The 72089-nt window shown below is 43.6% G+C and overlaps 1 protein-coding gene and 2 pseudogenes across 1 annotated transcript; 1 reads left to right on the top strand and 2 right to left on the bottom strand.

Moving 5' to 3' along the window:
• Positions 1–16501: 16501 nt before the first annotated feature.
• On the bottom strand, positions 16502–17435 carry ORNANAV1R3158 (vomeronasal 1 receptor ornAnaV1R3158). Its single transcript, NM_001253550.1, is given in 2 exon segments — positions 16502–17162; positions 17164–17435. Coding segments are annotated over 2 exon segments (933 nt in total).
• A 27384-nt stretch (positions 17436–44819) lies between these two features.
• On the top strand, positions 44820–45761 carry ORNANAV1R-PS3924 (annotated as a pseudogene).
• Positions 58101–58997, bottom strand: ORNANAV1R-PS3272 (vomeronasal 1 receptor ornAnaV1R-ps3272 pseudogene; annotated as a pseudogene).

The raw sequence follows: 72089 nt of genomic DNA, 5'->3' as shown, positions 1-72089 counted from the left end.
TTTTTGTTTGGAGCGGAGGTCGATAGGCAACCACTGGAGTTGTTTAAGAAGGGGAGTGACATGCCCAGATCGTTTCTGCAGGAAGATAAGCCGGGCAGCGGAGTGAAGAATAGACCGGAGCGGGGCGAGAGAGGAGGAAGGGAGGTCAGAGAGAAACATCAGACACAGTCCCTGTCCCACGTGGGGTTCACAATCTAAAGGAGAGATAGAACAGGTAGCTCATCCCTATTTGATAGTTCTTCCCCTTAAATCAAATGTGAATAGCATTTCAGATGATCAAGAATTCAACAAGCTTTGGTGTCAGTGTGTTCAGAGTAATTCCTGCAAAAGCACTTCTCTTCCATATGTCATGGTTTTTAACCAACGGAGAGAGAGAACTGACAGGGTACAGCCATTTGAGGGGGACAGGGAGGGGCAAATGTACAGACAGTAGACAAGAATAAATACCCTCTAGACTGGGCGCTCCTTATGGGTAGGTAGAATGTTTACCAACTCTGTTGTACTGGTCTCTCCCAAGCACTCAGTACAGCCACGTCATGTCTTGGTTGGGCAAGACAAGTGAAAGGAAGGAACTATAAGAGAGATAGAATCTTAGCTGATTTTGTTATACAGAGGAGACAAAAATAGGTCCTCACAGATCCAATTCATGATGACTATTGAAAGAGCCAGCCAAGTGATCTAAGAGAGTTGCTGGAATGATGGGAAGAATTGCATCCTGGAATCTCAATGTGGAAGCTTCCCTGTAGAGGGATGTTTGCAACAGCAATTTCTTACATCTGTCAGCCGCTAATGAAACCTTGATTATCTGATGGGGTTGAGACCAATCAATCAACCAGTGGTGTTTAATGGGTGCTTTATTATGTGCTTTGAAGAGTACAATAAAGTAAGTAAACATAGTCTCTGCTCTCAAGGAGCTTAACTTTTGTGGACCAGATATGTTCTTCACCAGGAGCAGATAATGTACTACCACTGTACTCTGAGTGAGCTCATGTGAGACCATCATGAAGCTCCTGGGGCTTCTTGCACAAAGCTACTGGATATATATAGACAAAACTACCCAATAATTGAATGAGAAAATAAAAATAATAATATAATAAAAATTCAAGAGACCTGGAGTGTTGAGTGTGTCACACACAGGAGAGCATAAAGTGACTAGCCTGGTGGTTCCATAGTTCTTTGGCACTTGGCAGAGTTCATAAGCTGTGCAGTAAGGGGCAGGGGCAAAGCACATGACATGGTCCTACTGGCTGGAGGCTAAATTTTGTAGGCAGAGTTTCCAGGTGTTGCAAGTTGGATAATAACTTGTTCTAATAATGCACTCAGGTTGGTGCATTTACCAAGGGACTGAAGACCACACTGCTTGGCATTTGGGCCGTGTGGCTTAGTGGATAGAGCATGGGCCTGAAGGTCAGAAGGCTGAAATACCAGGAAGCATCAAGTGATCCATCGGGAGTAGGCAGTGAAGGATATCATTGCATCTTCAAAAGTCTCTGCACAGACAATGATGAGCCCTCCAGAAGGATCGGCCTGAGCTTCTTCTGGGAACTCGAGGGAGCTGCAGGTTGTGGATGGAGTCAGCTGGGGAAGAGGAGACCACGGAGATGAGATTGAAGTCCTTGGATCTGGCAATGGACCTGGGGGAGCCCACTCGGGCCTAGTTTCCTTTTCTTCTGGACCCCATTAGAACAGACCCCAAGTGCTAGGGGGGCTGGCTAGTGGGATCATCCTGGAAAGCCAAAGTTTCCATGCCCCTGGACCACCAGTCCTGCTTCCTAGGGGCAGAGGCTCTGTCCCACAGCTCCTGGTAATAATTATGGTATTTGTTAAGTGCTCATTATGCACCAGGCCTACACTAAGCTTGAAGTAGATACAAACAAATCGGGTTGAATACAGTCCATGTCCCATGTGGAACTCACAGCCTCAATCCCCATTTTACAGATGAGGTACCTGAGTTACAGAGAAGTAAAGTGACTTGCCCAAGGTCACACTGCATATCAGTGGTGGAGCTGGTATTAGAACCCATTACCTTCTGACTCCCAGGCCCGTGTTCTATCCACTAGGCCATCTGAGGAGGATTCAGGAGGAGCAAAGGGCAAGTGAGGCTGAGACCTTTACAAGTGATGTCACCATGTATTCCATGGATCATAATAATAATAATAATAATGGTATTTATTAAACACTTACTATGTGCCACACACTGTACCAAGTACTAGGGTGGATAAAAACAAATCAGGTTAGACACAGTCCCTGTCCCAGTCTCAATCCCCATTTTCAGATGAGTTAACTGAGAGGCAGAAAGTGAAATGACTTACTCAAAACCACAGAGCAGACAAGTGGCAGAGCCTGGATTAGAACTCATAACCTTCTGACTCCCAGGCCCCTGCTCTATCCATTATGCCAGCCTGCTCACAAACCATTTTAGGGTGGCCTGAGGCATGGCTGTCCCCATCTGGTGGTTAAGGTGTGATGTGAGGAAGCATGAACATGATGACATTCATTCATTCATTCATTAGTATTTATTGAGCGCATACTTTGTTCAGAGCACTGGACTAAGCACTTGGAATGTACAATTCAGCAACAGTTAGAGACAATCCCTGCCCAATGATGGGCTCACAGTCTAAACGGGGGAGGGAGGGGAGTCAGGGAGGGGAGAGGAGCTAGGTGTGAAATGAGTTATTGTGGGAGGAGTGACAGGGAGTGGGGGGCATCATCATCATTAATATTTATTATTATTAAGTGCCATTGAGTCATTTCTGATTCACAGCAGCTCCATGTATATACTTTCTCCTGAACATCCTGTCTGCAATAATCCACAAACTTTCTAATGGTTCTTCCATTATCATTGTTGTGGTCTCTATCCATCTAGCTGCTGGTCTGCCTCTTCCACATTTTCCCTGGTCTTTTCCTAGCATTAATGTCTTCTGAGAGAATTAGTCCTCCTGATTTTATGTCCAAAATATGCTTATCTAAGTCAAGTCATTTGGTCTTCCAAAGGTCACTTTGGTTTAATTTGCAAAGCCTTCTCCAACACCACATTTTAAAAGAATCGATGTTCTTTCTATCTGTTTTTTCATTGTCTGCTTTTGAATGCATACATTGTCATTGCAAACACCATAGAGTTGACAATTTGTATTTTTGTGGCAATAGCTACATCAGCACATTTCATGACTCTTTCTAGGCTCTTCATAGTAAGTCTTCCTAACATTAATCATTGGCATATTTTTTGACTAATATTTCCTTTATTATTGATTATCGATCCCAGGAGGGAGGCCTGGCCTATATGGGCAGAAAGGGAGTTCCAGGACAGAGGGAGGATGAAGGAAAGGGGTTGGCAGAGAACTCAACAATATCAACTTTCTTCCCCTCTTCAAATCCCTAATGAGAGCTCACCTCCTCCTGGAGGCCTTCCCAGACTGAGCTCTCCCTTTCCCTCTGCCCCTTCTTCTCTCCCCATTCCCCCTACTCCCTCCCTCTGCTCTACCCCCTTCCATCCCCATAACACTTTGTATTTGTATATATTATTTATTATTCTATTTATTAATGATGTGCATAAATCTATCTTGAAAATATTGATGCCTGACTACTTGATTTGTTTTGTTGTCTGTTTCCCCCTTTTGACTGTGAGCCCGTTGTGGGGCAGGGGTTGTCTCTATCTGTTGCTGAATTGTACATTCCAAGCACTTAGTACAGTGCTGGGCACACAGTAAGTGCTCAATAAATACGATTGAATGAATGAGTGAATGAATAAGTTGGCACTAGAGGAGCTCTGAAACTGCCACTTCAGCCCTTGGATGCCCCCTCAACACTTAAATATTAACAACTTCCACAGCATCTGTGTACTATCTTATATCCTCTATTACTTCATCCTATCCATAATTTAAGTGATTACCTAAATTGCAAGATCCTTGTTAACCGAAATCATGTCTACTAATTCTACTGTAGACTCCTGAGTTCTTAGAACAGTGCTCTGCCCACTCTCAGTACTCATGCTATTGATTCATGAACATATTTTAAAATAATATTCTATATAATAATCATATTAATGTTGGTATTTGTTAAGCGCTTACTATGTGCAGAGCACTGTTCTAAGTGCTGGGGTAGATACAGGCTAATCAGGTTGTCCCACATGAGGCTCACAGTTAATCCCCATTTTACAGATGAGGTAACTGAGGCACAGAGAAGTTAAGTGACTTGCCCACAGTCACACAGCTGACAAGTGGCAGAGCCGGGATTCGAAGCCATGACCTCTGACTCCCAAGCCCGGACTCTTTCCACTGAGCCAAGCTGCTTTTATATGGATGATCAGATATAATAATACATGACAAAAATTATATTTTGATCATGGATATTTAAATGTGTCAACATAATACAAAATTAAAAAGAAAATTTCCAATTCATTGTTGCTAAATAGGGTTAGCATAATAATTGGGGGATTTAGGGTCCTAAAGTTAGGGACATTGAAATGCAGCTTGGGTATGAGGTTCTTTAAACATTTATTACATTGAACTGAAAGAAAAAAAGGAATTCTCTGCTTATCTGGAGTTGGTAGGTAGGGCATCTAAATAATAGTTTAAAGGGGAAATTCAATTTCAGATTACAGTGTCATAAATAAAAATGCCTGAAGACTGGCAAAATGATAAGATGAGAGAAAGAGTAGAAATAATTACCTTGTCCTGTTATAGCTTACTACATTTTCCTCAGAAATGGGTATCATGCCTTTCCAATAAATACAGTGGACTGTGTTAAGACTCATGAGAGAATTTTACTGAAATGCTTTCAAAACTTTCCTGGAAATATGCACTGTCAGAAGAAGTAACAGTCTAAATTTAGGACAATACTAATGAAAATTAAGACATCAGACTAAAGACTAGATAATTACTTTTGTTTCCTAGATCTATGAACCCTGAATTGGTATTTCATGGACTCTGGGTTCGGTAGAGTGGGGTTAATGGGTGAGCCAAGTGTGTTCCCAGAGGTATAAAATCCTCTGATTCTTGAATCAAGTGTGGTGAAGAAATGGAGGAAAGAGTTTAGGGAAACAAATGAGAAGGAAGCAAGAATAAGGAAATTCAGGTAGAGACAGTTGAAAATATTTACAGCCAAATGGTATTTTAGAATTATTTTCAAGACTGAAAAAGGCCCAATCCCTTCCCTCTTCATAATTGGAATTTGTACAGTGGGGTTTAGGTTGCATTGCCAGGGTTGGGAGGATTCTGTCTAAGGAATATTTCACAGGTCTACATTTTGTGTAATAGCATTATTCACAAGGTTATTAAGAGAACATCTTTTTATTTCCTGAAATTAGTTTTCTCTTTCCTTTCAGGATCCTCTCCTTCTCTCCTTGATCCTTTACTCACATTTCCTACAATAGAGGTAGTTGGAAGAGGTACTAGAAGTTCTGGGAGTAGGTAATAATTATAACTGTGGTATTTCTTAAGCAGTTACTATGTACCAAGCACTGTACTAAGCACTATAGTAGATAAAAGATAATCAGATCTCACATGGGGCTCACAGTATAAGTAGGAAGTAGAACAGTAATTGAACCCCCATTTTGCAGATAAGGGAACTGAGGCACAGAGAAGGGAAGTAACTTGCCCAAGGTGACACAGCAGGTAAGTGGCAGAACCAGAATTAGAACACAGGTCCTCTGACTACCAGGCCTGTTCTCATTCCACTACGCAATGTTGCTTCCCTGAGAAGAAGGCACAAAGCCAGGAAGAGAGATGGGATTTTCTTTGGCCTTTCAGAACACTGCAGTAGAATTAGACAGTTGACCTTAACTGAGTTTGATTGGACTCAATGATCCTATTTCTGAATCTCTCCCTTTCTGCAGATTCCCCTCACTGAGTCAATTCCAGCAACAGAGTAGAAGACTGATCTTGGAGAGAAAGTGAGAGCTCAGCTTCTCACAGAGGACACATTCAGGGATCATTCTAATTCATCAAACTGAGTCCTTGAGTTTATACTTACTCTCTACTCAGTTTTCCTTTCCCTTTCCCATTTACAGGCAGGCCCCTGAGAAGACACCCCCCTGGACCATTGTTTCCTCCCACCACAATGCAGAAAAGGTCTTGTCTTCTCCATATCTGAATAGGCATCAACAAGGGCAAATATTATAGGGATGAGGTAGTGTGAGTTCATCTTCCCCCAGGGCTGCAATTACTGTGTTGATTGCTGTTGCTATCACACCAGCTAGAGTGGTAGTCTGAAATGTCTCCAAAGAACAAATTCCCTCATTCTTCTAAATCACACTGACATCCAAAGTGATCAGTTGAGCAAGTAATTAACTAGTTAAAATAAGTATGCCAGTTTGAGAGGTTTGTCTTGAGGCTTATTGAGAGCCATAGCTTGGGAGTTAAGACTGGCACAGGATCTTAGAGTGAGTCTGATTTTAGAGAAGGTTTGGTTCTGCTCCCTGGCTCCAGGCAGAAAAAAATATTGCTGCGTGGATGCTGCCTGCACAATTATTAATGTTATCTGGTTCATAAATAATGCTATAGAACTGAATACCACTGATGAGGAGCATTGAGCCAACAGTCCTGGCTATACTGAGGTTGATTTTATCTTGACCTTTCTCCACCTTCTGGAAAACACCCTGAGGGAATTGTGGATTAGACAGGGCTTGGTAGAAGTCAACATTATTTGTGACTTAGTTTCCAGCATGCTAATATGACTGATAAAAGATAGTGCAGAACCAACCGTCCTCTCATGATCTGAGGCATTTACTGGTACAATGTACTGCTCTCAGTGCTTGGGAACATTCAACAGAATTAAGAGACCTGGTCTCTATCCTTATGGAGATTACTATCTAATAGGGGAAATGGAAAAATATAAATTGCCAAATGTATAATAGACAAAAGAGTGAAAGCATAGATTCAATTGACACAAATGAAATGAGTTAATTCAGGAATCCAACGAAGAGCTAGATGATGGGATGGCATGACCAGAAAGCTGGGAAGATCAGTTCAGAGATACTTCTAGGAGGAGGTGGCTTTTCAGAATTTACTTGAAGGTGGGGAAGTAGATGTTGAATTTAATAAGGGAGGAAGTTCCAAGTGGGGGGAGGATGAGGAATGCATCAGTTATGTGGGACTTGCAAGTAAGGTATAGTTAAAAAGCCCATACCATCCACCTCTAACACCCACTTCAGATTCTAGTAATGGTCATCTACCACACCCGAAATCCTACCTCCAATTTCTTTATTCATTATGATCCCTTTCTCACATTCCATCTCTCTTTCTCCATTCCTACATTGCCCCTTGGGGACCTCAATATAATAATAATATTGGTATTTGTTAAGCGCTTACTATGTGCCAAGCATGGTTTGAAGCGCTGGGGTGGATAGAAGGTAATCAGGTTGTCCCACGTAGGGCTCACAGTCTTCATCCCCATTTTGCAGATGAGATAACTGAGGCACAGAGAAGTGAAGTGACTTGCCCTAGGTCACACAGCTGACAAGTGACAGAGCGGGAATTAGAACCCACAACCTCCGACTACCAAGCCCCGGCTTTTTCATTCAATTCATTCAACAGTATTTATTGAGCGCTTACTATGTGCAGAGCACTGTACTAAGCGCTTGGAATGAACAAGTCGGCAACAGATAGAGATGGTCCCTGCCGTTTGACGGGCTTACAGTCTAATCGGGGGAGACGGACAGACGAGAACGATGGCAATAAATAGAGTCAAGGGGAAGAACATCTCGTAAAAACAATGGCAACTAAATAGAATCAAGGCAATGTACAATTCATTAACAAAATAAATAGGTTAATGGAAATATATACAGTTAAGCGGATGAGTACAGTGCTGTGGGGATGGGAAGGGAGAGGTGGAGGAGCAGAGGGAAAGGGGGAAAAGAGGGTTTAGCTGCGGAGAGGTAAAGGGGGGGGTAGTAGAGGGAGTAGAGGGAGAAGAGGAGCTCAGTCTGGGAAGGCCTCTTGGAGGAGGTGAGTTTTAAGTAGGGTTTTGAAGAGGGGAAGAGAATCAGTTTGGCGGAGGTGAGGAGGGAGGGCGTTCCAGGACCGCGGGAGGATGTGGCCCTTGGGTCGACGGCGGGATAGGCAAGACCGAGGGACAGTGAGGACGTGAGGCTTTTTCCATTAAGCCACGCTGTTTCTCAATATCCAAATAGGTGGTCCTGATATCCCTTCTGCTTACTGCCTTCTATTACTCCTCAACTATACTGATCTCCTGCTGCACTCCCCCTCACTCACTCACCAACTTGGACCCACACTTCATCTCATCATCTCTAACCGCTGCACAATTTCTTCCCTCACCAACTCTGAAATCCCTCCAACCGACCACAACCTTCTCACTTTCCTCCTCTCCCATACACATCCTCCCCATAAATAGGTACTGTTCCACCACAGAGACCTCCGATTTTTTGACCCCATCTAGTTATCTCAACTCACCATGCCCCTCTTAGACTCCATACTCAAACAACCTTCCCTTGATGATCAAATTCACTCTCTCACTACCCCCTTTCTAGTGAACTCAACTCACTCGCTCTCCTATCCCGTTGTCAGTCTTGTTCCATGAACCCAAAGCCCTGGATCACCTGCGTAGTCCACCTCCTTTGCTCTTGTGTAGGAAATGCAGAGCGCTGCTGATAGAAATCTAAGTATCAGGCTGACTTGGATCACTTCAAGTTCATCCTTGAGTATTTTAACTCTGCCCTCTCTTCTACCTGGTAAAATGATTTCTCCACGCTCATTGACAATCATGCCCATTACCCTTGCCAATTGTTCCAGACATTTAACTCCCTCCTCAGGTCCCCTGTCCCCCCGCCTCCTCCATCCCATGACCCCAGGGACAGGGCCACCTATCTTCCCAGACTAAACCCCACATTTCTTCAGCTCCCACTCTTTTCCATATCACCCTTACTCACTCCCTTTGCTCTTCCTCCTTCTCCCACCCCACAGCACTTATGCATTTAGGTATAGTATCTATAATTCTATTTATTTATGTTCATGCCTGTTTACTTGTACTGATGTCTGTCTCTCCCCTCCTCGCCTCCCCCAGACTGAGAGCCCATTTTGGGCAGTGATTGTCTCTCTTTATTGCTGTATTGTAATTTCCAAGTATTTAGTACAGTGTTCAGCACACAGTAAGTGTTCAGTAAATACTACTGAATGAAATGTGATGAATGTATTAAGAAAATTGACACTATCAGGTGTGATCTCCCTTAAACCTCCTAAGTCCCTCCTCAGGCCCTCAGTACCTCTCCTTCCTACCCAAGCTCCAACTCTCTCATCTATCCCATCTTTCTAATATCTCTAGAGGAGATCTCCTGCCTCCTCTCAAAAGCCTCCCCCTCACCTGTGCATCTGACTCTATTCCTTCACCCTTTAACAAAAACTCTTGCCTCCTCTTTTTTTTCCTCCCTAACAGCCATCTTCAACTACTTGCTCTCCAGTGGCTTTTTCCCCACTGCTTGCAAACATGACCAAGTCTTCCCTATGCCAAAAAAAGCCCTCCCTTCACCCTATGGCTCCCTCCAGTTATCACCCCATATCCCTCCTACCATTCCTCTCCAAACTCCTTGAGCAAGTTGTCTTTACCCACTGTCTCAAATTCCTCTCATCCAATTCTCTCCTTGACTTCTCCAATCTGGCTGCCATTCCCTTCACTCCACAGAAACCACCCACTCAAAGATCACCAGAGATATCTTTCTTGCCAAATCCAATGGCCTCTTCTGTATCTTAATCCTCCTCAACCTCTCGGCTGCCTTCAACACTGTTGAACACCCCCTTCTCCTGGAAACATAATCCAACCTCAGCTTTGCTGATACTGTCCTCTCCTGGTTCTCCTCTTGTGTCTCTGGCTGTTCATTCTCAGTCTCCTTCACGGGTTCCTCCTCTGCTTCCCACCCCGTAACTGTGGGTGTCCCTCAAGGTTCAGCTATGGGTTTCCTTCTATTCTCCACCTACACCCATTCCTTTGGGGAACTCATTCACTCCCATGGATGCAAGTACCACCTCTATATGGATGATTCATAAATGTACACCTCTAGCCGTGATCTCGCTCCTCTTGCAAGCTCTCATTCCTTCTGCCTTCAAGACATCTCTACTTACCTCGAGCTTAATCTGTCCAAAACAGAACTCCTTATTTCTTCCCACCAAAACCCTGTCCTCCCCATGACTTACCCAACACTGAAGATGGCACCACCATCCTTCCTGTCTCACAGGCCCATAGGTTTGGGCTTATCCTTGACTCCTCTCTGTCATTCAACACACAGATTCAATCCGTCTCCAAATCCTGTCAGTCCCACCTTCAAGGCATCACTAAAGTCTGCACTTTCCTTTCCATCCTAACTGCTACCACATTAATACAATCACTCATCCTATTCCACCTGGATTACTGCATCAGCCTCCTTGCTGACCTCCCTACCTCCTGTCTTTCCCTACTCCAGTCCATACTTCACTCCACTGTCCGGATCATTTTCTATAAAAACGTTCAAGGAATGTTTCCCCACTCCTCAAGAAACTGTAGTAGTTGCATATCCATCTCTGCACCAAACAAAAACTCCTCACCATTAGCTTTAAAATACTCAGTCATTCCCCACACCCCTCCACCTCACACACTGAGGAAATTATTTCAACAACATTTTAACAACATTGCTTTTCTGAGAGTCAATCCACCCCAAAATGTCGTTTGCATTCCTCATGAGCTGGACCAGTGAATACATGATTGTTGTACCACATTAACATCACAAGCAATTCTACCACACCCCAGCATGCCCCCTCCTACCTCCTCATTACTCTCCTATTGCAACTTGTCTGTTTCACCATTGACCCTTCCTCTACATCCTGTTCTTGGCCTGGAACACCCTCCCTCCTCAATCCAACAGCTAATTACTCACCCCATCTTCAAAGGCTTTTTTTAAAAGCACCTCTCCTCCAAGAAACCTTCCCTCACTATGCCCCCCTTGCCTCTTCTCCGGCTCCCTTCTGCAGTGCCCTGATTAGTTCCTTTTGCTCATCCCCCTCCCAACCCCACAACTCTTATGTATATATCTCTAATATCTTTACTTATATTAATGTCTGTCTCCCTTGCTGTAGACTGTAAGATCGTTGTGGGCAGGTAATGTGTCTGTTTACTGTTGTACTCTCCCAATTGTTTAGTATAATGCTCTGCACACAGTGAGCGCTCAGTAAATACGATTGAATGAATGAATGAATGAAAGCTAACTTTGGAGGAGTAAATAATGTATACTAGGAAGTAGCAGAATTGCTTGTGATGTTAATGTGGCACAGCAACCATGTATCCACTGGTCCAGCTCATGAGGAACACAAAAAAGACATTTTGTGGTGTGCTGCCTCTCAGAAATATGTTAAAATAATTTCTCCAAAATGTGCTAATGCAGCATTTCCTAATGTAACCCATTCACAGTGATTCTGAAATTTTGGCTATGGTGGTTTATAATACATTAATTTCTACCAACATATTGAGAATAAGGCTCATTCCTGGATCCCCTCCAATTCTCCTTCTACACTCACTCCTTTGGGGAGCTCATCTGCTCCCATGGCATCAACTACCATCTTTATGCTAATGATTCCCAAATCTACTTTCTAGCCCTAATCGCTCTCCATCTCTTCAGTCTCACATTTCCTCCTGCCTTCAGGACATGTTTACCTGGATGTCCCTCTATCATGTCAAACTCAACGTTCTAAACTGAATTACTGGTCTTCTCATCCAAACTAGGATCTTCACCCAGACTTTTCCAACCCTTCAAAATACCACCACCCTTCCCATTTCACAAACCCTCAACCTCAGCATTATTCTTGATTTGGTTCTCTCCTTCAACTTACATATTCAGTGATTAAAACCTGTAGAAACTATCTCCACAACATATCCAGAATTTGCTCCTTCTTCGTGATCCAAACTACTACCACACAGGTTCAACCATCAACAATTCCCACCTTTATGGCCACTTCGGCCACCTTACTGATCTCCCTGCCTCTAGTCTCTCCCCTCTCCAGTACATACTTCGCTCTGCTTCCGTGATAATCTTTTAATGTAATTGTTGGGTGAATGTCCCCCCACATCTTCTGTCCAATTTTCTCAAGTGATCGTGCCCCATTTAGCCTCCTTACCAAAACTACATTCCCTTGATAATAATTATAATAGTAATGTCGGTATTTGTTAAGCACTTACTATGTGCAGAGCACTGTTCTAAGCACTGGGGTAAATAGAGGGTAATCAGGTTGTCCCTCATAGGGCTCACAGTCTTCATCCTCCTTTTACAGATGATGTCACTGAGGCCCAGTGAAGTGAAGTGACTTGCCCACAATCACACAGCTGACAAGTGGCAGAGCCAGGATTCGAACCACTACCTCCAACTCCCAACCCCAGGCTCTTTCCACTGAGCCATGCTGCATCAAATGGTGATCAAATTGACACCCTAAACACCATCTTCTGTACTGAACTCAATGTTCTTTCTCCCCATCCCTTCATCAAACTCGTACTTATAACACACAGTCCTGGATCACATCCACAGTCTGCTTCCTTTGTTCCAGTGCATGAGCTGCAGAGTGCTGCTGTTGGAAATCTAGATAACAATTCTACCTTGTCCTTGCCTGCATAAACTCTGCCCCCTCCTTTGCCTGGCAAAATTACTCAACCATCAATATTGACATCCATGTCCACTGCCCTCTCCAGGTGTTCCAAATGTTTAGTTCCCTCCTCAAACCCACTGTTCCTCCTCCATCCCCATTCCTTGTCCTTACTGACCTGACTACCTATTTCACTGATAAAATTGAAACTATCTGGTATCTCCATAAAATCTCTCCTGTTCCTTTCCAGTCCCGCCCTCCTCTTGCCCCTTCTTCAACTCTCTGATCCTTGCCAACAGAATCTCAAGAGGCAATCTCCTGCCTTCTCTCAAAATTCATTCATTCAATCGCATTTATTGAGTTCTTACTGTGTGCAGAGCACTGTACTAAGCACTTGGAAAGTACAATTTGGCAACAGACCCCAATCCCTACCCAACAATGGGCTCGCAGTCTAGAAGGGGGACACAGACAACAAAGCAAAACAAGTAGACAGGCATCAATAGCATCACACTAGATAAATAGAATTATAGATATAAACACATCATTAATAAAATAAATAGAATAATAAATCTGTACAAAATACACAAGTGCTGTGGGGAGGCGATAGGGGTCGGGCAGAGGGAGGGAGTAGGGGTGATGGAGAGGGGAGGAGGAGCTGAGGCAAAGGGGGGTTCAGTCTGGGAAGGCCTCCTGGAGGAGGTGAACTTTCAGTGGGGCTTTGAAGGGAGGAAGTGTGCTAGTTGGCGATGGGAGGAGGGAGGATATTCCAGGCCAGAGGTAAGACGTGGGCCAGGGGCCGATGACAGGACAGGTGAGAACGAGGCACAGTGAAGAGGTTAGTGACAGAGGAGGATAGAAGGGAGGTGAGAAGGAGAAGGAGAGGAGGGAGGTGAGGTAGGAGGGGGCAAGGTGATGGAGATATCCACACCCTCCTCCTGTGCCATCTGACCTCATCCCTTTGTACCTTATCAAAAACCTATTCCTTCCCTTCTCCCCTCCCTGACCTCCATCCTCAACCGTTCATTCTCCACTGGCTTTTTCCCTAACTGCTTTAAAACATGCTCATGTCTCCCCTCCCCTGATCTTTCATTCAGTGGTATTTATTGAGTGCTTACTATGCTAATGGATGCTAATGTGTCACTGCCTAAAATTTCTTCCCACCAGCAGCAAGGCTTTTATCATCCACGTTCATTTGGCAATTTGAATTACCATTGAGATAAACCATTGTATGTACTAATTCATTCTCTCAAATGTTTTAGAAGTTTGAGTTTTGAGTTTTTAACGTTTTTTATGAGAACTCTGAAAAGGAAATAAAAGAGGGAGTAGGGGGACGGGGTTCTGACCCTCAACTACTTCGTCGGGGAAGGCCCTAATATAATACATCCAAACCCTTCCTCTGCCCACCTTAACCTTTCTCCAGCTTCTTGCTGAAAATTTTAAGGTCACTTTTTAATCAATGAATCAATGGTATTTAATGAGTATTCATTCATTCATTCAATTGTATTTATTGAGCACTTACTACGTGCAGAGCAATGTACTAAGTGCTTGGAATGTACAATTCGGCAGCAGATAGAGACAATCCCTGCCCAATAACGGACTCACAGTCTAAACAGGGGAAACAGACAGCAAAACAAAACAGAACAAAACAAAACAAGTAGTCTGGTGTAAATATCATCAAGATAAATAGAAACAAAGATATATACACATCATTAACAAAATAGAGTAATAAATAATATAGACAAATATGCACAGTGTTGTGGGGAGGTGAAGGGGGAAGAGCAGAGGGCGGGCTAAGGGGGAATGGGAAGGGGAGGAGGAGCAGAGGTAAAGGGGAGCTTAGTCTGGGAACGCCTCCTGGAGGAGGTGAGCTCTCAGTAGGGCTTTGAAGAGGGGAAGAGAGTTAGTTTGACCAATGTGAGGAGGGACAGCATTCCAGGACAGTGGTAGGATGTGGGCCAGGGGTCAACGGGCAGGACAGGCGCGAGGTTAGCAGCAGAGGAGCAGAGTGTATGGAGTGGGCAGTAGAAGGAGAGAAAGGAGGTGAGGTAGGAGGGGGCAAGGTGATAGAGAGCTTTGAAGCCAATAGTGAGGAGTTTTTGTTTCATGAGAAGGTTGATAGGCAACCACTGGAGGTTTTTGAGGCAGGGAGTGACATGCCCAGAGAGTTTCTGTAGGAAGATGATCCGGGTAGCAGAATGAAGAATAGACTGGAGCAGGGATTTATGGAGTATCAGGCACTGTATTAAATGCTTGGAAAAGCACTGTTGGTGCAGGTGGTAGTAGTGAGGTTTTGGCTGGGGTACAGTAAGAGTGAAGCAAGGAGCAGATTACAACTTTTTTGTACCTCAATTTCATCAAGAAAACAAAACAATCAATAAAGCAGGTATTTAGTTTCATATCCATCCATCAAAGGTGAGTGATTACTGGGTGCAGAGCCCTGCGACTGGGAAAGTACAATACAATAGATTTGTTAGACCTGCTCACCAGCAGCTTATCTAGAGAGGGAGATAGATATTAAACTAAATTACAGATGAGTACATAAATGCTGAGGGTGTGGTTTTAAGTGCTTTAAGGGAACAATTCATTTTGTAGCTGCCAGAGTTGGGTTTAAAATACAAATGAAAGTCAGACACAATCGTGAATAGTCAGGATAATGTACAGATTAAAAATGGACTACTCTAATTGATATTGTTTAACTAGGATGTTACAATTTGCAGCCATCTTTTGCAGCCCCTGAGAGAATTCTGCACAAAGCTGATGATTGACTCATGCTTCAGAGAGAGATGAAAGACAGAGTACAAAGCAGACAACTCTGCATTAGCTCCCAAATACTTGAAAATGTGAGGAAAGCATAATTTAAATATTTGTAAATTCTCCCCACTGTCTGCCTGCCCGATTTCCCCTTCTTCCAACCTCCATCTTATCCCCAGAATGAAACTCTTCGTTTGGTGTCCATACCATATCACGAACACCAACCTCCAAGTTGACCTGCTTGCACTGCAGCCAGAGCTAGTGTGAAAGGCAGAGTGACAAGACCTTCCTCTGCCTGGGCCTTGGACTGATCTGGATGGCATCATATGACTTGTAGCTCAAAGTCCTACCTCCCTCTTCACCAGTGCCGCACCGCCACTCAGAAAGTCTGGCAACCTTGTAATTTAAACTTTACAGTGATCTGTTGGGGTGGCTGCATGAACCACTGCTTAATGGGATTATCTCCAAGGATCATGCTTCATTACTATATCATAGAACAAAGTCCAGAAAAATATTCTGGAACCCTGCACCCCATTTCTTTAAATTCCAGAAAGAGTAGAAGGAGAGGAATCAGCCAGATCATTTTATGGACAAATTTTAAGAAAGTTTCAGTCACTTCATGCACCTGGAGTGATTCCATGTTGGTTCGATGGATTTACCATTTATATTTAATAAAAAATTTACTCAACCTGTTTCCCCCATATTCCTATCCCCATTAGCCCTACCCTCCTTTAAATTTCTGCTTCCACTTCATTCTCCCCCACAAAAGTACCCTGAAAATCGAACCCCTTATAACAGCACCCAAAACTTTTACCAAAGTTCTATTCACACCCCTAACCACTTTATTTTAAAATTGTGTCTCCCTACTGTCCCTGCCCCTATCTCTGTAGGATGGGCCCCGGGACAAGGAGGGCCTGGGAGTCCTACCTCCACCATTTGTCTCTTGTGTGACCTTAGGCAAGAGAATTAACTTCTCTGTGCCTCAGTTTCCTCATCTGTAGAATGGGGACTAAAATGGTGAGCCCCTTGTGTGACATGAACTGTGCCCAAACAAATGATCTTGTATCTACCCCAGGCTTTAATACAATGCCTAACATTTAGTAAGTGCTGAACAGAGAGCACTTAAAACAAAGAAGGAGGGGTCAGAGAGGTTGTTATGCTGCAGATTCAGGGACAAGATGGGAAGTACAGAATGGATGCTAAGAGGGATCCTTGTTGGACATCGGAGATTCCCTTTTACAAAATGTTCTTGTTCTCCTGTCACTGTGAATAATCAGGAAGGGACTAACAACTGAGAAGGTGAATGACAGAACCATGTGACTAGTCACCAGCTGAGGAGAATTTTCTTTCATATTTAGTAAAACACTCAGCATGATTGATTGTCTCCCGTAGAGGAGAACATAGAGCGTCACCAAGGCAATGACTCTTTTGGCTGCTCTGATCTCTGGCATCGCTCTTTGGGATTGGTTGAGTCTGTGGAGGTGCTGGACCTGCCTGTGGTGCCTTTGAAGAACAAGCACCATGTAGCCACTGGCCACACTCATGAGCCCCACAAACAGCATATCCCAAGCAGCCACCACAACCGCATTTAATATGGTGGTTTCTGTGCTAACAGGGATTATTGAGCAATATTTAAGATCAAAAATGATTTGTACACTGCTTCTGTTCCTAGGGCCTGTCAAAGATATTGGGGCACTGATATCGATGAGAAGATTGAGGATCCAGAAAAGGAAACAGGATGGGAGGATGCACTTGGGTAGTTTAGCTTTGAACACTGCCCACCGGGAGGTGCTGGGACTGATGGTGACAGCCTGGAAGACACTCAGGAGGCAGGTGGTGCAGATGGCCAGGCCTCGGGCTGGCTACTCGATAAAGGTAAATGAGGATTTTACAACCAATATCATCCAAGAAATTCCTCAAACCCCAAATTGATAAGGCATCTGGGATTCCCCCAGTGAGAAGAATTATGGTGTTAGACAGGGTTAAGTGAGCATGGATCAAATCTGAAGGGCTTAACTTGTGGCTGGCAGATGCAATGCTGATGTAAAATAGCAGGAGGAATCCATTCACTGAGACCCCAATGCAGATTTGTAGTAGAATTACAACCCTGAAGGAGATGTCACTGGCATCCATTCACATAGCTTCTTAAGCCAAACCGGAATAGGCTTCTGGGAAATTATCACTTTAGGGAGAGAAGGACACAGAGAGAGAGAGAAAGAAATCTGTACATTACCTCAAATGCTGGTCAAAGTAATAATAATTATGGAATTTGTTATGCACTTACTAAGTGCCAAGCACTATTCTAATAATAATAATAATTCACAGTCCTACTATTCCTTCATAGGTTTGTCAAAATGCCCATTATTTTCTTCCAGTTCTACAAAAAGAGGGACTAGAAAGCATTATGCAGGGGTCAACCATGAAGATACCATTGTGCTAGCACTGCTTCCCTATTGAACTTCATGAGAGGTCAATGCCCATGCATAACTGACAGCTGCTCTTCCTGGACTGGGGCTGTGATCTTCAGGGATCCCAGGCTGGGCTTAGTGGTCAGATGATTATCATGTCATCATGGGGGTCCCCAAATTTCACTGCCATCCAGTGTTAGTCACAGGGCTTGGCTTCAACAATGATTGTAGAAAAAGAATGTCTGCACTGAGCTTTATACCCTTTATCCACCTCCACCCTCCAGCCCCACAGAACCTATGTACATAGTCATAATTTTTTTTAATGTCTGTCTCCTTCTGTAGACTGTAAACACCTTGTGGGTAGGGAATGTGTCTACCAACTCTATTACATTGTACTCTCCCAAGCATTTAACACAGTGCTTTGCAAACATAAGTACTCACTGAATACAAGTGATTGATTGAATGCTCAAATTATCAATAAAAATATTTCTACTTACCTCATACATAGTTCAGTTCAGTTAGGAGCAATTTTCAATCTGTTCCTTCAGGAATTTACTTTGTGCTCAGAGTCTCTCAAGGGGCAAACTAAAAAAATGTGTTCCTTATTCTTTATGCTGTTCCTCTTACTGCCAGGAAAACTAATTCCTTGACACCAGAATCCAGGGTCTGAGGGATCCTTTCTTGGATTCTGTAGGAGACGTCTCGGTTACTCTGTGAGGATAGAACAGAGCTGGAGAAAGGAAAGCTGTCATAGAAATGCATTATTATCTCAATAAACAGGGCTGCAGCAGCTTGGCTTAGTGGAAAGAGCATGGGCTTGGGAGCCAAAGGTCATGGGTTCTAATCTTGGCTCCACCACTTGTCAACTGTGTGACTTTGGGCAAGTCACTTAACTTCCCTATGCCTAAGTTACCTCATCTGTAAAAAGCGATTAGTACTGTGAGCCCCACGTAGGAAAACCTGATTAGCTTGCATCTACCCAGTGCTTAGAACAGTGCTTGGCACATAGTAAGTGCTTAACAAATGCCATCATTATTTCTTATTATTATTTACTATTGGATCTAGAAAATTCAAATGGAAATGGAGAAGCCAATAGTAGGGGATTAAGGTAGAGGTGTTTGAGGGGCAGGATCAGTCAATCAATCTATCATTTATTGAGTGCACTCAATGCAGTGACTCTGTGCAGTGTCCTGCACTAAGTGCTTGGGAAAGCACCATATACCAGAGGTGGTAGAAATATTCCCTGCCCACAAGGAGCTATCAGTCTAGATAGGGAGACAGACATTAATATAAAAACAGAAATGTAAGTGTTAGGACAATGAAGAAGAGAGTTGGAGAAGAGGAAATAAGGATTTAATTGAGGAAGATCTTTTGGAGGAAATGTTATTTTAAAAGTCACTCCTCCCCCTTCTCCATCCCGCCCTCCCCCCTTCTCCTTAACTTTCCCATCCTGCCCAGCAGTATCTTCAGAGGAGATCACCTCCCTACTCACAAGTGCCACCCCCTCCACCTGTGCTTCGGACCCCATTCCCACTCATCTTATAAAAACTATCGGCCCTTCCCTCCTCCCCTCCTTAACCTCCATCTTTAACCACTCACTTTCCGAAGGCTTCTTCCCCTCTGCCTTCGAACATACCAATGTCTCCCCCATCCTAAACAAACCCCTCTCTTGACCCCACTACCCCTTTCAGTTATAGTCCTATCTCCCTTCTACCCTTCCTTTCCAAACTCTTGGAATGAGTTGTCTACACTTGCTGCCTTGAATTCCTCAACTTCAACTCTAATAATAATAATGTTGGTATTTGTTAAGCGCTTACTATGTGCCGAGCACTGTTCTAAGCGCTGGGGTAAACACAGGGAAATCAGGTTGTCCCACGTGGGGCTCACAGTCTTAATCCCCATTTTACAGATGAGGGAACTGAGGCACAGAGAAGTTAAGTACTCGCCCACAGTCACACAGCTGACAAGTGGCAGAGCTGGGATTCGAACTCATGAGCCCTGACTCCAAAGCCCATGCTCTTTCCACTGCGCCACGCTGCTTCTCCCCTGGACCCCCTCCAATCTGGCTTCTGTACCCTCCACTCCACTGAAACTGCCCTCTCAAAGGTCATCAGTGACCTCCTTCTTGCCAAATCCAATGGCTCCTACTCTATCCTAATCCTCCTCGACCTTTCAGTTGCCTTTGACACTGTCGACCATCCCCTTCTCTTCAACACGTTATCTGAGCTTGACTTCATGGACTCCATCCTCTCCCACAGCTTCAACTATCATCACTATGCAGATGACTCCCAAATATACATTTCCTCACCTGTTCTCTCTCCCTCCCTCCAGGCTCATATCTCCTCCTGCCTTCAAGACATCTCCACCTGGATGTCCTCCTGCCACCTAAAACTCAACATGTTCAAGACTGAGTTCCTTATCTTCCCTCCCAACCCCTGTCTTCTCCCTGACTTACCCATCACAGTGAATGGCACTAGCATCCTTCCCTTCTCACAAGCCTGCAATCTTGGGGTCATCCTTGTCTCTGCTCTCTCATTCACCCTACACATCCAATCTGTCACCAAAACCTGCCGTTCTGACCTTCACAACATCACCAAGATCCACCCTTTCCTCTCCATTCAAACTACTACCTTGCTGGTACAATCTCTCATAATATCCCGAATGGATTATTGCATTAACCTCCTTTCTGATCTCCCATCCTCCTGTCTCTGCCCGCTTCAGTCTATACTTCACTCTGCTGCCCGGATTATGTTTCTACAGAAATGTTCTGGACATGTCACCCCGCTCCTCAAAAATCTATCAATCTTCACATGAAGCAAAAACTCCTCACTCTTGGCTTCAAAGCTCTCCATCACCTTGCCCCCTCCTACCTTACCTCCCTTCTCTCCTTCTACAGCTCACCCCGTACACTCCACTCCTCTGATGTTAACCTATTCACTGTGCCTCGTTCTCTCCTGTCCCACTGCCGACCCCTGGCCCACGTCCTACCACTGACCTGGAATGCCGTCCCTCCTCACATCCGCCAAACTAACTCTCTTCCCCTCTTTAAAGCCCTCTGAGAGCTCACCTCCTCCAGGAGGCCTTCCCAGACTGAGCCCTCCCTTTTCCCCTGCCCCTCCTCCCCTCCCCATTCCCTCTACTCCCTCCCTCTGGTCTATCCCCTTCTCCTCCCCACAGCACATGTATATATTTGTATATATTTTTATTACTCTATTTTATTAATGATGTGCATATATCTATGATTCTATTTATGTATTCTGGTGGATGCCTGTCTACCTGTTTTGTTTTGCTGTCTCCCCCTTTTAGACTGTGAGCCCATTGTTGGACAGGGATTGTCTCTATCTGTTGCCAAATTGCATATTACAAGCACTTAGTACAGTACTCTGCATACAGTAAGCACTCAATAAATACGATTGAATGAATGAATGAATGAATGAATGAATGAATGAATGAATGAATGAATGAATGAATGAATAAGAAGGCTTTGAAGGTGGTGAGAGTGATGGTCTGGTGCACATGAAGGGGAAGTTCCAGGCCAGAGCCAGGAAGTGGGTTAGGGGTTGGTGGTGAAATAGATGAAATCAGTGTCAAGTGAGCTTGTTGGTGTTAGAGGAATGAAGTGTGAGAACTAGATTGTAGTAGGAAGAGAGGTAAAGTAAGGGAGGGCAAGGTGATTGAATGCTTTAAAATCAATGATAAAGAATTTCTATTAGATGTAGAGGAGAATGGGCAACCACTGGAGGTTCTTGAGGAGAGGGAAACATGAAATTCAATTGTATTTATTGAGCACTTACTTTATGCAGAGTACTGTACTAAGTGCTTGGAATGTACATTTCCATAACAGAGATAATTCCTGTCCAATAACGGGCTCACAGTTTAAACAGGGTAGATAGCAAAGCAAAACAGAACAAAACAAAAGACAAAACTTGAAATGAATCGTTTTGTGGAAAAATGATCTGGGCAAGAGAGTGAAATATAGACAAATGGGGAGAAATAGGAGACAGGGAGGTCAGCTATAAGGCTGGTGGAGTAAATGAAGGTAGGACAGAATAAGTGTGGGAGAAAATTGGATGGAGAGGAAAGGGTGGAGAGTGGAGTTATCTACAGTGATAGGAATATCATGGGGAGGACAGGGTTTAGGTTAGAAGATGGGGAAATCTGTTTTGAACATGTTAAGTTTGAGATTCATTCATTCAGTCAGTCATTTATTGAGTGCTTACTGTGTGCAGAGCACTGTACTAACCGCTTGGAAAGTACAGTTCAGCAATAAAGAGAGACAGTCACTGCCCACAACAGGCTGATAATCTAGAACTTGGGAGACAGACATCAAAACAAGTAAACAGGCATCAATAACATCAATATAAATAAATAGAATCATAGATACCTGCACATTGAAACAAGTAAACAGGCACTAATATAAATAAATAGAATTACAGATATGTACATATATTCACAAGTGCTGTGGGGTGGGCAGGGGAGTAGAGAAAAGGGAGCAAGTCAGAGAGATGGGGAGGGGAGTGGGAGCTGAGGAAAAGGGGGCTTAGTCTGGGAAGACCTCCTGGAGGAGGTTAGCCTTCAGTAGGGCTTTGAAGGGGGGAAGTGTGAATGGTGGATTTGAGAAAGTAGGGCATTCCAGGACAAAGGCAGGACGTGGGCCAGGAGTCAACAGCGGGATAGGCAAGAATGAGGCACAGTGAGGGGGTTAGCAGCAGAGGAGCAGAGTGTACAAGGTGGGCTATGGAAGGAAAGAAGGAAGGTGAGGTAGGAGGGGACAAGGTGATGAAGAACTTTGAAGTCAGTAGTGAGGAGTTTTTGCTTGATATGGAGTGGCACATCTAAGAAGAGATGCTCTGAATGCAGAAGCAAATATCACCTGCATAAAAGGAGGAAGATTAGGGCTGGAGATGTAGATTAGGGAATCATCCTTCTAAGGATTGTAGATAAATCATGGGAGCAAATGAGTTTTTCAAGCAAGTAGGTGCTGATGGAAATTGAAGGGGACCCAAAACTGAGCCCTTGTGGACTCTTATATTCAGGGGCTGGGAGGCAGAGGAGGAGCCTGCCAAGGAGACTGAGAATGAGCAGTCAGAGAGATAGGAGGAGAAACAGGAGAGGACAGTGTCAGCGAAGCCACGATTAGATAAGGCAAGCACAGACACGATTAGGGACCCAAATCTCTTTGGCCTCTCCCACAAACAACACTGCCAGGTTCGTGTAAGCTCCTGCTAGCTTGTAAATTCCTGCTTAATTTACTATCTTAGGAAATCATGTGCTTACTCTATTGTATCCTCCCAAGCACTTCATGCAATGTTCTGCTTGAAGTAAGCACTCAGTAAATATCACCGTTTGATTGGTGTCTCCACCAATAGCAAAATATTCTATAGAGAATGCTGCAAATGTGTCATCCCAGCTCTCCCCTCCCTCCCAACCTTTCCAAACCAAATCCTGCCCTGACTGTTTCACTCTCATTACCCCAGTGTTAATCTCTCTCTACTACATACTGAGCCCAGCACACAGATCATATTTCAAAGTGAAACATTCCCAAGTAGATTTCTGACCTTAATACCCATTAATCCCATTAACAGAGTAATGCTTTTACTCACCTATCCCGATTGGTCCTGCTAGCTTAGATATCAGTTTGTTTGCCATAGTCTTTGGACAATCCAAGTACTGGCAGTATTTATTGGTTACTTTTCATATCCCTCCCCTCCTTTGGGGAGTGATTAGTGTGTGTGCACCAAAAAGTGAAAAGCTGATTGTTAATCCATTTTGACAATCCAACTGGGATATTTCTGGAAATGCCCAGACTCTCGTTCCCGCTGTCCAACTATCTGGGATGATACGATCCCAGAACTGTTCTCCTCAAGGTGGTGATGCTGAATGATGACAGGGATGGCCCTGGAGAAACAAGGTAGCAATTGAACCACATTCCACAGGCCCTAGAAAGGAGCTAGGTTTTTGCCAGAAGCCTGGTCTGACTCTCTAGTGTGTGTCCGACCCTACAGGTCTCAGGTACATGGTGCACTGAGGATTCTCTGGTACTACAAAAACTTTCTCCTTCCCACCCCACAAATACAGCTTTCTCTCTCCCATATGAGCACTTATACCAAAATCCCCATGTAGGAAAGGGAATGTGTCTAACCTGATTTATTTGTATCTTCCCCAGAACTCAGAACAGTGATGGATACATAGTAATCACTTAATAATACTGTAATGAATACTAAAAAAAAAAAAACCACATTGACAGCCAGCTGAGGAAAGCCAAACTTGCTTGGTGAAGTTTACTGATATGATATGTTCCTTCCTCCCTCATTCTCTTCTTCACACCACCAATTCATAGATGGCAGCAGGGATGGCACAGCCAGTAGCAAGGACATGCATACCCGCTTTTCCCCCAGGCTCTCCTCTCTGGAGCAGCAGGACCCATTTCAATGCCTAGTGGCCACACAATTAGCCCAATCTCTTATACCCTAGAGCTGAGTATTCAAAGTGCTCCTTCTGGACTGAACTGGAAGATGACCGTGGAAATTTCTCTACTTTCCTGATATTTATTCATATATTTGTTGAGTACTGACTATTTATTGAGTACAACATTAGGCACATGTTTTTGTTGTCAAATGTCAAGTAATTTCTGACCCATGTTAACTGCGTGGACACATTTTTTCCAGGGCATGCCATCTTCATCTGTAGTTGTTCTGCTAAGTAGTCCATTGAGTTTTCTTGGTAAAAATGCAGAAGTGGTTTATCATTGCCTTTTTCCACACAGAAATAACTTGTCTCTGCTTCTGTCTTGAATCAACATTTGATCACTTGATCATCTTCCTTTGACTCTATCTCATGCAACTGCTGCCCAGAATCAATTCTGTCTGATGTTTCAGCTTAGACCTTTCCAATATGGATAACCCTGATGAAAGAATATCTCTCAATACTAGGCACATAGAAGTATACAATAAAAATAGCAGACATGCTCCTTGATTTTGAGAAACCTACAGCCTAATGGGAAAATAGGCCAAAAGGGTATACAGTCTGTGGAAATAGGAGAAAAACCACAAATACAATTGATAAAAGTAAAAGTGATCATTGTCCCTGTGGTGGTCATGGCAGCTAGTTCTCACTTTCAGGAGGGGGAAGAAGAACCTAGGAGAGAGACTTCTGAGAGCTCTTCTAAAGGATGTTTAATAAAGCAGCTACAATTCCTATAGTTCTAGTTTGGAAACTGCACTAGAGGGAAGACCTAGGGGAGCCCGGCAGGGGCCATGTGGCCATTTTGAATCAAAGTCTTGAATCTTTTTCCTGAGAGAGCACAACCCAGAAAAGGCCTGGAGCTATGACCTTGGAAGAACATAGAGCACTATAAGGGATTGGAGATGATCTTGGGTAGGAGTGAGGGACCTATCCTTGAGCAGGAGAAGCACCACTAAGAAATTGCAATATCTGAAGAACTGAGTTCTTCAGAGATGGTAAGACAGGAACCTGGAGGGGATAAGGACTAGAGGAACGTGAGCCTTGGGATGCCTTCATTCATTTATTCATTCATTTATTCACTGAATCATATTTATTGAGCACTTACTGTGGGCAGAGCACTGTTCTAAGCTCTTGGAAAGTACAATTTGGCAACAAATAGAGACAATCCCTATGCAACAGGCTCACAGTTCAGAAGGGGAAGACAGACAAGAAAACAAAATAAAACAAGTGGGCAAGCATCAATAGCATCAATATAAATAAATAGAATTATAGTTATATACACATCATTATAAAATAAATAAGACAATAAATATGTATACCTGTACACAAGTACTGTGGAACAGGGATGGGTGTAGAGCAGAGGGAGGGAGGAGGGGCAATGGGAAAGGAGCAAAGGAAAGGGGGCTCAGACTGGGGAGGCCTGAGGTGAGGTTTCAGTAGGGCTTTGAAGAGGGTAAGTGTGCTAGTTTGGCAGATGTGAGGGGGGAAGGCATTCCAGGCCAGAGGTAGGACATGGACACAGGTAGACAGCAGGACAGCCAAGTACGAAGCACAGTGAGGAGGTTAGTGGCAGAGGAGCAGAGTGTGCATGCTGAGTTGTAAGAGAGAAAGGAGGTGACATAGTAGGGGACAAGGTGATGGAGAGCTTTGAAGCCAATAGTGAGGCATCTTTGCCTGATTCGAAGGTTGATAGACAATTACTGGAGATTTTTGAGGAGGGAGGTGACATACCCAGGAAAGTATAGAGGGTCCCTAGGGTGAAAAGTAACAACTCCAAAAGCAACAACTCCTATGGTTACCCATGCACCTCCACCTCAAACCAGAACTCATCACCACTAGCTTCGAAGCAGTCAATCACCTTGACTCCTCCTAACTCACCTCATTACTCTCTTACTACAACCCAACCCAAACACTTCAGTCCTCTAATGCTAACATTCTCACTGTGCCCCAAACCCACCTATATTTCAGCAGACCACTCGCTCACACCCTGCCTTTGGCATGGATTGCCCTCCCTTCTCAAATTCGACAGGCAGTTGCTCTCCCTAACTTCAAAGCCTTACTGAAGGCATATCTCTTTCAAGAGGCCTTTCCTGACTAAGCCACCCTTTCCTCTCCTCCCACTCCCTTTTGCCTCTCCCTTACTCGCTACCTGTGCTTTTTCCCCCTCCAGGCCCACACTTATATAAAGATCAGTAATTTCTTTATTTATATTAATGACTGTCTTCCCCGACCCTCTGGCCCCCATCAAGACTATACGCTCATTCTGGGCAAGGAATGTGTCTGTTTATTGTTGTCTTGCACTCTCCCAAGCACTTAGGACAGTACTCTGCACACAGTAAGTGCTCAACAAAGTCAATAGAATGAATGAATGAATGAAGTACTAGAACTCTAGAAAGCCAGTTTGAACAGCATTTTGTATAGTTATTATCTGATTAAAAATACTGGCCATAATACTATTAAACATTATTGACATCACTGATCTAGGTGTCTGCTGGAGGAGAAGCTCTGGCTTTTGGGGGTGATTTATGGAACTGGGAAAGGAACGTTTTCTCTTAGAGCTTCCTATAGCTGGAGATAGTAGGTCAGACTCCACTAATCCCCTCACCATAGAGGTTATGCCTTGGTATCAGATGGAAGTGGTGGTGGTGATGGCAGTGATAGGGGTGCAGCAAGGTGGAGTGCATTATTAGGCAGAGATCGCCAGATTTGGCTGTAATGTAAAAGAATGAACTGTCTTCAGGACCCAGCCAAGGCCAATTCTGAAATCCCTCTACTGACCAAAATCTCCTTACTTGCCTTCTCTTCTATTCATTCATTCATTCATTCATTCATTCATTCATTCATTCATTCATTCACATTTATTGAGCGATTACTGTGTGCAGAGCACTATACTAAGCTCTTGGAAAGTACAATTAGTGACAGTCTCTACCCAACAATGGGCTCACAACCGGTTGAGGGGGGGGGGGGGCAGACAACAAAACAAAACAAGTAGTCAGGCATCAATACCATCAAAATAGATAAATAGAATTATAGATATATACACATCATTAATAAAAGAGAGTAATAAATATGTACAAATATACACAAGTGTTGTGGGGAGGGGAAGGGGTAGAGCAGAGGGAGGGAGTAGCGGCGATGGGGAGGGGAGGAGGAGCAGAAGAAAAATGGAGGCTCAGTGTGGGAAGGCCTCCTGGAGGAATTGATCTCTCAGCAGAGCTTTGAAGAGAGCTAGTTTGGCAGAAGTGAGGAGGGAGGGCATTCCAGACCAGAGGTAGGATGTGGACCTGGGGTGGATGGCGGGACAGGTGAGAATGAGGCATGGGGAGGGGGTTAGCAGCAGAGGAGAAGAGTGTGTGGGTTGGGCTGTAGACAGAGAGAATGGAGGTGAGGTAGGAGGGGGTGAGGTGATGGAGAGTTTTGAAGCCAATACTGAGGAGTTTTTACTTCATGTGAAGGTTGATAGGCAACAGCTGGAGATTTTTGAGGAGGGGAGTGACATGTCCAGAGCGTTTCTGTAGAAATATAATCCAGGCAGCAGAATGAAATACAGACTGAAGCAGGGAGAGACAGGAGGATGGGAGATCAGAAAGGAGGCTGATGTAGTAATCCAGTCGGTATATGATGAGAGATTGTACCAGCAAGGTAGCAATTCGGATGGAGAGAAAAAAGGCAGATCTTGGCAGTGTTGTGAAGGTGACACCAGCAGGTTTTGGAGATAGATTGGTTGTGCAGGGTGAATGAGAGAACAGAGACAAGGATGACCCCAAGGTTGTGGGCTTGTGAGACGGGAAGGACGATAGTGCTGTCCACAGTGAAGGGAAAGTCAGGGAAAGGACAGGGTTTGGGAGGGAAGATAAAGAGCTCAGTCTTGGATATGTTGAGTTTTAGATGGCAGGAGGTCATCCGGGTGGAGATGTGCTGAAGACAGAAAGAGATATGAGCCTGAAGGGAGGGAGAGAGATGTGTATTTGGGTGTCATCTGCATAGAGATGATAGTTGAAGCCATGGGAGTGAATGAGTTCACCAAGGGAGTGAGTACAGATGGAGAACAGAAGGGGACCAGGAACTGATCGCGAAGGAGACTGAGAATGAATGGCCAGAGAGATAAGAGGAGAACCAGGAAAGGATGGAGTCCATGAAGCCAAGGTTAGATAATGTGTTGAGGAGAAGGGGATGGTCGACAGTGTCAAAAGCAGCTGAGAGGGCGAGGACAAAAAGGATAGTGTAGGAGCTGTTGGATTTGGCAAGAAGGAGGTCATTGGTGAAGTTTGAGAGTTGAGGTGGAGTGGAGGGGATGGAAGCCAGATTGGAGGGAGTCCAGGAGAGAGGTGGAGTTGAAGAATTCAAGGCAGCGAGTGTAGACGACTTGTTCTAGGAGTTTGTAAAGGAAGGGTAGGAGGGAGATAGGGTGATAACTGGAAGGGGCAGTGGGGTCCATAGCGTGTTTTTTTTAGGATGGGGAGACATGGACATGTTTGAAGGCAGAGGGGAAGAAGCTGTTGGAGAGCGAGAAGTTAAAGATGGAAGTTAAAGAGGGGAGGAGGGAAGGGGTGAGAGTTTTTATAAGATGAGCAGGAATGGGGTCCAAAGCACAGGTGGAAGGGGTGGCATCTGAGAGGAAGGTGGAGATCTCCTCTGAAGATACCGCTGGGAAGGATGGGAAAGTAGAGAGGGTTGAGAGCCGGGGGGATGGAGAAGGGGGAGGGGTTTCTTTGGGGAGCTCAGACCTGATGGTGTTAATTTTCCTAATGAGGTAGGTGGTCAGATCACTGGGGGTGAGGGATGGAGGAGGGGGAGGAACAGGGGGGCCTGAGGAGGGAATTAAATGTCCAGAATAGCTGACAGGTGATGGGCATTGCTGTCGATAAGAGAAGAAAAATAGTCTTGCCTGGCAGAAGCGAGGAGAGTGAATGACTGATTACCTTGTATCTACACCAGCACTTCCAACAGTGCCTGGCACATAGTAAGCGCTTAACAAATACCATAAAAATATGCTTTAGTTTAGTAAAAATATACTTCATATTACGTTCAGGTTCATTCATTCATTTATATTTTTGCCTACCTTTCTAGATTGTAAGCTCATTGTTGGCAGGGAATGTGTCTGCTATATTGTAATATTGTACTCTCCCAAGCACTTAGTACAGTGCTCTGCACACAATAAGCACTCAAAAATTACAAAATTAAAAATTACAACTTTGATTGGGGAGAACTGGAGATTGGATGGGAGGAAGTGGATTCAGTGTATCTGGGCAACTCTGGGCAACTGTAGAAGCAGCGTGGCTCAATGGAAAGAGCACGGGCTTTGGAGTCAGAGGTCATGAGTTCGAATCCCAGCTCTGCCACTTGTCTGCTGTGTGACTATGGGCAAGTCACTTCACTTCTCTGTGCCTCAGTTACCTCATCTGTAAAATGGGGATTGAGACGGTGAGCCCCACGTGGAACAACCTGATTCCCCTGTGTCTACCCCAGCGCTTAGAACAGTGCTCTGCACATAGTAAGCGCTTAACAAATACCAACATTATCATTATTATTATTATTATTATTAACTCGCTCAAGGAGTTTGGAGAGCAATGGTAGGAGGGAGATGGGAGATAAATGGAGGGAGACATGGGCTGAAGGAGGGGTTATTTAGGATAGGGGATACACTGAGCTCATGAGCACAACTGAAAGCAGTTTTTATAGAGGGTTTAGCACTTTCATCCCCACCTCCAATCCTAGGCAAACAGAGACTTTCTTTGGACCTAAATTAGAAGCTCAGCTGCAGTGATTGAAATCCTTCAGTAAAGGGATTCTTAGAACCTAGATTCTAATCCAGGCTCTGCCATGTGTCTGCTAGGTGACTTAATAAAAATCACTTCACTTCTCTGTGCCTCAGTTCCCTCATCTGTAAAATGGCAGTTACTACTATGAGTCCCATGTGGGACATGTACTGTTTCCAACTTGTTTAGGTTATAACTAACCAAGCACTTAGTACAGTGCCTGAAACATAACAAGTGCCTAAAAAAATGACATAAAGAAGGAGAGGGAGCTTGGCTGCTCGAGGGCTCCTTTACCCTGAAATCTCCATTCTCTCTCCACTGCCAGGTTGTTGATGAGATTACCTGTTCTCTCTCCTGCTTAGCCTGTGGAACAGGGACTGCTTCTGACCTGATGAACTTGTATCTCCTAATAACCAGTGTCTAGAACCGTGCTTGTCACATAGAAAGTGTTTAAAATGCCATCATTACCATTATGATAATTAAGAATTCTCATGAAAAGATCACTACGAACAAGCCATGAGAATGCAAGGGGAATAGTGACTTGGATTTCTCATAGTGGAATAGCAAAGATAGCTCATTCATTCAGAGCTCTCGCCCATTCAATCATGAATGGACAGAAAGTTACCTCTTAATGCTGCTCTATCTCATCTCTCAAAGGCATATCAATATATCATATACATCATATATATTTGACATGTCAGATATATCTCAATATATCATCTCAATTATTTTGAGAGATATAATAAATATTATTATATTCCTTTGAGAGGTTATACATTTATGTAGGGAATAGCATAATATACATCATATATTATAATATACATGTATTCTACATATTCATATATATATGTCAGTATACGCCAATAAGTTCATTAATAATGACAGTGAAGTACAACTATATATCTGCATGGTGGGGAAATATAGAACCAGTTTCCCAATCAATCAGCCAATCAATGGGGAATACTGAGCACTTACTGTCTACCGAGAAGTGTGACCTTGTGGAAAGAGCCCGGGATTGGGAGTCAGATAGCTTGAGTTCTAATCCTACCACTGCAATTTTCCCTTTCTGTGAATGTGAGCAGGTCACTTAATTTCTGTGTGCCTCCATATCCACATCTGTAAAATGGATTTCAATTTCTGTTATCCCTCCTGCTTAGATTGTTAGACCAATGAGGGTTGAGGCAATGCCCTACCTGATGATCTTGCATATCTCCAAACGTATAATACAATGCCTGAACCTTAGCAAGATCTTAACAAATACCACAATTATCATTGTTATTGTTACCATTATAATTATTATTATTATCGCTGAGCAGGTAGTCCAGAAAGTGAGAAAAGAGTGGTGGCCTAGCTGCTTCTGGCCTGTTGCTTTAATGGGCTGACACAAATGGTGTCTGGACACAGGGGACAACCCATTTCCCACTCACCCCTGGCAGTGTCAGGATCCTGCTAGTGACAGGAAAATCACTGGCCTGGAGAGAGATGAGCACATGAAACCTTTCCCTTTAAATGTCACCCTGGCTTCTACAGAGGGGTGAGAGTGACTAAGATCAGGAATCAAAGAGCAGCCTGGTGAGTGTCTCTTTCTTCCTTTTTTTTAACAGTATTTAAGTGCTTACTATGTGCCAGGTACTGTACTATGCACTGGGGTAGAGACAAGCTAATCAACTTGGACACAGCCGGCTGCACATGTGGCTCACATTCTTAATCCCCATTTCCCAGATGAAGGAACTGAAGCACAGAGAAGTGAAGTGACTTGCTCAAGGTAGGTAGAGGGGTGTGGATTTGAGATTAGAATACAGGTCTCTACTCTACTGACATAATTCTAGCTCCCCTATCCCTTCATCAATTTCATACCACTAACTCACAGCCCTGGATCACCTCCACAGTTTGCTTCCTTCTGACTTGTGCATGAGCCGCAGACGACTGCTGGCAAAAATCTAAATATCAAGCCAACTTTTTCCATTTCAAATTTATCCTTGCATGCTTTTAGCTCTACCCTCTCCTCTGCCCAGCAAAACTATTTCTTCACCCTTATTGACATCCATGCCCATTCCTCTCACCTGATTTTCCAGACATTTAACTTCCTCCTCAAACCTCTGTCCCCCAGCCTCCCACATATCTTGCCCTTATTGACATGGCCATCTGCTTTATTAAGAAAATTGAAACAATCAGGTATCTTCTCCCTAGAATCTCCCCTGCTCCTCCTCTGCTCCTCCCACCTCTCACCTCTTCTTTAACTCTTTCATCTTTCCCAGAAGTATCTCAAGAGGAGATGTCCTACCATCTCTCAAAATCCACCCCCTCCACCTAAGCATCAGACCCCATCCATTTGCACCTTATCAAAATTCTTAACACCTCTCTAATTCTCTCCCTAACTGCCACCTTCAACTCTTCACTCTGCAATGGCTTCTTCCCCACTGCATTCAAACATGCCTGTGTCTCTAATCAGCCCATTCCTCTTCAAACTCCTTAAATGAGTTGTCTACTCTCACTGTCTCAAGTTTGTCTCCTCCACTTCTCTCCTTGATCATCTCCAATCTGACTTCTGCCCCCTTAACTCCCCAGAAACTGTCCTTTCAAGGTTCACAAATGATCTCCTATTTGCCAAATCGAATGGTCTCTACTCCTTCCAAACCCTCCTCGAACTCTCAGCTGCCTTCAACACTGTCCATTATCTCCTTCTCCAGGAAACATTATCCAACCTTGACTTCCCTGACACTGTCCTCTCCTAATTCTCCTCCTATCACTTTGTCAGTCTATTCTCTCTCTTTCATGACCTCCCCCTCTGCTTCTCACCTTCTAACTGTGGGTGTCCCTCAAGGTTCAGTTCTGGATCCCATTCTATTCTCCATTTACACTCACTTCCTTGGAGAACTCATTCGCTCACTGCCGGAAAAGATGGGAGAGTTGAAGAAGGAATTCTTATGAAAAGATCACTGCAAACAAACCATTAGAGGGCAAGGGAATAGTGACCAGGATTTCTCATAGTGGAGTAGAAAAGATAGCTCTTTTGCCCACTCATGCATAATCGGGAAGAAAGTTTCTTCTTCATGCTGCTCTATCTCCTTATCTCTCACAGGAATCTCAATATATTAAATATATCATATCATATATATAGATGTACATATCATACATCACATATATCTCAATATATATCTCAATTTCATTGAGATAATCTATAATTTATATTATTTTGAGATGTTATATATGTATATGTTATAATAAATGTCAGTATAAGTCAATGACTACATTAACAATGGCAGTGAAATACATCTATAATGTCTGCTTGGTGGGGAAATAGAGAATCAGTTTCCCAGAACTTCTGTCCCAACTGGACTGTAAATTTCCCAATAAATCCACCAATCAATGGTATATATTGAGCACTTACTGCCTGCCGAGCAATGTGGCCTAGTGGAAAGAGACCAGGTGGAGTCAGAGGGCTTGAGTTCAAATCCTGACACTACCATTTTCCTTCTCTGTGAATTTGAACAGTCACTTAATTTCTCTTTGCTTCCTTTTCCACACCTATAAAATAAGGAATCTATACTTGTTAACTCTCCTACTTAGATTGTGAGTCCCATGTAGGATAGGTGCTATGTCTCTCTGATGATTTTTCATCTATTCAAATGTTCAATACATTGCCTGGCAGAGAAACAGCACGGCTCAGTGGCTAGAATAGGGGCTTGGGAGTCAGAAGTCATGGGTTCTAATCCCGGCTCCTCCACTCATCAGCTGTGTGACCTCGGGCAAGTCATTTCACTTCTCTGTGCCTCAGTTACATCATCTGTAAAATGGGGATTAAGACTGTGAGCCCCATGTGGGACAACCCAATTACCTTGTACCCCACCCACCCCGGTTCTTAGAACAGTGCTTGGCACAGAGTAAGTGCTTAGCAAATGCCATCATTATTATTATTATTATTATCATTTAGTTAGAACTTAACAAATATCCCAATTATGGTTATCATTATTATGATCACATTACCATTATTATGATTGCTGGGGTTGTAGTCCAGAAAGTGAAAAAAAAGTTGTGGCCTAGTTGCTTCTGGCCTGTTACTATGATGGGCTGATACAAGTGGTTTCTGGGCATCTTCTGCTCTCCCCTGACAGTATCAGAATATTTCCCATATAAATGTCACTCTGGCTACCACAGAGAGGTGAGAGTGACTCAGGTCTGGAAACAAAGTGCAGCCTTGTGTCTCCTTCTTTTTTGTTAATAGTATTTGTTATGTGTTAACAATGTGCAAGGTACTGTACTACGCACTGGGGTAGATTCAAGCTAATCAGGTTGATTACATCCTATGACATACATGAGGCTCTCAGTCTTATTCCCCATTTTACAGATGAGGGAAAAGAAGCACAGAGAAGTGAAGTGACTTGCCCAAGGTCACCAGAAGGTAAGTGGTGGAGTCAGATATGAAGAGGGAAGGCATTCCAGGCCAGAAGCTGGATATGGGTGAGAGGGCAGTGGCAAGATAGATGAGATCTAGGTACAATGAAAAGGTTAGCATTAGTGGAGCAAAGTGTGTGGGCTGGGTTGTAGTAGGAGAGTTTTGAGGTAAAGTAGGAGGAGCAAGGTGATTGAATGCTTTAAAGCTTCTGTTTGTTGCAGAGGTGGATGGACAGTGACTTGAGGAGGACTTGAGGACTTGAGGAATGGGGAAACATGGACAGAAAGTTTTTGTAGAAAAATTACCCAGGCAGCAGAGTGAAGTATGGACTGGGGTGAGGAGAGACCTGGGGTCAGTGAGATCTTCAAGAATGCTGATACAGTAATCAAGGCAGGATAGGAGAAGTGCTTAGATTAACATAGTAGTAGTTTGGATGGAAAGGAAAGGATGGATTTTAAAGATGTTGCGAAGCTCAAACTGACAGGATTTAGTGATGGATTGAATATGTGTGGGTTGAATGAGAGAAAGGAGACAAGTATAATGCCAGGGTTAAGGGCTTGCAAGACACGAAGGATGGTGGTGCTGTCTAGAGTGATGAGAAAGTCAGGGAAAGGGCAGATTTTGGGTGGGAAGATGAGTTTTCTTTTAGACATGTTAGGTTTGCAGTGACAGCAAGACAGCCAAGTACAGCTGTCTTGAAAGCAGGAGGAAATGTGAGACTGCAGAGAGGGAGAGAGATCAGGGCTGGAGATGTAGATTTGGGAGTAATCCTCATAGAGGTATTAGTTGAAGCTATGGGAGCAAATGATTTCTCCAAGGGAGTGGATGAAGATAGAGAAGAGAAGTGGACCCACAACTGAACCTTAAGGGACCCACACAGTTAGGGGTTTGGAGGCAGAGGAGGAACCCATGAAAGAAACTGAGAATGAGCAGGCAGAGAAATAGGAAGAGAACCAGGAGCTGAGGTTGGATAATATATTCAGGATCAGGGAGCTGTAACAGTATCAAAGGCAGCTGAGAGGTCGAGGAAGATTAGTATAGAGTAGGAGCCATTGGATTTGGCAAGAAGGAGATCATTGGTGACCTTTGAGAGGGCAGTTTCTGTGGAGTCAAGGGGACAGAAGCCAGATTGGAGGCAGTCAAGGAGAGAAATAGAGAACGGGAACTTGAAACACTGTGTACGGACTACTTGCTCAAGTAGTTTAAAGAGGAATTGTTGGGAGGGAGATGAGGTGATAACTGGAGGAAGCTGTGGGGTCAAGGGAGGGGTTTTTTTTTAGGGTAGGGGAGACATAGGCATGTTTGAAAGCAGTGGGGACAAAACCCTTGGAGCACAGAGAGTTGAAGATAGTGGTTAGGGAGGAGGAAGGGAGGGGGCAAAGGTCGAATGAACAGGTGGAAGGGTGTGAATTTTAATAGGAGGTAGGAGATCTCTTCTAGAGATACCGCTGGGAAAGATGGGAGAATTGAAGAAGGGGTTGAAGAATGGAGGGACTGGGGAGCAGCAGGGGAGATTTTAGAGAGATTATGCCTTAAAGTTTTAGTTTTCTCAATAAAGTAGTGGAGGTCATTAGGGACAAGGGAAGGGGGAAGTGGATGAATAGGCAGTTTGAAGAGGGAGTTAAACATCTGGAACAACTGGTGAGGGCAATGGGCATGGGTTTCATTAAGGATGGCAAAATAATTTTTCCGGTTAGAGAAGAGGGCAGAGTTATAAAGTACAAAAAGATAAACTTGAAGTGGATGAGATTGGCCAGATATCTAAATCTAGTGCACAAGATTTAGTGAAGGAGTCGGACTATGGCGGTGATCCAGGGCTGTCTGTTAGTGGTAAGAGATCAACGAAGGGCTAGATGTGCGAGTGAGTTGAGTTCAGTAGAGAGGGTGGTGTTGAGAGCATCATCTCATCATCAAGGGAAGATATTTCGGGTATAGAAGCTAAATAGGGCATGATGAGTTGAGAAAATTGGATGGGGTCAAAAGATTGGAAGTCTCTGTGGGGGAACAGATCGTATTTGTCGAGAAGAGGCGCATGGGAGAGAAAACAAGTGATGAGGTTGTGGTCAGATCTAGAGATTTCAGATATTTTGCAATGGCTAGAGATGATATTGAGTGTATGTCTAAATTGATTAGTAGATGAGGTGGAGTGTAGCAGGTCAGTGGAGTTGAGGAGTGATAGAAAGTGGGCAGCGGAAAGGTGGATAGCAACATCTATTTTGGTATTGCAGTCCCCAAGGATCAGTGGAAGGATGGAGAAAGAGAGAAAGAATGAGAGAAACAGATGAAAATGGTTAAAAAGGTTGGAGGTGGGGGCTGGGAGGTGGTAGATCACTGTTACTAGAATCTGGAATGGGTGGTAGAAGTGGATGATATGTACTTTGAAGGATGGGAAAGAAAACGATGGAGAAGGTGGAGTGGTGACAAAGTGGCAGTGGGGAGCAAGAAGGAAGTCAGCCCAATGTTATGTTATAAAACCTTATTCAGTTTAGATTCACGTTTCTGATTTTACTTAATACTTGGTCTTTCCTTTTTCTTGATAAAATGCTTTTCAGATCTCATATGTTATATGAAAAGGATGTCTGCATGGCTTTTGTTCTGTGTATATCTTGTGACTGATGACTTGGTGGGACAGAAAACACTTATGAGACCAGATCCAGCCTTAAGTCAGGACTAGATAGATAGAATATGGCATAAGTTGATCTGTACTCATAGGGAAATTGAGAAGCAGCTTGGCCTAGTGAAAAGAGCATCACTCTGGGAGCCACAGGACTTGTGTTCTAATCCTGACCCTGCCATTTGCATGCTGTGTAACCTTGTGCCCCAGTTTCCTCAACTGGAAAGTGTTATTACATATCAGTTCTCCCTCCTACTTAGACTGTGAGCCCCATGTGCCACCCTCTCAAAGGTAACCACTGATCTCCTCCTTGTCAAGTCCAACAGTCTCTATTCCATCATAATCCTCCTCTACCTCTCAGCTGCCTTCAATACTTTGGACCACATCCTTCTCCTGGAAAGGATATCCAACTTGGCTTCACTGACACTGTCCTCTCCTGATTCTCCTCTAAGCTCTCTGGCTATTCATTCTCAGTGTTCTTTGTGGGCTCCTTCTGTGCCTCCTACCAAGTTGAATCCGTGGGGGTTCCTCAAGGTTCAGTTCAGGGTCCTATTTTATTCTCCATCTACACCCATTCCCTTGGAAAACTCATCCACTCCCACAGCTTCAACTACCAGCTCTATGTAGCTGATACCCAAGTCTACATCTCCAGTCCTGAACTCTCTTCCTCTCTTCAGTCTCACAGCTGCCCCTGACTTCATTCATTCAGTAGTATTTATTGAGTGCTTAGTATGTGCACAGCACTGTACTGAGTGCTTGGAATGTACAATTCGGCAACAGATAGAGCCAATTCCTGCCCAATGACGAGCTCATAGTCTAATCAGGGGAGACAGACGGCAAAACAAAACAGAACAAAACAAAAACAAGACAACATTATCACGATAAATAGAATCAAGGGGATGTACACCTCATTAATAAAATAAATATGGTAATAAATAATATATGCAAATGAACACAGTGCTGAGGGGAAGGGAAAGGGGGAGGGGGAGAAGCAGAGGGTGGAGTGGGAAGAGGAGGGGAGGGGGAAAAAATAATTTGGCATTTGTTAAGCGCTTACTATGTGTAAAGCTCTGTTCTAAGTGCTGGGAAAGATACAAGGTGATCAGGTTGTCCCACGTGGGGCTCACAGTCTTAATGCCCATTTTATAGATGAGGTAATCGAGGTACAGAGAAGTGAAGTGATTTGCCCAAAGTCACACAGCTGACAAGAGGCTGAGTTGGGATTTGAACCTGTGATCTCTGACTCCCCAGTCCATGCTCTTTCCTTTGAGCCATGTTGCTTCTGGATGTCCTCCTTTCACCTCAAATTTAACATGTCCAAAACAGAACTCCTTTTCTTCCCACCCAAACCTTGTTCTCCCCTGGACTTTCCCATCACTGTGGATAGCACCATCTACCTTCCTGTCTCACAAGCCTGTAACCTTGATGTTATTTGATTTCTCTCTCTCATTCAACCCACATATTCAATCCTTCACTAAATCCTGTCAGTCCCACCTTCACATCAGAGCTAAAATTCACCCTTTCCTCTCTATCTAAACTGCTACCACATTATTACAATTACTCATCCTATCCCACCTTGATTACTGCATCAGATTCCTTGCTGACCTCCCAGCCTCTTGCTTCCCCTCTCTCCAGTCATTACTTCACTCCTCTGCCCATATCATCTTTCTACAGAAAAGTTCAGGATATGTCAACCCCCTCCTCAAAAAACTCCAGTGGTTGCCCATCCACCTCCACATCAAACGAAAATTCCTCACCATTGACTTTAAAGCACTCCACCACCTTGCCTCCTCCTACCGCAGCTTGCTTCTCTCTTTCTACACCCAGCCTGCACACTTCGCTTCTCTGATGCTAACCTTCTCACTGTGCCTTGATCTCATTTATCTCACCACCAACCCCTAGCCCATTTTCTGCCTCTGGCTTGGAACATCTTTCCTCCTCAAATCCGACAGGCAATTATTATCCCCAACTTCAAAGACTTAATGAAGGCACATCTCCTCCCAGAGGTCTTTCCAGACTAAGCTCCACCTTTCCTCATCTCCCACTCCCTTTTGCCTTCCTCTGACTTGCTCCCTTTGTTCTTCCCCCCACCCAGCCCTTCAGCACTTATATACATGTGTGTAATTTATTTATTTGTATTGATGTCTATCTCCCCGCTTCTAGATTGCATGCTCGTTGTGGACAGGGAATGTATCTGTATATTGTTGTATTGTACTCTCCCAAGCACTTAATACAGTACTCTTCACACAGTAATAATAATAATAATAATGTTGGTTTTTGCTTAATACCAACATTAGCACTGGGGTAGATACAAGGTAATCATGTTGTCCTACGTGGGGCTCACAGTCTTCATCCCCATTTTACAGATGAGGTAACTGAGGCACAGAGAAGTTAAGTGACTGGCCCAAGGTCACACAACTGACAAGTGGTAGAGTCGGGATTAGAATCCATGACATCTGACTCCCAAGCCTGGGGTCTTTCCACTAAGCCCCGCTGCTTCCCCGCTGCAAAGCACTCAATAAATAAGACTGCGTGAATGAATAAGTGGGAGGTTGGACATGTTATAGTAACAGTTATAGAAATAGTTGAAGTAATTATTAACCCTAACCCTTAGTGGACTCTCCCCTAGAATGGGAATAGGAGACCATAGTTTAAACAAAGAGGGCTTGTTGCCTACCAGCAATAAATTCTACCACCAGGCCTTGCAAGCTTTTATTCCAGCATGCAGCCTGGCCTTATATCTCATCCCTTCACCTTGCCTCCAAGTTACTCCATCAAGATAGTGGCCTTATCTAGATCGGCCTAACTGTGACTCTTCAATCTGTCCATCTGGGTGACTTCTCTCGTGTCTTATCTGGTCTCTCATCTTTTATCTGTTCCTTCGGCTTAAAGTAGGTTCCTCTCCACAGTGACTTGGTCCACATATTGGTAGAAGCAGTTTGCTGTAACATGTGTACAAAACTTTCACTCCCAACATTTCACTACCCAAAGTTCTCTACTTTTCTCTCTCTTTCTCTCTTGCTCTATCTTGCTCCTTTTTTCTCTTTCATAGAGAGAGTACTAAATAGCAAGCTATATGTCTTAGAGTGAGAGATTTAATTATCCCACAGGCTCTGTTCAACATCGAGTGTCTCCACCAGTGAACCCTCAATTTTTTTTCTGTCTCCATTGTCAGAGGTCTGTATTGTTCTGTGTCTGGCTTTGGAATTAAGACTTTGAGTGAAATGTTCATGACTTTTCCCCAGCCGCAACTCTTATAGTACAGGCTCAACTCCATTCTGGAGTCTAATACTCCTGCTTCTGTAATCAACATCTGAGTGAAGAATCACTGATACAAATTGTTGGGAGAGGAGTGTCGCACCCTACTCTCTCACACATATCCCCCCCAAACCCAAACTGGCTGCTTGAGTATGAGAGTGTCAGCCTACAGTCTAGTGGATAGAGCATGGGCCTGGGAGTCAGAAGGTCATGGGTTCTAATCCTGACTCCCCCACAGGTCTGTGTGTGACCTTAGGCAAGTCATTTCACTTCTCTGGGCCTCAGTTACATCATCTGTAAAATCAGGATTGAGATTATGATCCCCACCTGGGACAGGGACTGTGTCCTGCCCTATTTGATTATATCCACCCCAGGGCTTAGTACAGTGTTTCTCACATAGTAAGTGCTTACCAAATACCACAATTATTATTACAGTAGTAAGTAGGATATGGGCGAAGGTGGGAGATGAGGGTTTGTGGCTTTTCTGGTAGTGGCACTGTACTCCAGTGAGTTGTGCTCAGGTGGTCACAGTTGGATTAATCCCTGTGCTCAAGCTGTCACTACCAAATCATTCCTCTAGTCATGCTCAAATTGTTTAAGCCAAATAATAATTGTGGCTTATGTTATTTTAATTATTTATTTTATTTTAATTATTTTAATAATTATTATTATTTAATAATTTAAGTGCTTATTATGTGCCAGGCACTGTACTAAGTACTGGGGTAGATACAAGCCAATCAGATAGGACTGTCCCACGTGGGGCTCACAGTCTCAATTCCCATTTTGCAGATGAGGTTAACTGAGGCACAGAGAAGTAAAGTGACCTGCCCAAGGTCACACAAGAGACAAGTGTTGGAGCTGGGATTAGAGTCTGTGACCTTCTGATGGCAGTTAAAGTTATAGATAGTGGTTTGGGAGGGAAGAAAGAAGGGGCAAGTGTTTCAATAAGTTGCAGAGGGATGGCATCTGATGTGCAGGTGGAGGGGGTTAATTTTGAGAGAAGGCAGGAGATCGCCTTTTGAGATACTGCTGGGAGAGTTGCAAGAGTTGAAGAAGGGGCAGGAGGAGGGAGGGACTGAGAAGGGGTAGGGAAGACTTTAGACAGATCATGCCTGATAGTGTCAATTTTCTTTATAAATTAGGTGGCCATGCCAATAGGGGCAAGAGGCCAAGGAACAGGAAGTTTGAGGGGGGAGTTAAGCATCTGGAATGACTGATGAGGGCAATAGGCATGGGTATCAATATGGATGGAGAAATAATTTTGCCAGGCAGAGAAGAGGGCAAAGTTAAAAAATACAAAGATAACTTTGAAGTAGTCGAGGTTGGCCTGATATCTAGGTCTAGTGCACAGAAGTGAAGGAGGCAGACTGTGGCAGAGATCTAGGGCTGTCAGTTAGTGGTAAGGAATTGATGAAGTGAGAGACAAGAGAGTGAGTTGAACTTAGTAGAGAAGGTGGTGTTGAGAGCATCAGCTGGTCATCAAGGGAACGTAGCTTGGGTATGGAAGCTAACTGAGACATGATTAATTGAGAAAAATGAATGGGGTCAAAAGATCAGAGGTCTCTGTGAGAGAAAAGTACAGATTTGGGGGGACTAAGTGTGTGCGAGTGAAAGCAGGTGAGGCGGTTGTGATCGGAGAGACGGATTTCAAAGTTGGTGAAGATTCTGAAGTGGCTTAGAGATGATGAGATCAGGTATGTGTCCAGGTTGGTGAGTGGACAAGCGGGGCTGTAGCCAGAAGTCAAAGGAATTGAGGTGTTGTAGAAGGTGGGCAGCAGAAAGGTTAACAGGAGCATTTTTTGGATATTGAAGTGCCCAAGAATCAATGCAGGGATGGAGAAAGAGAGAGAAAATTTGTGTAATCGGTTCCTCTCCCCAATGACTTGGTCAACACATTGGAGAAGTAGTATCCTAAAGCCCTCCAGTTTTTCCTTTTCAGGAATGGACCTAAATCTGGGACCCTATTAAGAACTTCTCAATTTCTTCACCCTTTAGACCAACATTACCATCCATTGACTGTCAAATAAACACCTCGAACAACAATGAGAACTTCTGAGGTCCTGTCAGTCATCCTCCCTCCTTGAATGCACAAAACCTCTAGGTGCCTTGTCTCCCCACTGTCCCTTGGCTGCCTAGGTAGATTTGTTCAATGGTCACCCAAGAGCCTACTGAAGCACTACCCCAGTTGCACAAAATGTTAGAGCTCTACTGGATTTCTAATACTCAAATTGAAAGGATCTTTAACAAATGAATTAAACAGTACAAAATAATTCCTATAGAAAATGTCTTGACCTTTACTCATCATCATCAATTGTATTTCTTGAGTGCTTACTATGTGCACAGTACTGTACTAGTTACTGGGGAGAGTACAATACAAGAGAGTTGGCAGACATGTTCTTTATTCACAGTGAGCTCATATCTCACTTATTTCCCTTCCACAGGACCCTACTTTTCCTCTATGCATCGTGGTGACTGGTCCTTGAGCCTCAGCCTCTCATGGAATCCCAGGCTTCTAGTGCACCCTCTCCTGATTCTTCTGTCAGGATATTCTGAGGTCAGGGGAAAAGGCCTTCCAGACCACATGATGGTTTTCCTGTTCCTGAGCCTCACTCCTCAGTAATCCTAACCTCTGGGCTCCAACATGGAACTCTGTACTCTTCCTAACTTTCTCATCCTTTCCATCTCACAAGCCCGTAACCTTGGTATTATCCTTGACTCCTCTCTCACTCAACCCACATATTCAATCTGTTTCCAAATCCCGTCAGTCCCACCTTCACAACCTCGCTAAAATCTGCCCTTTCCTCTCCATCCAAACTACTACTATGTTAATACATTCATTAATCCTATCTGGCCAAGATTACTACATTGGCCTCGTTGTTGGTCTCCCAACCTCCGGCTTCCCCCCACTCAAGTCAATACTTCACTACTCTGCCCGGAACATCTTTCTACAGAAACATTCAGTACATGTCACCCACCTCCTCAAAAATGTTCAGTGGTTGCATACTTACCTCTATATCAAACAAAAACTCCCAACCATTGGTTTTAAAGCACTCCATCACCTTGCCCTCTCCTACCTTACCTTATTTCTCTGCTTCTACAACCCAGCCCGCATATTTTGCAAGAGAAGTCATCTCGTGCTAACCTTCTCACTTTGCCTTGATCTCACCTGTCTCGCCACCAAACCCTGGCCCATGTCCTGCCTCTGGCCTCAAATGCCCTCCCTCCTCAAATATGCCTGACAGTTATTCTCACCCCTTCAAAGCCTTACTGAATGCACATCTCCTCCAAGAGGCTGTCCCAGACTTTGCCCCACTTTTCCTCATCTCCTATTTCCTTCCATGTTGCCCTGACTTTTCCCCTTCACTCTTCCTCCACCATAGCACTTATTATGTATCTGCAATTTTAATTTAATTTTATTTATAATAATAATAATAACTGTGGTATTTGTTAAGTGCTTACTATGTGCCAAGCACTGTTCTAAGTGCTGGGGTAGATACAGGGTAATCAGGTTGTCCCACATGGGGCTCACAGTCTTTATCCCCATTTTACAGATGAGGTAACTGAGGCCCAGAGAAGTTAAGTGCCCTGCCCAAGGTCACACAGTTGACAAGAGGTGGAGGTGGGATTAGAACCCATGACCTCTGAGTCCCAAACCCACGCTCTTGCCACTAAGCCATGCTGCTTCTCTATTTAGATTGATGTCCATTTATTTGTATTGATGTCTGTCTCCCCTCTCTAGAATGTGAGCTCACTGTGGGCAGGGATTGTCACTTGTTTATTGTTGTATAGTACTTTCTGAAGTGCTTAATACAGTGTTCTGCACACAGTAAATATTTAATAAATATGATTGAATGAATGAATTAATTCATTTCTCCTATCCCCTATCTCCCTGGGATTGCTCAGTCCCATATCCAACTTAAAATGCTTGAGGGGGTGCCCCAATTAATTGGCCCATTCCTCTTTTCTCAGCCTTCCCTTGAGATTGCTGTATTCCAGGAGGAGTTGCCTCTTAATGAATTCAATTACCAATCCCTCAGGGAGGAGGTCATCAAGAGTAAACTACTAATGGCTCTAGAGACTTCATTCAATAGTATTTATTGAGCGCTTACTATGTGCAGACCACTGTACTAAGCACTTGGAATGTATAAATCGACTTGTGACAATCCCCTCTCTGACCACCTTATGTGAGTTTAACTTGAGTAAATGCCTCACCCTGGCATATCTGTGCAGTCTGTAAAAAGATTCAGGCCTAGTGGGCCTGTGGAAATTCACTCTCTGCTGGGAGTATGACAACATTGCATCTGTCAAGGGGAAATTTTGCCTTACTTGAATTAACTTCTTTGAATTGACCAGTTTTTGTCATGGTCAGTTCTTTGAATTGACCAGTAAGTACATAGATTTAGAGTTTCATAGGGCCTTTGACACCAATGTCTTGCATACAAATGGATTGTGGCATAATTGAATAAGCATGAACATTCCCTACCAATTTGGCTGAAATACTCAATTCTTTCTGGATCTTTTACAAGTTTCCTTTTCAGCTCCAGGAATAAAATTCTCACAGTCTCTGGTCTATCCTTCTTCCTCCAGTATTGCTGAAGATATTTGTATCAGAACATGATGAGCATTGGTGTGACTCAGGAAATCTGTTTCCTCTCCCAGACCGGAGTAGGTATCTTGGGGAACTCTCTCCTTATCACATTCTACCTCTCCTCATTCCTCCTGGGTTCCAAACCAAAACCCACAGACCTGGTCATCATTCACCTGGCACTGGTCCACACCATGATGCTTCTTACCAGGTGGATTACCATAGCAGCAGGGATACTGGGGCTACAGCTTGTACAGACCAATGCTCAGTGTAAGCTGTTTGCCTACATCTGCCGCATCACTCGGAGCATCTCCATCTCCACCACCTCCCTCCTGAGCATGATCCAGGCTATCATCATCAGTCCTACTACCTCGTACTTGTTCCAGCTCAAGGTTCAGATACCAAACTTCATCCTCCCAGTCTTAGCCATCCTATGGATTCCAAACATGATGATAAGCACCAACCTTTTGTACCAAGTAGTCGCCTCCCATAATAAAACCAGCATTGATACCAGTTGTTACATCTTACCCATAAACACTCTCCTCCAGGAGCTGATTCTCATCTTCATGGCTCTCCGTGACATCCTCTCTCTGGGGCTCATGAGCTTTTCCAGTGGTTATATGGTCTTAATCCTGCACCAACACAAGCGCCAGGTCAAGCATCTTCACAGCCCCAGTCAAGCCCCTGAAACATCGGCAGAGAGACGAGCCATCCAGACTATTCTGTTGCTGGTGAGCTGCTTTGTAGTCTTCTACTGTGGAGACCTTGTCTTTTCCCTACTTCTAGGGGCATCCATGAAGAAAAATGCCACCTTCTTGAATGCTAGTATGTTTGTGGTTAGTGGTTATGCCACTGTCAGCCCCTTTGTGTTTCTCAACTGTGACACCAGAGTAATCAAATTCCTACGTAATTTTCTGGGGAATAAGACCCAAAAATCCCCTCAAACCAGGCTGCTATATGCAAACCCTCTTTGATATGGGAACCTTAGTGAAGATCTTGTGCTTCAAGCAAGAAAGACCATGGGAAAGCAATATCATCATTAAACCAAGAACATTCCTAGCCATAGTCCCTGGAGATAATAAAGGTTTCATTAGAGGGTGAGAGTTTGCACCACAGATAATTTCTACTGCAGACATCCCTCCTCTGGGATCTTTCCCAGACTCCTGGTTACAGTCCCTCCAACTTCCATTTTGCTTTGCTAGATCTTTATGTAATGTTCTTTGGTTGGATCTGTACACAGCATGTTCTGTGTCCTCTGTTGATCTTTATGTGCGTAGGAGTGTGGCCTAATGGAAAGAACTTGGGGCTGGAATTCAGAGGATCTGGACTCTATTCACAGCTCTGCCATTTACCTGATGTGTGACCCTAGGTAAGTCACTTAGCACTTTTGTGCCTCTGTTTCCTCCACTGCAAAATGGGCATTCAGTATCATTTCTCCCTCCTACTTAGATTGTGAATTTCCTGTGAGGGAGAGACTGTGCCCAATGTGGTTAACTTGTACCTACCCCAGAACTTAGCACAGTGTTTGACCAAGAGGAAGCACTTAGCAAAGACCATATTATTATTATCATACTTATATTATCGTTATTATTATTGTTGCAGAAACCATTTGAGACCCATGGAATCACCAGGTTTTCATACTCCCTCATTTCTCCTCATTTTTTAAAGTAGGATACAGAGACAAAGAGTTTAACAATTATAGGGATAATAATGATAATAATGATAATAGTAATTTTCATATTTTTAAGTTCTTACTCTGTGCCAGGTACTATACTAAGCACTGGGGTAGATATAAGCAAATTGGCTTGGACACAGTCCCTGTGCTGCATGGGGCTCTCATTGTCTTAATCTCCATTTTACAGATGAGGTAACTGAGGCAAAGAGAAATAAAGTGACTTCCAGGTCATTCAGCAAACAGGTGGCACAATCGGGATAAGAGCTTTCTGACTCAAAGTGCTCTATCCACTATGTTATGCTGCTTCCTCTAGGATACCCATACTTATGAATACCCAAAGGTGCCAATCCTTTGAGTGTCCAACTCTAGAGGTAAATACATTTTTCCGCTTTGTTCTTTGGGCAGTATTATAGCCAATTTCTTGGCCAAAAGCAGCTAAGAATTTCCAAGGGAGATGAGAAAACTCCAAATGTGATATTTTGCATCTGCCCTTTCCTCTCCAACATTATGGCAATCACCCTGCAACAAACTTTCTTTACTCTGGACTATACTACCCATGAACCTCCTCACTTGTCTCCATGCTGCCAACCTTTTCATTCTACGTTAGGTAGTCATGGTATTTACTCAGTGCTTACTACATGCTGAGTACTGTGATAAGTATTCAGAACTTAACAAATACTTCAATACACTCTGCTGCCTGAAAATCTACTCTGTTGCCAGGAGCAAGGAGGAGCCCAAGGGTTTCCCTTCCCAGTACCATTTTTAGCTACTTGGTGTGAACGCTGATATCTTGGATTGCTGAATTTGCAATTTAATTTTGTTTTATAATCCACCATCATTGATTGATACATGAATTCTGAGGCTTGTGTGAGAAATCTATCTTGTATTTAGTGTTTAATGATAATAATAATAATAACAATGATGACAATATTAATAATTGTGGTATTAGCAAAGCACTCACTATGTGTCAAGCACTGTACAAAGTCAGGTCCTATGTGAGGCTCACATTGTAAGTAGGAGGCAGAACAGATATTGAATCCCCATTTTGTAAATGAGTGAGCGGAGGCACAGAGAAGTTAAGTGACTTACCCAAGATAACACACAAGATAAGAGCCTCGATTAGAATCCAGGTCCTCTGACTCCCAGGCTGTGCTCTTTCCACTAGGGCAGAAGTCCATGCTATATGTAGTCAGTATTTAATAATAATAATGTTGGTATTTGTTAAACACTTACTATGCGCAGAGCACTGTTCTAAGTACTGCAGTAGATACAGGGTAATCAGATTGTCCCACATGAGGCTTACAAGTCTTAAACCCCATTTTACAGATGAGGTAACTGAGGCACAGAGAAGTTAAATGATTCACCCACAGTCACACAGCTGACAAGTGGCAGAGCTGATATTCGAACCCGCGACCTCTGACTCCCAAGCCGGTGCTCTTTCCACTGCGCCACGCTGCTTCCCTATATTTAACATATAGATACCATTACAAATAAATGTCACTCCATTTCTCAATTTATGTCTCTTCATCTCCCTGCATTTGACTGTGAACACTTTGAGGGCAGGGACAGATTTTTACTTTTTTCATTCTCCTAAACATTGTTCTGTATGATAAATACCTTTAAATGAATGAATCCTGAGAACGATTCAGTCATGCCTGCCCCTCCCCATGCATCAGTGCTTTCACAATAAAAAAGCGGGACCTATAGACACATTTGCTTGGGGGTCCAATGAATCAGAGTGTCAGTTCCACATATACCATTGCCTTCACCAGTTGTTCCAGATGTTTAACTCTATATTCAAATCCCCTATCTCCACCTCTTCAATGTCCTGCCCCTAATGACCTGGCTAACTAATGTATTGAGAAAATCAAAACTAACAGGCTTGAGCTCCCTTAATTTATGTTTGCTCCTTTCCAGTCATTCCCTCCTCCTGCCCCTTCTTCAACTCTCTCATCTTTCCCAGTAGTATCTCAAGAGGAGATCTGTCTGTCATGACCCTGTTTCACACAGTCAGGTACTTATTCTATAAGAGTTCCTAGTACTCTTTCACCCCATCAGGCACCTATTCTATAGGTCCATCATTGGTTCTGTCTCACCCTGTTGGGCTCCTATCCTATAGGTTCTTCACTGGTACTGTCTCACCCCATCAGGCATTCAGTGACAAGTCAAATCACAGTAAAACCAAACACCACAGTATATAGCAGAAAGCTTTATTCAATTCTCAGTCTAATTGAAGGGGTAAATGCATATGTACACACGTGCACACATATGTGTGTATATATGTGTGTATAACACACACATATATAGCTACCCTGTCCAACTGCCTTTCCCAATTTCCATGAAAGTGGTCCCACATGGTAGGAGTTCTAGGAGTTGGGCTGCTCGCAGCACATCATCCTGGTATAAGTCTTTAGGTGGTCCGAGGCGGCCGTGCCTTTGGTGTCTCGGCTCAGGCGGTCTTTGCCACCTCCTGGGGTTGGATTCTTTAGTTCATGGCAACCCCCCGCTTCAGTTGTTCGGCCCCCTTGTTCTGCAGTTGTTCGATGTGGCATGGCATGACACCATACAAACACACCTACGTGACCCCTACACTCATGACAGTTGGGCTCTTCCCCCTTTTATCCACTCATGTTAGTTGCTTCAGAGAGGTTGCAGCAGGTCCTGATCGCTGCTTTGACTTGCCTGCTGTCTCTAGCCTGTTACTGGGTGAAGCCCGGGGTGACGGCTATCCCTCCTCGCCGTGCCCACCCTGCGGGCTGGTTTTGCAAGTTAGCTTAACTCATGTACCTCCAGCAGTCCTCCTTTGGCCCACTTGCAAGACAGTTCTGTGCCTCCTCAAGGACCTTCTCCTATGTTATCAGTTCCTCTCCAAATTCCTGCTTTTATGTTGTTGTTGAAAGGGTCCTCAATGTCCTCTTTCTATGTTATCAGTTCACAGGGTCCTCAGGGTCCTCATTCTGTGATATCGGTTCCTCCCCAAATTCCTCCTATAATTGTTGTTCACGGGGTCAAAAGATGGTCACTCGTAAAATGGCTTCTGTGTTACAAAATAGTCACTCGTTGTCACCACACTGTCTTCTCTCAAAATCCACCCTCCACCTTCTCATCTGATCCCTTTCCTTCACACCTTATCAAAACACTTGACCCCTCCCTTCTTCTCTCCCTGACTGCCATCTTCATCTGTTCACTCTCCCGTGGCTTCCATCTGCTTCTTTCAAACATGCCCATTCTCCCCATCCTAAAAAAAAACTCTCCCTTGACCTCATGCTGCCCTCCAGTTATCACCCCATTCCCCTGCTACCATTCCTTTCCAAATTCCTTGAGTGAATTGTCTACACCCTCTGTCTCAAGTTCCTCTCCCCCAATTCTCTCTTTGACCCCCTTCAATTTGGCTTCTGTCCCCTTCACTCCACAGACACCCCTATCTCAAAGGTCACAAATGATCTCCTTGCCTAAACCAATGGCCCCTACTCTATTCTAATCCTCCTTGACCTCTTAGCTTCCTTCGACACAGTGATCACCCCTTTTTCCTGGAAACATTATCTAACCATGGATTCACTGACACTGTCCTCTCCAAGTTATCCTCTTTTCTCTTTAACCATTCATTCTCAGTCTGCTTCATGGCTTCCTCTTCTGCCTCCCATTCTCTAGCTATGTGGGTCCCTCCAGGCTCAATTTTGGTTTCTCCATCTACACCCATTCCCTTGAAGAACTCATTCACTGCCATGGCTTCAACTACCAACTCCATGTTGATGATTCCCAAACCTACATCTCCAGCCAGTCCTGATCTCCTCCCTTCCTGCAGTCTCTTGCCTTCAAGACATATCTACTTGGATGTCTTGCTGTCACTAACAAGTTTAACATGTCCAAATCAGAAGTCCATATGTACCTATACAAACCCTGTCCTCTCCCTGACTTTCCTATCACTGTAGAGAGCAGCACCATTCTTCTCCCTTCACAAGCCCGTAACTTTGGCTTTATCCTTGATTTACCCCTCTCATTCAACCCACATATCAAATCTATCACTAAATCCAGTCAGTTTGATCTTCAGTACATTGCTAAAATCTACCTTTTCTTCTCCATCCAAACTGCTGTCATTCTATCCCATCTTGATGACTATATTAGCCTCCTTGCAGAACTCCCTGTCTCCTGTCTCTCTCCACTCTCCTGGATCACGTTAATACAAAAACATTCCATCCATATTTCCCCACTCCCAAGAACCTCCAGTGGTTTCCCATCCACCTCCATGTCAAACAGAAACTCTTTATCATCAGCTTTAAAGCATTCAGTCACCTTGCCCCCTCCTAAGAATAATAATAATAATAATTCCAGTACTTTTTAAGCACTTACTATGTGCCAAGCACTGTTCTAATCACTGGGGTAGATAGAAGTTACTCAGGTTAGACACAGTCCCTGCCCCACATTGGGCTCACACTCTTAACCCACATTTTTAACAGGAACTAAGGCACAGAGAAGTCAAGTGGCTTGCCTAAGGTCACACAGCAGACAAATGGTGGAGCCAGGTTTAGAACCTGTGACCTTCTGACTCCCAGGCCTATGCTCTATTCACTACACCATGCTGCTCTTACCTCACCTCACAGCTCTCCTACTACAATCTAGCCCATATGCTTTGCTCCACTAAGGCCAACCTACTCAGTGTACCTCGATTTCACCTATCTAACCTCTGACGACTCACTCACATCCTGCCTCTGGCCTGGAATGCCCTCCCACTTCATTTCTTCAAAGGCATATTGAAGGCATGTGTCCTCCAAGAGGCCTGCATTTCCTTTTCTCCCACTCACCTCTGTATCACCCTAATTTGCTTGCTTTATTCACCATACACCTTCAGCTTCATATCACTCATGCATATATCTGTAATTTATTTATTTATATCAATGTCTGTCTCACCCACTAGACTGTAAGATCATTGTGGTCAGGGAATGTATCTTTTATATTGTTATATTGTACACTCCCAAGGGCTTAGTACAGTGAGCTGCCCAGAGTACATGCTCAGTAAATAGAATTGATTAAATGATTGATTAATAGACCATGACTCTTCACTCTCAGTCAGAAGTGATTCCCTCCTCATCGCCCTCCCCTCTATAATGAATTTTCCCAGATAAATCCACCCCACCCAACTCAATTGCTATGTTCAATGGCTTGGGAAGAAACTCCAAACCAGGCTCCTCCCTCCTGGGAGAGGCCCCTATGTAGCTCAGGCACATGGACCCCCCTTGTATACAATAACACTAGAATTTGATTCCAAACTCACAGCCCTGTAGAGGTAACCAAATTACTCCCCAAAGAGCTCTTCCTGAGCTATTAGAGGTCAACAGCACATCCTCATTCTCACAAACGTCTTGAATGAGTTGTCTACACCTGCTATCTCAAAATCCTCTCCTCCAATTCTCTCCTGGACGATCTCCAATCTGGATGTTGTCCCCTTCACTCTACAGAAACCGCCCTCTCAAATGATTTCTACATTGTGAAATCCAACAGCCTCTAATCCTCCTCTCATATGCCTTCCACACTGTCAATCACCGCCTTCTCCTGGAAACATTATCCAAACTCAGCTTCACTGACTCTATACTTTCCTGATTCTCCTCCTATCATTCTGGCCACTTATTCTCAGTCTCTTTCTGGGGCTTCTCCTTTGCATTCCACCACCTAACTATGTGTGTCCCTCGTGGCTCAATTCTGGGTCCCCTTCTATTTTCCATCTATACCCACTCCCTTGGAGAACTCATTTGCTCACATAACTTCAACTGCCACTCTCATGTGGATGACTTTCAAATCTACATCTCCAGTCTGCATCTCCCTCCCTCTCTGCAGCCTCATATTTCCTCCTTCCTTTAAGACACCTCTACTTAGATGTCCTCTCATCAACTCATACCTAACATGCCTAAAAGAGAACTCCTTATCTTCCCACCCAAACTGTCTTTACTCTGACTTTCTCATCACTGTAGCCAGCACCACCATTCTTCCTATCTCACAAACCCAAAACCTTGGTTATTTCCTTGACTTCTTGCTCTCATTCAACCCACATATTCAATTCATCTCTAACTCCTGTAGGTTTGACTTTCACAACATCACTAAAAATCTATCCTTTCTTCTCCTTCCAAACTGCTGTCATAGTAATTCAATCACTCATCCTATCCTTCCTGGATTACTGCATCATCATCCTTGCTGACCTTCCAGCTTTCTGTCTCTCCCCACTCCAGTCCATACTTCATTCTGCTGCCCGGATCATTTTTCTACAAAAACATTCAGGACATGAAACTCCACTCTTCAAAAAACTCCAGTGGTTACCCATCCATTTCCACATCAAACAAAAACTCCTCATCATTGGCTTTAAAGAACTCTGCTACCTTGCCCCCTCCTACCTCACCTCACTTCTCTCTACTACAGAACAGCCCGCACACTTGGTTCTTTTAGTGCTAACCTTTTCAATGAGTCTCATTCTCGCCTGTCTCACCACCACTGATACCTGGCTAACCTCCTGGCTCTGGCCTAGAATGCCCTCTTTCCTCAAATCTGCCACACAATTATTCTCCTCCCGATTCAAAGCATCCTCCAAAAGGCCTTCCCAGACCAGGCCCTCCCTTTACACTCTCCCACCCACTACTACATCACCTGCCTTGCTCCCTTTGTTCTTCCCCGCTCCCAGCCACACAGCACTTTTGTACATATCTGTAATTCATTCACTTATATTGATGTTTGTCTTCTCCCTCTAGAATGTGAGCTCATTGTGGGCAGGGAATGTGTCTATTTATTGTTTTATTATACTTTCCCAAGTGCTTAGTACTGTGATCTGCACACAGTAAGCACTCAATAATGAGTGAATGAATGAATGAATGAATGAATGAATGCTCATCATTGGTCTTTATTGAGTGCTTACTATGTGCAGAACATTGCACTTTGAGCATGGGCAAATTCAATACAACAAAGTTGGGAGGCGCTTTCCCTGCCTACAAGGGGTTTACAGCCCAGGGAAGAGTTTACAGTCAACAGGAATTTCCTCTGGGCTGGATGATCATCTTTCTGAGCTGTTTAACTATTCCTTGCCCATCTCTCTTGCTCCCCATGTCCCTACTCTTGCTTACAGCTATGCTGTCTTCACTTCTCTCCTTTTCCCTCTGGCCAAAAAATATTTGAATTTATCTACTGACCCACTTGCTCAAGCACCCAGTTTATCAAGAAATTAGAGCTATTAGTTGATTGCAAACCTAGTGCCTACTACGACTGCCTAAATTAGTTACAAAGAGCATCGGACTCATGCACTTGGGAATGTGCCTCCCCTCAAGGACTAGGAAATGACCCAGAGTTTTTTTTAGCTAAAATGTGAAAAAGCCTCACCTGCTGGGTCATGGCTTTTCAGCGTTTCTCAGAGTGAAGTCCTGTCCTGGACTCAGGTCTGTCTGTTGGTATATCTCTGCAAACATTTCTGAAATAGCCAGACTTGAAGAGGGAAAAGGAATGGGGCAGAGGTGCCATGAGGTTGGAATCTCAGAGGAATAGGACAGCTGTTATAGATTCTGGTTATAAATTTGGGTATTTGTTTAGAACGTATTATGTGTTCAGTGCTGTGCTAAGTACTGGAGTAGATAGAAGTTAATCAGCTCAGTTGGAGTTCCTTTCATTCATTCATTCATTCAATAGTATTTATTGAGCGCTTACTATGTGCAGAGCACTGTACTAAGCGCTTGGGATGAACAAGTCGGCAACAGATAGAGACAGTCCCTGCCGTTTGACGGGTTTACAGTCTAATCGGGGGAGACGGACAGACAAGAACAATGGCAGCTCACTGTCTAAGTAGAAAAGAGCCTTCCTCTTTTCCATTTTTCTCTCCCAATTGTTTAGGACCTTGTTTTGCATTCTGTTCTGAGAATCACTGATGATGATGATGATGTCTCCCACTACCCGTCACTCCTCCCACAATAACTCATTTCACAGCTACCTCTGCTCCCTTCCCTTAAAGTTGCCATGTTCATCACTACCTCACATCATACCTTGGGCCTCACATGGGGCCAGCTGGGTCTCAGGGCCCCCGAAAATGATCTGAGGAAAAGATGGAATGGAATTCTTGGTGACATCGCTTTTAAAGGTATCAGATTCACTCACCCTTTGCTGCTCCTGATAACTTCTCAGATGGAGTAGTGGATAGAGAACAGGCCTGGAATTCAGAAAGTCATGGGTTCTAATCCCTGCTCTGCCACTTTGCTGTGTGATCTTAGGCAAGTCAATTCACTTCTGTGTGGCTCAGTTACCTCATCTGTAAAATGGGGATAAAGACTATGTGTCCCACGTGGGACAGGGACTCCGTCCAACCTGATTTGCTTGGATCCACCTCAGTTCTTAGTACAGTTGCTGGCACAAAATAAGTGCTTAACAGATACCATAATTATTATCAAGAGATAGCACGCTGCTCTCCAAAGAGCCTGGCCACCCGTTTGGATCTCACTCTCTTCTGGCTGCAGGATGACCAACTCTGCTTACCACTTATCAAGTCCCCCAGGTAGCTGTGGGAAGGAGTCCCTGCCCCTAGGAAGCAGGAACCGTAGTCCGGGAGCCTGGGGCCTTTGGGTTCCCAGGATGACCCCAGTAGCTTGCACTGCTAGCTAGGGAAAGGGTTCGCCCTCGCACTTCTGGGTCTGCTTACCACATTAGTACAATCATTCAACCTATCCCGACTGGATTATTGCATCAGCATCCTTTCTGGCCTCCCAACCTCCTGTTTCTCCCAACTTCAGTCTATACTTGACTCTGCTTCCTGGATTATCTTTCTACAGAAACGTTCTGGGCATGTCACCCCCCTCCTCAAAAATTTCCAGTCGTTGCCTATCAACCTCTGTATCAAGGAAAAATTCCTCATTATTGGCTTCAAAGCTTTCCATCATCTTGCCCCCTCCTACCTCACTTCCCTTCTCTCCTTCTACAGCCAAGCCCACACACTCCACTTCTCTGGTGCTAACTGAATCTCGTTCTCACCTGTCTCAGTGGCCACCCCTGGACCACATCCTACCGGCCTGGAATGCCCTCTCCCCTCAAATCTGTCAAACAATCACATTTCCCCCCTTCAAAGGCCTGCTGAAGGCTCACCTCCTCCAAGTGGCCTTCCCAGTCTAAGCTCCCTTTTTCCTCAGCTCTCCCTCCTCTCCCCATCACCCTGACTCACTCCCTTTGCTCTACCCCCCCGTCCCACACTCTTGTGTCCATATATACATATCTATAAATCTATTTATTTATATTAATCCCTGTTTACTTGTTTTGATGTGTATATATCTATAATTCTATCTAATTATATTGAGGCTATTGATGCCTGTTTACTTGTTTTGATGTCTGTCTCCCCCCTTCTAGATTGTAAATCCATGTGGGCAGGGATTGTCTCTCTTAATTGCCCAAATTGTACTTTCCAAGCATTTAATACAGTGCTCTGCACACAGTAAACACTCAATAAATACAATTGAATGAATGACTAAATTAACGAATCCTCTACTGGGATCCAGGAGAAACAGAAACTAGGTCTGGGGGGTGCCCTCAGGTTGAATAGAGATCAGTCCAACTCGTTCCTTTTACCTTCAGCTGTGACAAAGATGAATTGCAGGCTCCCAAGCTCTACTGTGTCTGGATCTCTTTGCTAGCTGCAGGTAGGTGCTGAAAGCCTGGACAGGGGCCTTTTTCTCTTTCCCTCCCTCTCTTCCTCTCAGCTCCACTTTTCTCCCAAATCCATTTCTTCCTCCTCTCTCCTTCCTATGAAGCAGGAGCCTCTCTCCTCCACATGACAGGCAGGGACTATAAGCTTCCTCTCTCTCTTGCTCACTTCACCATGGACATGGCTGCGATTATCCAATCATTTTACCTTGTCTTCCATATTTATAGTAGTACTATGTACCAAGCACTGTACTAAGTGCTAGGGTAGATAGAAGGTATTCAAGTTGGACATAGACTGTGAACCCCAGGTGGTATAGGGACTAACTAGTTGACAACATTGTCAACTATTCCTCTGGTAAAAAGGAAATGATTAGTTGTGAACTTCTCACAGCCTCTCCCTTATCATCTCACTAATTTACTATGTACTCCGCTTTCTTTCGTACCCCACAGCCATCTCTCAAGAGGAGATCTTATACCTTCTCTCTAAATCTGTCTGTCTGGCCTCCTTTCTCTACTCTCCCTTCAACTTCTTTATTTTGGATGGCTATTTCCCAGAGGTATATATTTAGCACACTCAAATCTCTCATATTAAATAAATTACGAATATATGGATCCCTCAGCTGCCTCCACCAATTGACCCATTTCCCTGCTCCCATTCCTGTTAAGACTCTTTGAAAGTATTCCATACACCCACTGTCTTCACTTCTTCCCCACCAACTCTCTTCACCAACTCCACTGACAACAGTGAGGTTCTATGTACCCCTTCACCTCACTGAGTCTGGACAATCCCTTGGCACTGATTCTCTACCTTTGAGTTTCACTACTAGGGAAGGAGAGCGTCCTCCCTCCTCATATTTGACAGAGAGTTTTTCTCTTCCCTGTTCAAAGCTCTGTTGAAGGCACATCTCTTTCAAGTGGCCTTCCCTGACTAAGCCCCCCTTACCTCTTCTCCAACTCCCTTCTGTGTTGTCCTGACTCACTTCCTTTATTCTTTATTCTTTTCCCCTCACTCCCCCACAGTACTTAGGTCATTTATTCATTTCTATTAATTTCTGTCTCCCCTCTAGACTTTAAGGTTGTTGTGGGCAAGGAATGTATTGTTCATTGTTATATGGTACTCTCCCAAGCACTTAGTACAGTACTCTGCAAACAGTAAGTGCTCAGTAAATATGATTGAATGATTGAATGAATTTCACACACAAGACTCACAATGTAAATTGTGGTAGGCAGCTATACAGAACAATGATGGTGGACTACAAAAAAAACTAAATCATAAATTCAGCCATTCAGTAAAATATCAAAGTTAAAAATAAGTAGCTATGGTTATCCCTATCTTTGTCCATGTTGGGGTAGATGGCAAAGGAGGAGGAGAAATGAGAGAGTATGTAAATCTGATGACTCAAATGGACTCTCAAATAATAATATGAACAGTGATGATCATAATAGCATTTGTTGAGTGTTACCTATGTGTCAAGCATTGTTCTATGTGCTCCAGCAGATACAAGTTCATCAAGGTCGACACAGTCCATGTCCCACAAGGGACTCACAGGCTAAGTAGGAGGGAGAAAAGGAATGGAATCTCCATTATACAGTTGAGAGAATGGAGTTAGAGTGAAGGGAATGACTCACCCATGGTCACAAAGCGTGCAAGGGGCAGAGCTGGGTTTGGAACCCAGGACTTGGGAATCCCAGGGAGAGCGGCCCGGTTCCCACCTAGAGATAAATGGAGGACAGACCCAACCAAAGGATATTACAGAGAGATCTAGCAAAGCATTGTGGGAATTGCTAGAGCCACTGGAGGGATGGTAGCCTGGGAAAGGTTCCAGAGGAGGGATGTCTGAAGTAGAAATTCTCAGTGCTGAACCCCTCACTCCTCAGTAGAGCCCTACTCTAGGGAATGGGGCTGGGAATGTCCCTGGTTTGATGGTGATATCGTTCTCCCAAAATCTCCTCTTTGTGAAACAAGATCTTCACTTGGGTTTTAATATCAACGATGGATAGCAGATGGCAGTGTGGTCTGAGGAGATTTGAGGATCTCCTTCCCCAGAATATCACCTAGGAATTTGATGACTCTGGAATCACCGTTGAGCAAGACAAAGAGGCTAACAGTGGCATATCCATGAAACACAAACATGCTAATATTCAAGAGGGAGGCATTATTCTTTATGAATGTCCCTAGAAACAGGGAAAAGATGATGTTTCCACAGTAAAAGACTACAGCACAGCTCACAAGCAATACAACTGTATGGGTGGCTTGTCTCTCTGGTGATATTTCAGGGGCTTGGCTGGGGCAGTGAAGATACTGGACCTGGCACCCACTGCAGCAGCTCATGAGCCCCAGGGAGAGGATGTCATGGAGAGCCATGAAGGTGAGAATCGTTCCCTGAAGGACTGTATTGTTGGGCACAATGTAACAATTGGTAATAATGCTGATGGTATTGTGGAAAGCAAACACTTGGAACAGAAGGTTAGTGCCTATCAGCATGTTGGGAATACATAAGATGTGTAAGACTGGGAAGATGATGCTTGGGATCTGAACCTTGAGCTTGAACAGTCCTCAGGTGCTAGGACTGATGGTGATGGCCTGGACCATGCTCAGGAAGGAGGTGGTGCAGATGGAGAGGGCCCGGGTGATGTGATAGACAGAGGAAAACAGCTTACATTCAGCATCATTCTGTACAAGCTGCAGCACCATCATCCCAGCTGCTATGATGATCCATCTTAGAAGAAGTATCATGGTGTGGACCAGGGCTAGATGAATGATGACCAGGTCTGTGGGGTTTGGTTTGGAACCCAGTAGGAATGAGGAAAGGTAGAGTGTGATTAGAAGGGAGTTGCCCATCTGGGAGAGGAAGCAGACTCCCTGAGCCACATCAATGGTCATTGCTTCCAGATACAAATTTCCACAGCACCACTGGAGGAAGCAAGATGGACCAGAGAATATGAGAATTAGTTCCTGGAGATGATAAGAAATCTTGCAAAGGATCCAAAATAAATATAGGGAATGGCCACATTTACTTTGTTACTCCACAATCCATTTTTATCAACCATTGGTGTCAACACTCTTTTGAAGATCTCAAAATATTATAACCATTCCTTACCTGACATTCACATACTGAATAATCAATTCAAAGAATTCCAGCACTGAATAGGGCACAATGACCTTTAACAAGCACTTAGAACAGTGCTCTACACACAGTAAGTTCTCAGTCAATGCCATTGATTAATTGATTAACCCTATATTGTCTTCCTCCCAGCACCCAGTGTTTTTCTGTGGGCCTAAACCTTATTACAACCCCTCAAACATTTGATATTAGACACAGGACTGAGCAATTCTGGGGGCATAAGAGATGTGCTTTTCCATGTTGAGGTCCAAAGGTTAGGATCCCTAAGGAGTAAGGGTCCTATCTTTGGGGCTTTTGCCTTGGCCTCAGAAAATCCTGAGAAAATCAGGAGAGAGTGGACCTGCAACCTGCGATCCTGGAGAGGCTGAGGGGCAGGGATCAGAAACGATGATGCCTACAGAAAAGTAGGGTTCTGGGGAAGGGAAATGTGTGGAAGAAAAGACCAATATATTTTATATAAGAATCATTTCATATTAAATAATTCATTCATTAAAAATCCATTCGATTCAAATGTTAAAAATCCAGTAGAGCTCTACCTTTTCTGTGCAGCTGGGGTAGAGAAGCTCGGTGAGCTTCTGGGTGTCCAAGGGACAAATTTACCTGGAAATTCAAGGGACAGGGTGGAGAGAAGGGAGGATGACTGACAGGATTCCAAATCATCCCATTGCAGTTCTGGGGTGCAGAAGAGCTGGTGTAGGGGGTGTTTGTGACATTCAAATTCTGTTCTGTTCCTGAAAGCATATTTCCTTCAAGAAGCCTTCCCTGACTAAGGCCTCCTCTCCTCTTCTCCCACTCCCTTCTGTGCCTCTTTTACTTACTCTTTCATTCATCCTCCCTCCCATCCCCACACCACACACCCACACACCCCCACACACACACAGATATCTGTATAGATTTGTAATTTATTTACCTATTAATTTATATTAATGTCTACCTCCCCCTCTAGCCTATAAGCTCATTGTGGGGAGGAATGGGTTTGTTTTTTGCGATATTGTAATAATTATAATAATGAAGGCATTTGTTAAGCACTTATTATGTGCCAAGCACTGTTCTCAGTAATGGGGTAGATACAAGGTAATCAGGTTGTCCCACGTGGGGCTTACAGTCGTAATCCCCGTTTTACAGATGAGATAAATGAGGCCCAGAGAAGTTAAGTGGCTTGCTCCAGGTCACATAGCACACAAGTGGCGGAGCCAGGATTAGAACCCACATCCTGTGACTCCTAAGTCAGTGCTCTTTCCAGAAGCCTGTACTCTCCCAAACACTTAGTATAGTGTTTTGCACACAGTACACACTCAATAAATATGATTTAATGAATGAATGAATGAATGAATGAATGAATGAAGGGAAAGAGTGGAGGGCATTGAGATGCAGCTGACATTACTGGGGGTCAGGTCCCTCCTAAACTGACTCTGGGGTGCATTTTCATCCAGAGGAAGAGCTGAGGAGATTCCAGTCGTCACACAAAGATAAAAATGTAATTCACTTGTATAGTTTTTGAGGCACAATGTACTGAATAAGATTAAGATGGTCCACAGACCAGATTGTATGAACAAATTTAAGAAATTTTCAAAGGAATTTGATTTCTGTCTTCTCCTTTAGAGTCAAGGCATACCTTCAGTCAAATGAATTATCCTCAAATGTTGTCAAAATGATCAACAGAGAGGCCATTTGGAAATCAAAAGATTCAATTGAAGACTAGTGCTGAATGGCAGCTGCAGCCATGCGCTTGGAATATTCTGAGCCATAATCCCACAGTGATCAACTGACCTCAGGTGTCCACCACCTTGGAGAAAATCTACCCTCAGCTTTCCACCTTGGCTCACATAAAGCAGCGTGACTCAGTGAAGTGGAAGTATGGGCTTGGGAGTCAGAAGTCATGGGTTCAAATCCCAGCTCTGCCACTTGTCAGCTGTGTGACTGTGGACAGGTCACTTAACTTCTCAGTGCCACAGTTCCCTCATCTGTAAAATGGGTATTAAGACTGTGAACCTTATGTGGGACAACCTGATTACCCTATATCTACCCCAGCACTTAGAACAGTGCTCTGCACATAGTAAGCGCTTAACAAATACCAACATTATTATAAGTCCCTGTTCCAGGCGGGGCTGATTCAAACAGTGACAACAGTGTGACTCATCCAGGATAACTGGAGGCTGTCCCTCCTCTATACCCCTAGGGCTCCCATATCATCCATGAACCTTCCCCCCAGCATTTAGTACAGTATTTTGAACGTAATAAACATTTAATAAATAATGCTATTAGAGAGAAAGGGTTTATGTACTGTTTCAGCCTATATGAAGATCAAATCACTGTGGAAAGCAACCCACCGTATCCTGGATAAATAATGCTGTTGGGAGTGAAATGTTGAGAGTAAAAAAGTTAATGGGCATATTATAACTGACTGCTTCTGCCTACATGAAGATATCATTGCAGAAAGGAGTGCACACTATTCTGGAATTACTGTATAAGAGACAGGAGAGGCCAGATGAGAAATGAGAGAAATAGCCTAGGTAGACAGATTGAAGTGCCACAACTAGTTAAATCCAGATAAGGCCACTCTCTAGCGGAGTAATATGGGGATATGGAGAAGGGGTGATGTATAGTCCTGAGCTGTGTCCTGGGATAGGCAACCTGCTGGGATACTCTATTTGGAACCCCGGACTCCTCTTCCTCTTTTAGGGGAGGGACCACTGGGGATATGAGCTAAAATCTTGACACTGTGAGCAAGATTCTGAAACCTAAGGCCCGAATCCTGAACCAATCATCTGATGATGATGGGCAAGACTCATCATCTGCTGACCAGCAGCCCTGCAGGCTTGGTTTTTCAGTGGTGAGTTTATTGCCACATATATTCATGATTGGGGTGGGTCCTTCAAAGACTCAGGATATCCCAGGAGATGAGACAAGATGTCAACCTAAGACCTACTGGAGCTCCAAAAGAGGGCCAACGGCAGTCCCGGAGTGACTGGTGGGGGCACTTACTCACTAAGTAGAGGAGGTTTGCTCTCCAGTTAATAAGGCCAGCAAGAACAAAAAGGGGCCTTTAAATTTCATGCATTAATAGAAAGGGTAAGGATCCTCTTGAAGAAAAAGAAGGCCATGTGAATGGACCTAATTTTCCTCCTATCTTCTGGCTGTTCGTTCTCAATCTCTTTGGTGAGCTCCTCCTCAGTTTCCCAACCCATAGCTTCAAGTGTCCTCAATGTTCAGTTCTGTGCCGGCTTCTATTCTCCATCTACACCCACTTCTTTGGAGAACTCATTCGTTCCCATGGCTTCAACTACCATCTCTATGCAGATAATACCCAAATCTACATCTCCAGCCCTGGTCTCTCTCCCTCTCTATAGCCTCACATTTCCTTCTGCCTTCAAGATATATCTATTTAGATGTCCTCCCATCATCTCAAGCTTAACCTATCCATAACTGAACTCCTTATCTTCTAACCCAAACCCTGTCCTCCTGACTTCCCCATCACTGTAGACACCACCATCATCTTTCCTGTCTCACAACCCCGTATCCTTGGCTTTAGCTTTGACTTCTTTCTCTCATTCAACCGTTGGTCCCATCTTCACAACATCGCTAAAATCCTACCTTTCCTCTCCAACCAAACAGCTACCACTTTAATACAATCACTGATCCTAACCCAACTCGATTACTGCACCAGCCTCCTTGCTGACCTGCCAGCCTCCTGTCTCTCCCCACTCCAGCCCATACTTCACTCTGCTGACCAGATAATTTTTCTACAGAAACGTTCAGAACATATTTCCCCACTACTCAAGAAATTCCAATGGTTGCCCATCTTCCTCCTCATCAAGCAGAAACTCCTCACCATTGGCTTCAAAGCAGTCAATCACTTTGCCACCTCCTACCTCACCTCACTACTCTCCTACTACGACCCAACCTACTCACCTCACTCCTCTAATACTAACTTTCTTACTGTATCTCAATCTCGCGTATCTTGCCATTGACTTCTCTCCCATATCCTGCCTCTGGCCTGGAACACCTACCGTCCTCAAATCCGACAGACAATTACTGTCCCTCAGTTCAAAGCCTTACTGTAGGCACATCTCCTCTAAAAGGCCTTCCCTGACTAAGCCCCCGTCTCCCTCCTCCTCTTCTTCCTCCTTTATCGACCTGGCATTAACACTTCATTTATCCCCTTTCCCAGCCCCACAACAGTCATGTACATATAAGTCATTTATATATTCATTCTAATGTCTCCCCCTCTAAATAAGTAAGTTCACTGCGGGCAGGAAATGTGTCTGGTATAATTTTTCTATTGTCCTCTCCCAAGCACTTAGAATAGTGCTCTGCACACAGTACGACACAGTACATATGATTACCTGACATCACAGCCTTAGAGGAAGAGCGTAGGGTCCTCCATGGGGTTAAAGAGGTCCAGCAGGCCCTCTTTAGTTTATGAGTCAGTTTATGATGGCCGTGGAACTGATGACTCCACAGTCACAGGAAAAAACAAAGGAGAGAAGATGAAGAGGCAATTTAACAGTGCAGTGGAGAAGATCCAAGGCTTCTAAGATAGTTTAGCTCAACTCAGGGGATTAACTCCTGGAGTCTGTCCCTTGGTGCCCTCAAGAGAATCAGGGGACATTGCAACAGGAGCTGTTGAGGGCACAGAATGATCCTGCCTTCTATGAATGGTGTGGTGATTGCCCCAACATAGAGAGGAAACGTAAGGATAGAAGCAGCATGGCCAAGTGGAAAAAGCTCAGTCTTGGGAGTCAGTGGACCTGGACCCTAATCCTAGCTCCACCACTTGTCAGCTGTGTGATCTTTGGAAAGTCAGTTCAATTCTCTGGGCCTCAGTTACCTCATGTGTAAAATGGGGTTTAAGACTGTGACCCCCATGTGGGACATCGACTGTGTCCAACCTGATAGTCTTGTATCTATCCCAGTACTTAGTACAGTAAACACTGAACAAAAATAATTAAATTAACATTATTAAATTAACCTAGGCCAAAATTAATCTGCCAGGGAATGTCTGTGTCAACCCAAGGGCACAGAAGTTTGATTTACCAGCAGTCCAAATACCTCTGGACCCAAGGGCTCACTCACTCACTCTCTCACTCTAGATTGTTGTATTGTCCTCTTCCAAGTGCTTAGAACAGTACTCTGAACACAGTAAGTACTCAGTAAGTGCCACTTATTGATGTATTGATCAATTTTGCCATACATTCTAGGAGACACCCTGAGGGATGGCATAAGTGGGAAATAAAAGAGACCCTAAGGAATTTGTGTGAGATGCAGGGCAACCTACTCTGTAACACAGTTATTTTGAAAGGACATTTTAACGGGAATACTTGTTAGAAGTAAGGAAACATCTTAAGAGGGAGTGAAATAATGGAAGGAAATCTGGGTAGATCAATTCATGCAGAAATCTAACCAATTAAGGACACAAAGAGGAAATTTGTTTTAGAGAATGCTGGCAACCAGAGAAATGGGTCATTGTAAAGATGTGATCAAGTAAAGTGGAGAAAGGTGAAGCTGAACAAGAGTTCAGATATTATTTATGTGGAGAATTGTACCTTCTGATTTAGATCTACATACTCAATCAAATCAATCAGTGTTATTTATGAGTACTTACTGTATGTACAGCACTGTTCTAAGTGCTTGGAAGAGTACAATGGAATTAAATTGGTACACATGTTCCCTGCCCACAATGAGCTTACAATAAAACCCCACATCTAAATGTCTATTAAGAGTTAATAGTAGAATAATTTATCTGAGATAAGGGTGCCTCTTAACACGGGAGTGATGGAGGGATTTAACTGCCAAGCACTACAAATAAAATGAATGTCAAAGAAAAATTCTGGATATCTGTTTATCACATTCCGTTTTCTTCTGAACAGACTCAGGAAAACTTTGTTATTATTATAGTATTATTATAGTACTTGTTTAGCACTTACAATGTGCCAAGCACTTTTCTAAGAGCTGGGTAAATACAAGTTAATCAGGTTGGACACAGTCCTCTATCTCACATGGGCCTCTCATTTTTCATCCCCATTTTACATATGAGGTAACCGAGATCCAGAGAAGTGAAGTGACTTACCCAATGTCAAACAGCAGACATATGATGGAAGTCCTCTTGACTCTCAGGTCTTTGCTGTATTCATTAAGCAATTCTGCTTTTCTTGGACTCATATTCCTAGAATTTAGGCAGTAGCAACAGAAGGGTCATATTGTGATGTAGCATAGGCTCAGGAAAGGATTGTTTCAGATTTTACTAACTGTGTCTGAATACCTGACCCTGTGGAGTATTTTTCTGCCAAGGAATCATTTGATTAGTACTGAACCTTTCTAAGATTTTACAAGACATCAGGGATGGCAATGGGACATGCTGCCTTAACAGACAATTACAGCCAAGTGATCACTGGGGTCACCTTCAGTCTGAGCTGGGATACGAAAACATCAGGATAATGAGCATGTTCCTGGCAAATCACCCAGTCTAAGAAAAACATCTGGAGAAAGATGGGGACTTCAAAACCATAAGGACAATTTTTATTATTAGTTGGCTTGCTTTATATAACTGTTGGTGGGTCATTATTACCCTAAAATGTTTGCAGGGAGGATCAGAGAAGGGATGTCGCATGGGGTAGTAGATAGAGCACAGGCCTAGGAGTCAGAGGGTCATGCGTTCTACCCCGGCACTGCCACTTGTCTGCTGTGTGGCCTTGGGCAAGTCACTTAACATCTCTGTGCCTGAGTTACCTCATCTGTTAAATAGAGATTAAGACTGGGAGCCCCATGCGGGACAGGGACTGTATCCAATCTGATTTGCTTGCATCCACCCCAGTGCTTAGTACAGTGCCTGGAACCTAGTAAGCACTTAACAAACATCATAATTATCAATATTATTATTATTTAATCAGACACCCTGGATGAAATTTCCTTGTCACCTTGATGTTTTGGTTGGCAATTGGACACAAAACTGCCAATCACACTTTCCTCCTTCAAAGCCCTACTGAGGGCTCACCTTCTCCAAGAGGCCTTCCCAGACTAAGTTCCCCTTTTCCTCAACTCTCCCTCCCCTCCCCATTACCCTGACTTGCTCCCTTGTCTCTACTCCCCTCCACACCCCACAGCACTTGTGTATATCTGTACATATCTCTAATTCTGTTTATTTATATTAATGCCTGTTTACTTGTTTTGATGTGTATATATCTGTAATTTTATTTATTTATATTGATGCTACTGATACCTATTTACTTGTTTTGAAGTCTGTATACCTCCTTCTAGACTATAAGCCCATTGTGGGCAGGGATGGGCTGAATCATACTTTCAAAAGGCTTAGTACAGTGCTCTGCACACAGTAAGTTTTCAGTAAATATGATTAAATGAATGAATGAATGAATGAATTGACACAGGACTGAGATCAAGGAGTGGAGAGGAAAATGATTTGGCTTAAACAATTTAAGCAAGATTAGAAGAATGATTCAATGATGACAAATGACAATTTGAGCACATTTGGGATTCAGCTGTAGCAAACTGGGCACCACTCAATGGGACACAATTCCACTACTAGGAAAGTCATCCTGCTATATCCATATCCCACTGATTATGAGAAGGTCACTATTGTAGGCCCAGACCCATGTTGCCCATTTGGGATATGGCACTTGGGTGTGTGAGGGTGGGGTGAGATACTCCCAGTATTTTATTTCTGATTCTTGGCTCTGGCATTAATTACACAAGCAGGAGTACTGAACCCTCTCTTCTGTGTCACTTCGCTCTTGGATATTCCACCCTTGATTCACTCCTCCTTCAGGCCTACAGCACGTCTGTGCAAAACCACAATTTATTTAATTATACTAATGTTTCTTTCTCCCTATAGACTGTAAGCTTATTATGGGCAGGGACTGTGCCTACCAACTGTTATATTATACTCTCCCAAGCACTTAGTATAATGCTCTGCCCACAGTAAGGGCTCAGTGAATGTGATTGATGGATTGCTTGTTTGCCCCAAGATGGGAAATGAGATTGGACTCTCAGGGCTGGGCTGGGAAAAAGTCATGCACATTTCACTTAAAGTCTTGATCCCAAAGCCAGACAGATCCAACGCAGACCTCTGACAACTGAGACAGAAAAAATGATGGTTCATTAGTGGAGAGTAATCCTAGATGTCAAATGTACTTAAAAGTGTCTTTGGGATGCTGAGCTTTCTCTCTCTTTTCTCTCGCTCTGTCTGTCTGTCTCTCTAAATTTATAGTTTCATCCCAGCTCTAGATATATATGTAAGTATTTTCATCCCAGCTTAGCTGGGATTGTCAATTATGTCAGTGTCCAATTGCCATCTTTGACATCCTGTAAAATCTTTAGAAGGATCAATCGTAATCAAATGATTAGTAAGCATAAAAATACCCAGCAGGGTCAGGTACTCAGACACTATTGGTAAAATATGTACCTCTCTATATAAAGAGAGAGAAATAAAGTAGAAGTGTGTTGGGAGTTGAATTGCTGGGCACAAAAAGGTTAGTGAACATATTATAGCAAACTGCTTCTCCATGTCATTTAGGAGAGGAATCTGCTTTAACCTGGAAGGACTTGATAAGAGACAAGAGAGACCAGATAGAAGAAAAGAAAGAAGGAGAAGAGAAGTAGCTCCAGGACCTTGACTCATTGTCTGGAGCCCTTCACCTTCAAAATCCTTTTCAGAGGTACATTATGGCTGCAGAATTCCACAGGGTCATCACCATCCCTAGAACATTCAGTGCCCATTCTCCACCACTATTCCAAATCAAATACCACAATTATTAATTGTTACTAACTGGCATGAACCACTGGATGCCATTTTATATCTAATACTGATTTATGAGTGGAGAAAGAGCTGATTTCAGAAAGTTTTCTCTCCCCACCATGTTCTCAATCACAAGATCCCAGGACATACTAGGAAAAAAAGTCATACAGACTTCCACTTTATATAAGAAATGTGATTTAAAGAGCATTTTGCAAAAGCTTAAAGTTGGGCCAAGTATTAAGTAGAATTATAAGTATCAATCTAGACTGAATAAAGTTATATAATAAAGCAAGTTTGCAACAATAAAAGATCAAAGAACACAAAGTTCAGTCACAAAGCAAATCCTACCTTTGAATTAGTCATGTAGTTCCTGGTAGAGTTCAGAAGTGAATGTAAGTATGTTCTACACATAATATTAAAACTATAAGTGGAATTATTAATAATAATAATAATAATAATACTTATATTTGTTAAGGGCTTACTATGTGCCAAGCACTATTCTAAGCACTGGGGTAGACACAGGGTAATCAGGTTGTCCCACATGGTGTTCACAGTGTTAAACCCCATTTTACAAATGAGGTAAATGAGGCACAGAGAAGTTAAGTGACTTGCCCAAAGTCACACAGCTGACAAGCAGAGGAGTCAGGATTAGAACCCATGACCTCTGACTCCCAAGCCCATGCTCTTTCCACTAAGCCATGCTGCTTCTCTATTTAATTAAATCACTCTTTAAGCAGTTGGATTGTCACCAATAGTCAGAGGGAGGCTTCCAGCAAATCTAGAAATTCAAACATTGGAATAGAAGATGATGAACAGATGCTGGATGACTAGGCTGTTCTATGACCATGCTGTCAATAATTTCTTCAAGTTATATTACCCACTTTGGAGTTCAGTGAAAAGTATTGAGAAGAAATAAAGTTCTTTTTTAGGAAATGGCATCATGACCTTAGGATGTTATAATATGCAGGGACATATCAACAGAAGGAATCAAAAACAGTTGAAATGAATACTCACTGAGGAGTAACAGGAGAGCTAGATAACTGGAACTTGGAAGGAAGTGAATTCAAGGAAAATTAGTGAAGGTATTCCTCATTTACTGGAGCACCAGGTAAACAGGGGAAAAGAAAATAGGGGGAAAGGGGATTCTTTAAGATAAAACAGCAACATAAAAGATTGTTCAAATTTATTCAAGTGTTAAGAACATAAAGAATTGAATCAATCTTACAGATATTTGAGAATAGTTGAATCCAGTGAACTGTTGGGGGACTAGATTTCTTCTAATAGGAGTTGAAATGAGACCATAATTGGCTTGCTAAAGTCGTTGGGATATATTTGTGTGTGTGCGTGTATGTGTGTGTGTCAGCACGTGCGTGCATGTGTGTGTGTAATTCTATGGCTTTGTTAGAGTATTTGAGGAACAGAGTTTACCTGTGATTCAGGGGTTGAGAGAGCCTCTTCATTTAAAGAAAAGACCCAATCTAGTGGCCCTTAAATCCATCCTGTTGCCCTACCCCTCCTGTGGCCAGTGGAGGTGCCCCTGGAACTCTGGGACAAGCAGAGGGACAGGGAGATGTGAGAAAGGGGTTGTATCAATCACAAACTGGAGAGACCTGCTGAAAATCTGGGCGATACTGTTGCCCTGGGATATACACCTGGGAGGCAGGAAAATGATGGAGAAAGGGACTCAGGATACAACCAAAACATGGTAGCTCTCTCAATATAGCAGACTATTTGCTAGAGAGTAGAGGGACCAAAGCAGGATGGGGAATCTCGTGTCTAGCAAGGGAGCAGGGGTAAGTGTCATTGTCTGGGTATGGGGGAATGGCCACTTCTAACAGTCATATTCCCGGTTGATCTTGTTGACCAGTCCTGTCCCCATCCAGGTCTCCATGACCCCTTTGTCTCACAAAAAAAAATGATCTCCTCTCCTTTCTGACCAGAGTCAGCAAGAAGGAGAAACTCACCATGCTGTGATTAACTCCATTCTAGAATTAATTATCATCCCTGTGTGGTGGCCAGGGCAACATTTACTGGGAAGGGTTTCATGTGCTCATCTCCCTCCAGGCCAGTTATTTTCTTTTCACTAACAGGTAACAGGATCTTGACACTGTCAGGAGTGAATGGGAGATGTGTAGTCCTCAGTGCCCAAAAACCATCTGTGTCGGTGCATCATAGCAACCGGCCAGGCACAGCTGACCACAACTCTTCTGGCTTTCTGGAGTCAATCATAATAATTATAAGGGTAATAATTATAATAGTATCGATAATAATGATAATAATAATGATAATTTTAATGATATTTGTTAAGCCCTTATGAGGTTCCAGGGACTGTATTAAGCATCAGGGTAGATACAAGGTCATCTGGTCAGACACAGCCCATATTCCATGTGGGGCTCACAGTCTAAGTAGGAAAGAGAGCAGATACAGCGTGGCTCAGTGGAAAGAGCACGGGCTTTGGAGTCAGAGGTCATGAGTTCGAATCCCAGCTCGGTCACTTGTCAGCTGTGTGACTTTGGGCAAGTCACTTAACTTCTCGGTGCCTCAGTTACCTCATCTGTAAAATGAGGGTGCAGACTGTGAGCCCCACGTGGGACACCCTGATTCCCCTGTGTCTACCCAGCGCTTAGAACAGTGCTCGGCACATAGTAAGCGCTTAACAAATACCAACATTATTATACTGAATCCCCATTTTACAGATGAGGAAACTGAGGATAGAGAAGTTAAGTTACTTGCCCAAGGTCACAGAACAACAGAGCCAGGAATAGAACCAAGGGCCTCTGACTCAGAAGCCAGGTCTCTTTCCACTAGGCAACACTGCTTTGTGCATAGTAAGTATTCAATAAATACCACTCGTTGGCTGATTAATTAATTGGGGAACTTGAAGTCAGTTGGGACAGTAGATCTGAGAAATTGATTCAGTATTTCCCCACCATGCAGACATAGGTACATTTTATAAAGGCACTTTTAATGCACTCATTGATTTATACCAATCCCTAAATATTTCAAAGGGATAGAGATATACGAGTGCATATGTAAATATGTATGTATTAGTATATACCTTTGAAGAGATATATGTGTGTGGGTATATGGAGATTTTAAAAAAGAGAGAATATATCCCTATTTCTTCAAGAGATAATGAGATAGAGCAGCATGAACTAGTAAACTTGCAACCAAGCTGAAGATCCACAGAACTATAGCCGAGTCCAAAATTCTCTATTATCATGGCCCATAGCCCTTCCATAAATGACTCATCTGATTTCTTGAGCAGTTCTGTGGGTGTAGTGTCTGAACCATACTCAGTATCAACATTAGTAAGCAGTGTGCCTAGTGAAAATAGCCTGGACTTGGTAATAAAGCACCTGAGTTCTAATCAAGCCTCTTCCACTTGTTTGCTGTGCAACCTTGGGCAAATCACTTAACATCTCTGTATTTCCAGCCACCTCATCTGTAAAATATGGGTTAAAAAGCTATGAGCCCCATGTGTTACATAGATTTTGTCCAGCCTGATGATCTTGTATCTACCTCACTGCTTAGTAAGTGCCTGTCACATAGGAAGCACTTAATGAATATTATTGTTTTTAAAGTGGCAATAAGTGATCACGAATACCAAAGGCATCCAATTTATATATATTTATAGATACCATACATAGTTGCACGTACATAAGTTAGGGCTCTTTTTCCATCCCAAAATTATGCTTCTGATGGTGACATGATGTCCATCAGAGTGAGTATTAATGAGTATTAAGTTATTGTACATTTGCCCTAGGTCCTTGAAAATATGATAGTGTGTTATTTCTGGTCCCTTGTCATTCAGGGTGAATACTGTTCTGATCCCTAACATTATGCTAAGAAACGTATGTCCTATCCCTGCAGAACATGACCTTAAGATGGTTTTGGCAGTAGTGGTGATGGTTCATGCTGGACCATCTTTTGGGAATAAAGCTGGAATAAAATTAATGGACTGGAATTAAGGACTATAACTCAGAATTGAAGTCAAAAGGTGGAGCTTTAAAATCTCCTCTGTTTAATATTATCCTTCATTTTCCCTACTTCCTCTCCCACCTATGTGGCTTATGCACTTGCCTCTGTATCCTTTATG

This window comes from Ornithorhynchus anatinus, chromosome 8 (genome assembly GCF_004115215.2).
Source record: "Ornithorhynchus anatinus isolate Pmale09 chromosome 8, mOrnAna1.pri.v4, whole genome shotgun sequence".
Taxonomy (NCBI): Eukaryota; Metazoa; Chordata; class Mammalia; order Monotremata; family Ornithorhynchidae; genus Ornithorhynchus; species Ornithorhynchus anatinus.
Note: the sequence above shows the minus strand (reverse complement) of the source record. Positions and strands in the feature narration are given on the sequence as shown.